The 72,089-nt window shown below is 38.2% G+C and overlaps 1 non-coding gene across 1 annotated transcript; it reads right to left on the bottom strand.

The window, feature by feature from the left end:
• Positions 1 to 69,946: 69,946 nt before the first annotated feature.
• LOC141603536 (small nucleolar RNA R71) lies at positions 69,947 to 70,053 on the bottom strand. Its single transcript, XR_012525406.1, has one exon. It is a non-coding gene; the product is annotated as a small nucleolar RNA R71 (small nucleolar RNA).
• Positions 70,054 to 72,089: the final 2,036 nt, after the last annotated feature.

Raw genomic sequence — 72,089 nt, forward strand, 5'->3', positions numbered from 1 at the left:
AAAGAGTTGAAATAAAGAAGCCATCTATTCAGTAGTCAGTGGCGGTAAAGGGACAGCTGCTGGGGCATTTTCCGAGCTACTCTTTCTACTCGATGCTATGCTAGGAGAAACAAGGGGATTGGGAGTGACGACAGGAGGAGACTCTCTAGGGACTTCTCTAGACTCAGACACTGACTCCGACTCTGACTCTAACTCAAATTCGTTGTCTTCAGGTTCTCCTTTGAACATCTCTCCTTCTCCAGTGGTGACTTTGAAGAGCTTTCCTTGGTTGTTCATCCACTTGATCGACTTTCTCTATCCTTTCTGCTGATTCGAACTGGTTTCGGTGATTAACGTTGCGGGGTTGAAATGGACATCCTGAAGTATCATGGTAATGATCTCATCCTGTGCAGCTCTAACAAATCGGTCCTCCCCAAACAGAAGACTAACAGCCTGTTCGTCTAAGCAAGGTGCTTGACGAGTCTTGACGGTAGGAACCGTTTCTGAAGGAATGAAGTAGCAATCGTGGAAGACCTTAATTCCAGCTAGTTGCATTCCTTTGTAGTGCCAAGGTTCGGGAAACCCATGAAAATACTCCTGATTCCCTTCTCTAACGAAGTATCCATTTAGGGTAGGGAGGTAGGGTCACATTTGGATTCCCTTGTTCTTTCGATTTTGAAATTGAGTGAGCATCTCCAAAGCTTCCTCTTTTGTGGGTTTGTATCCCAATCCCAATGGTATCCTTTGAGAGTTTCCTTATTTGTAGGGTGCGAAGGTATTTTTCTTGGCAGGATTCAGTGGCCTTTCCGGGAAGTATCCCTGAGACTTGAGTATGTGGTTGACCACTAAATTGGAGTATGGATTGAAGTATGGGGGAACCAGTTCGCTCTCTACAAGGTTTATGCTATGAAAGCCCCCAAGCTCGTATACTGGATCTGTGACTACTTGGTTGCTTGACATCTTTTCTATTACTGCCTTGATAGGTGACGAAGTGATCGTCACTACTTTGCCATCTAGAGGAATCTTGATTTTATGGTGCAAGGTGGATGTTACTGCTTTGGAAGCGTGAATCCACGACCTTCCCAGAAGTATATTGAATGATGCTTTGATATCCACTATTTGAAAATTAACCTTCCGCTCAATTGGCCATGTGGCTATAGTGAGGTTGATTAATCCTACCACTTTACGTCGTGTTCCATCGTATGCTCGAACACCTTGGTTAGTAGGAGTCCAATCTGATTCTTTCATGCCCAATTTATATGCCGTTTTTAGTGGTATGACATGGACTGCGGAGCCATCATCTACCAAAGTCATTGGCACGTTCTTCTTTAAGCATATGACAGTAATGTACAGGGCTAGGTTGTGACTGGCGCTGAAAGGAGGCAAATCCTCATCTGAGAAAGTAACTGGGTTACTTAGCTTAGCTGAATCTTGGAAGACCAAGTTGACTACGTCGTCAGGCGTAGAGTTGTGTGCCACGTTCAATTTAGCCAAGGCTTGCAGTAAAGCTTGGCGATGAGGAAATGAACTTGCCACTAGTTGCCAGACTGAAAGATCAGCCTTTGTCTTCTGTAGTTGCTTTCGCAAGTGGTCAGTAGATGTATCTTCGCTATCATTTGGTGTGATGACATTGGTGTTAGTAACTGGACCATTAGCTATAGAACCATTCTAAGAAACATTTTGATATGGATGCCCTGAACGAGTAAGGTGGTTTATATCTTGATCTTTGCTAGCTTTGACTATATCCTCACTAACCTTGACTAGATAGTGTTCGGTGAGGTATTCATTTTCATCGCCATCGGCCCATATTCCGTTGACGATGGTAAGCTCTCTTAATCTGATGATCTCGGCTTCTAAACTGATTATTTGGTCGACTAGACTGTCAACTACGGCGACTACCTCTTGCATTGTAGAATTTTGAGACAGATTTAGTGTCACACTCTCCTTGGGTATGGTGCTTGGATTGTGGAGGGATGCTACTACATCTTCCATTTATGAAACTTGCCTACTTACACTCTTTGCCCATGTAATAAAATCGGCAATGGTAGGATAAATGGTGGAATAACTCCCCTCATCTTCTAATGCATGAATCTCATCTTCGATTGGAGAAATGAAGTGTGAACAATACAAGGGGGATTCTTCATCTGTAATCATCAGAACTCCAAGAGGATTCTGAGTATTGTTAGGCTTACCTCCAGGGGGTATAGGTAAACGACCATCCTCGATCATATCTTGAAGGACATGTTTTACCTTGAAGCATTTCTCTGTATCGTGTCCCTTACCTCTATGATATTCGCAGTATGCATTTTCGTCGCAGAACTTGGATTTCTTTTCTGGGTCAGGTGTAGGTCCTATGGGTTGGAGCTTACCCTGTTTCATCAACCTTTTCAGAGCATTGGAGTATGTGTCACCAATGTTCGTGAACTTCCTTTGTGGGTTATTCTTCTTTGACGATTCGACAAGGTTAACCTCATCAGTCTTGCTAGTAGAGCCATAAGAACGACTCGTTGAGCCTTGATATCCACGACCCACTGTTTTAGACAAGAGTCCTTTACGGATGTCATCTTCAATTCTCATCCCTAGAACAGTCAGATATTTGAAGGTGTAAATGTTTTGGTACCTCAATTGGTTTGCAAAATGGGTCTCAAATTATCCACGAATTTCTCCACAAGGGTAGCTTCATCTGGACGTTCAACAAGTTGTGTGCTAGTCTTCCTCCACCTACTTAGGAAGTCGGTGAAGCCTTCCTTTTCGTTTTTGGTAAGAACCTCTAAGGTACGCATGTTGACTTGGATTTCAGCATTATCCGCGTATTGTTTAGTGAACTCAATTGCAGCATCATCCCAAGTGGCAATCTTCTTGTGCTCTAAAGAGTAGAACCATTGCTTAGGAATGGTGTCGAGAGATGAAGGAAAGATCCTTAAGAACATCTCAGGTTTGATACCTTTGATAGACATGTAGTCTTTGAAAGCAAGAATGTCGTTCAAAGGGTTTTCATGCCCCTTGAATTTTGGGATGTCTGTCATGTTGAAGTTGGTTGGAAATTGAGCATTTACGACCTCATACTTGCGATTATTCTCCCTGTAGATGTCATCTCCCTTAAGGTACATTAGTTGCTCCTCCAAGTATTGGAGTCGCTTTTCTGCTTCAGTAGGACCTATTGGAGGGTTGGTTTCTGGTTGCCCAACAAAGGGTGGAAGGTTATCATGCACGGCCTCGCTAAGAACATCGCTTTCTACAGGAGGGAGTCTAGTTTCGACAACAACAATTCAGCCTTCAATAGTGTTGAGGCAATCATAAACTTGTTCTTGGCTTGTTTGGAGACGAGCGAGCGCGGCTAGGATTTGATCATTACCATTTTGGGGTTGACCACTCTGACTTGTGGTACTAGTTCTAGGCATCTTGGAAACTGGATAAGAGATTGACAACGACACAAAACACGATCGACCATTCTAGCACACTTAATCAAAGAAAGACTCGACTTGTGAAGTGGGAGTGTGCCACTTTGTTAAGTGAGGTTTGTAAATGACAAAGGTCTTGAAATGTTTATCCTAGGCAACTGTAATGTAGTTGTAAGAGTGCTGACTCGAAGTGGGGTATTGAAATGGGTTTGAGGCCCGAATTTTGACTGGACATTTGGACAGAGTTTCGACTCATTTTGCGCTATTTAGGCCATTTTTAAAAATGTTTACATCTAGAAAAGGTTTTTTTTTATTTTACAAAATTTCGTCATGGTTTTGTTTACAAAATGGTGATCACATATGATACAAGCATTCATACATGTATTATAACGGTATGCTGAGTGCATTTAGAAGGGTTTTGGCTTAAAAGGGTGGGTTGCCATACCAAGCAATCAAACCCTGGTGTGTGGAGAGGTCCGTGCCAAACATGAGTAAGGTCGGTTCCTAGTCCATTTCCTCGAGTAGTGAAAGCTCTTGATACAAACATAAGTAAGCATCACGGTATAGTTGACGTCAATCGCTATCTATCCTTAGGCCCAGATAAGAATTTGGACCGTCCAGACGGGACGATTGGTCGAATGGGTTGGGTTGGGCCTAGGAAGACTGAATAAAATGACCTAAGAAGGTCGAGTAATGAAAACCGACAACTGTCTCATATAAACTATTCCCTAACCTTGTTCAAGTTTCACCCTTGGCAACACATAAGTGTATTACTCCCCAGCGGAGTCGCCAAACTGTGGACACGGGGGGCCCACGGGGGCGCTTGGGAAACAAGCGTTTGCATTTGTGGAGTCGCCCCCAATTTTTATGGGAAATTGGAACCGTTCGAATACCTCGTGTCATGTCAAGACACAAAGTAGTGAGATGAACACTAAGAACTCGTTACCCTTAGCATTCTATGTCTAGAATGACTCTCATGGATGCCAATGAAGACGGATGTTCACAGAGATCTGGAGTAAGGGGTGTGGGTACGTATTAGGAAGACCTTTTACTGAACACCTAATCCCGCCCGCCTTGATAGCGGCCTCTACTAATGATTATGGAAATCATTAGTACTCGATATGTTGTCGATTATATGCATGCAATGCAACATCCAACGTTTTGATCCTAGCATGTGAAGATTAACTAAGTCGGTGAACAAGTAATTAGCACTTATTAATGTCAAATTAGGGTTTAGGATTAATTACATGTGAAGAACAAGTAAGTAAATCATCCATAATAAATACAATAAATAAATTGCGATAATTAAAATTACAATAAATACAATGATTTAATGATTTACGTCAAAAATATATTTAAGACGGACAATTTGAGAAAAAGAAAGAAAAATAAATTAGGTTAGAATTAGGTCAAAGCAAGAACGGAAGTTTAGAGACAGAAATCAACCCGGAACAGGCGCAGCAATGTTGCGTCTCTTGGAAGAGGCGCATTGGTCACTGCGTCTATTCCTGAGGTGAGTTCTGACTGTGAAGTCAGAACTGCTATTCATTAATGCTCGTTGGTGTATTTAATGGTTGATTATGGATATTTGACTCGGATGAAAGTGATTTAGCATATTATTTACATATGAAATTGTCATGAAAGCGATAAAAACGAATTAAAACTAATTAGAACGAATTAGACGGATTAAAACTAATTAATTAGGTCATTTACGAAAAAGGAAACGAGTTAGACAAACTGGAAATAAACGGTAAAAATATGTACAAAGGCGAACCTTATAAACTTGATATGAACAAATCGAGTCTCTAAAAATCCGGGTTTGATTTAATGACGAAAACCGGCAAATATCAATTATAAGGGATTTAAGTCGAAATTAAAGCATGATATTTATTATGAATATGTATTAAAGTTATTATGGGTACAAATGAAAGAGAAGAAAATAAGAAAACAAAGGAAAAGGGAACGGATTCACAGGGGACGGAGGAAGAAGAAGAAAAGCAGGAACTGCGGCAGCCTCTGGAAGAGGCGCAGCAGATGCTACAACTCTTCGAAGAGGCGCAACAGTTGCTGCGTTTCTTCTCGACGTCTGCCCATCATTAACGCGTAAAAACAATTTAACAAAAGGGTTTTAGAAATTGATTTTAAGCATACTTTTGACGTAAATCTTACATTAAATTGTTACAAAAATAAAATACAATAATAAAAGATGGGATTTACACCCTCAGACTTAAATGTTTGACGAAACGAGATTAACTAAGTTAACGTTTTAGTGATTTCTCGACTGGAATGTATGATGAAAATGCCCTCGTAAGAGGATTTAGATTAACTTGATTGATTAATTGAGGTGTAGTTGGTTAAATTGGTCGGTCATGCAACTTGACTGGTACTCAGAATGATCTGAGCTTACGTGGTCGATTGATCAAGCACGTAGATGTCAAAAGCTTTGAGCACGGTCTTAGAATGCAAAGGGAGAAGAGAAGGGCGGACACTCGTGTGAGAAATATGTGGAATGAAGGTCCCTATTTATACTAGAAAATACGGAGAATTATGGAATGACTCAAACTTTGGAAACACATCACGGAAAAATCTGAAGATACACAAAAAAGAGCTGGGGAAGAGGCGCAGTAGCTGCTGCGACTCTTGGAAGAGGCGCAGCAGGTGCTGCGTCCTTTCCCTAGAGGTTTCCTCTTGCGGAAGAAAGAATTCCGCGTTTCTTTTATGGAATTGCGGTGGATCTCAACTTCCTTATTCCTTAAAATAAGATTTTCGGGATATATTTTACCAAAAGGATATAAAATTATTTTATGGAATGAACATATCCGGAATATTCTAGGACATTCCGACTCGGCATTTTAAATGGTTTATTAGAAAAATGAAGTGCTTTTTGACCCGAACTCCAAATGATCTCTAATTACTGTCAAAACGACCGTATCGGCGCGTAGATGACGACCAAGGGGTAGACACAAGTATTTGAGCTATCACCTGGCGATAAACTTACGGACTGTCATAAATCATTCCGTGTACCAAACATGCGGCCCAATCATCACCAGGTAGCTTGCGGGAGGTGTAGAAATGAGGTATCTACACTAAGGTCGCAGTAGCTGCTGCGCCTCTTCTCCAGCCTTCTTTTCGCATTTTCAGAATATTTCCGTGATTTATTTACAAATCCGTGTCATTCCTAAACTCTTCCATGTGTTTAGTATAAATAGAGACCTTCGGCCTCCACATTTGGCACTCGAGTGTTCCGCCCATTCTTTTCTCTCTTTGCATTCTAGACCACGCTATTGTTTTCGATGCCTACGTGCTTGATCAATCGACCAGATAAGCTCAGATCATTCTGAGTCCCAGTCAAGTTGCATAGACCGATCAATTTGACCAACTCCACTTTTAATCAACCTAATTAATTTGCTAAATCCTCTAACGAGGGCCCCTTTCCACGCATATTCGAGTCGAGCAGTCACTAAAACGAAAACTTTAGTCAATCGCGTTTCGTCAAACATGTAAGTCTGAGGGTGTAAATCCCATTTTATTTATTGTACCTTTTATTTGGTATTAATTAATGTAGATCTATATCAAAAGCACGTTCGAAACCGATTTAAAATCCATCTTTTAAAACCGTTTTTACGAAAAAGAAGAGGTCAGACGTCGAGAAGAAACTTTCTGCAAGTTTTCCCTTTTTCTTTTTTCTTTCTTTTCTTTGTTTTCTTTGTTTTTTTCCGTATATAAATCATGTTTTAACAATTCCTTTTTAATTACAATGCTTAATTCGTCCTTAATCCCGAGTAATTCAATACTTGTGGGTTTTCGCCGTTTTAATTCAAATCGATTCTTCGGGGTTTTGACTTGTTCATGTCGAGGTTCTGGAATCCTAATCTGATATATAAGTTTTCTTCCAAGTCTTATTTGTCCAGCTTTCGTCCTAATCTACTCTCAAGTCTCGTTTTTTGTATTTTCGACACGAGTTAATCATAATCATGTAAACCGCTATAATTTCTCTTCTTAATTCGCTTTATGACTTTCCCAAATGCATATAATCGGTTAAAGCACTTTAATTCGAGTCTAATGTCGATAGTCCATCCTAAATATACCAATGAACGATAACGATGTTGCGGTTCTGACTTCACAGCCAGAGCCCGGCTCTAGAACAGACGCATAAGGTGGTGCGCCTCTTCTAGAGGACGCAACAGATGCTGCACCTAATCTGGGTTGGTTTCTGTCTCTAAACTCTTTCTCGCTTTGACGTAGTTCCATATTACGGTTTAAATCAACTATTATTCGTATTATCACCTCTAATATGACGTATCTTCATATTTTAAATTCTAATTTTATTTTCTTTTATTTGATTTTTCGAAATCCCGTCTTCTAGCGTGCTTTTGACATAGATCAAATAAAGCCTTGTAATCTTTTGTAATTTTAATTATTATAATTCGTTTATTATTGCTACGTATGATTTAATTGCATGCAATTAATCTAACATCCACTCCGACCCCAATTTGTTTGCTAATTACGTGTTAACCGACATAGTCTAATTTCACATGCTAGGACTAATCTGTTTTTGTTGCATTGCATACATTACATCGACGACATATCAAATATGAACGATTTCCCTAATCATTAGTAGAGGCCGCTATCGAGGCGGGCGGGATTAGGTGTTCGAATTAAAGAGCTTCCTAATACGTACCCTCACCCCTTACTCAGTTATCTCAGGACATCCGTGTCCATTAGCATCTCGAGAGTCATTCTAGACATGGAATGCTAAGGGTAATGAGTTCTTAGTGTTCATATCATTACTTTGTGTCTTGACATGGCACGAGGTATTTGAACGGTTTCCAATTTTTCCACAATAAATTGGTGGCGACTCCACAAATACAGGCTTATTCAACCTTTCACCGGTTTCAATGCCTCGCAAATCGGTAACGACCCATGACGTGCTTTGGCAAACCCATGTCTACAGTTTGGCGACTCCGCTGTGGATGATACACTTACGTGTTACCCAGAGTGAAACTTGAAAAAGGTTAGGGAATAGTTTATACGAGGCAGTTGTCGATTTTCATTACTCGACCTTCTTCGGTCGTTTCAGTTGGTCTTTCTAGGCCCTAAACCAACCCATTCGACCAATCACCCCGTCTGGACGGTCCAAATTCCTATCTGGGCCTAAAGATGGATAGCGATTGACGTCAACCATACCACGATGCTTACTCATGTTTGTATCGAGAGCTTTCACTACTCGAGAAAATGGACTAGGAACCGACCTTACTCATGTTTGGCACAGACCTCTCCACAGACCAGGGTTTGATCGCTTGGTATGACAACCCACCTTTTTAAGCCAAAACCTCTTAAATGCACTCAGCATACTGTTATAATGCCTGTTTATATGTATACATTGTGTGTGTTTTCCAAATCAATCACGTGTTTAAATTCCTTATTTATAAACAAAATAATGTCAATGTAAATAAGATTCATTTCCAAACCTTTCAAATGTCCCATTTGTAAACCAAATAATGCGGAATTTTCAAATTTCAATTTTCCAACAAAAAAACACCTTTTCAATGCATTTTGTAAATCAAATAATGTTCAATTTTCTGTAGATGTAAAATCCATTAGCTTTCCACTTTCTGTAAAATTCCGTTTTCAAAGTTCAAGTCGATCATTAAATTTTCCATGAATAAAATCCTTTGTAAATTCTCAAAACAAAATAAAAAAATAAAAAAAAAACGTAAAAAGTCCAAAAAAATAAAACAAAAAAAAAACGTTTTAAACCAAAATATTTTCAAACCATGTAAATGTAAATATGTAAATTCAATTGGGCTGAGTTAGAGTCAAAATTTAAACCGACTATGTCCTAGGCGGAACTCTGTCGAGTCATAACCCCGTCTTCCTTTACATTTTGGGTCTTTCCAAATTCAAGTCAAGTCCTAAGGCGTCACGCCGTCATTTTGGACCCCTACCCCAATTCAGTTAGGATCTAAACATTTCCGACACCTCGAGTCACACGTGCCCGAGTCATACACAAAAGACTTATTAACACCTATAAGCACACCTCGGGTATCTATACTTATACCCGAGTCTAGAATCAACACGTGTCGTCAATCCCGTCAATAAGGTTAACCATATAAGGGTCACTCCGTCAAAGTCAACACTCGAGTCTAAAATTAAAGTCAAGCACTGTGAATTCAAACACGAGAAGTCGCTCACGACATTTCACGAATTCACAAGTTATGTTTGGATTTTTCGTCTTATCCTCGTGGTTACTTGTCCCTTCCTGTGTTCGTTCCTTCTTGCCTTAGTATGCGTGATCCCATGTCGAATCGAGTTGTAATGCGCGTCATTTCTGTCGAGTAGGAATCCAACAAGTTCCGTCAATCAGCAAAGTCACAAAGCAGTTCAAGCCACAATCACCGTGTCTCTCCCAGACGTTTATGCCATGGTCCTACGAGTTCAAGCTACAGTGGAAAATTTGAGCATTCGCGTCCTCACCCTTGAAAATGGGATGGTGAAAAAAAAGACGCCAGCTAGAGAAACCTCTAGTCTAGGTCGTCCAAAGCTTACATCTTGCAATAATTGTCGTCCTAGAAAGCCGAAAACAACCGGAAGGAAACCTGGAGGCATCAAAGGGTGCTTTCTGATTTAGGCATGTCTTATGCCGATGCTTTGAAGAGAATCTCTGCCCAAGGTAAGCTACATCCAATAGCTCCGACTCCGGATCCACCTTTAGAGAAGCAGGTGAACCTCTGGCAGGGCAACAAGTACTGCCTATATCACCAAGGTAGAGGCCATAATATTGAAGAGTGTTTCCTTTTGAAACACACCATCCAAGATATGATCGAAGAGGGCAAGCTTCCAGTGCCACCTTCCATCGAGCAATTCGAGAGGATCAACCCTCTTGGGTCTAGCAGCACTAAATATGATGAAGAATCATCCCTAGACTGTTCTCATCTACTTGATCCTCGTGACGACGAAGAGATCAACGTGCTTGAGGAAGACGATATCCAAAGTGGAATGCTCATGCTTTCCATTGCCTTCAATAATAAATTTTCCAAGTTAGAGGGAGCTACTGATAACCTAAACTCTCGGCTTTCCAACATGGAGAACCAGTTTGATGAAATGGGTAAGAAGCTTGAGGCCCAACCTCTCAAGATGAAAAGTGTCCAGACAGACCCTCAACCTGATAGTCCTAAAAAGAAAGCAAAAAGTGAGCAATCTATTCCTAGTTCTTCTCATCCAGGAATCAAAATCAACAAAGGCAACCTCTTGGAGCCTTAATCAAAGAAACCTAACAACTCTCCAAGGTCATTCACAAAGGCTTCTGATAAGAAGGATACACCTCCTAGGAAATTTACCGACATTGGTATTACATACATCAATGCCCTTCAAAGACTCATGGAGCGATAAATGTTGAAACCTATCGGTCCTACACCAGATCCAGAAAAGAAGTCTAGGTTCTGGGATTCTAATGCCCATTTCCGGTATCACAGGGGCAAAGGACACAATACTGAGATGTGCTATAAGCTCAAGCATGCTATCCAGGATATGATTGAAAGTGGGAAATTGTCCCTCTCAGCATTTAACCCACAAGACAGCTTAGACAATCCTCATGGATATACCACTTATCAGGAAACTCTTCTTGACTGTTATCCTTCCAGTATTCCCAATAATGAAGACGAGGTGCTCAAATGGATGAATACTCAAAGTCAGATGCCAAAGCCAGTTGCTGGAAAAGAAAATGTTCAAGCGTGGGCCGATGATTACGAGTCTGGATCTAAGATCTAGTCAGAATCCGAGTCTGAGTCCGAGTCTTAGGCTTTCTATCCCATAATCATTCTAGTATCTTTCTTTGTGCCCGTTTCCATTTCAAGTGACAACCTGAGGGCTGTCCCACGAGTCACATGTCTTCTCGAGTCTATACATTTATTATTCATTTCAATAAAAGTGTACAATTTTCAATCCACATATTCTATCCTATCTCTTCCTTTACCCATTTCCTATGACAACAAAAATTGATTTGAGACATTTTAAAATGAACAACCCATGACGAGTCGATGTGAGTACTCTTAAATGATGTTCCATTCCAAGTTGTAGAGGACCCGAAACTCCGTGTCCATTTTCTTACCTATTCCATGTCTGGCAATAGAAACCTCGCTATAACCCCAGTTAAGGACGAGCCTATCTCAAGAGATTCTAGGACGAATCCAGACCATCTCCCTTGTTAACGATCCATGACGGAAGGCAAGCCCATTCCCAACAATAAACAACCCGTGTTACTAAAAATCGACCCGTTTCACACCAAAGGTGCTAGTCTGACCCAAATCATTGGTAGCAAGCAGATCCAAGATGATACGAGCCATGATCAAAGACAAAGGCTCAATCAAGAGAAACTGGTGTCAATATCCAAGGCCGTAGTTATGCCCGTAATCCAAGACAAAAGAGTCAAAAGAAGAAGGCTCAATCAAGCAAGTCAATGTCAATATCCAAGGTCAAAGTTATCTTCAAAAACCTGAATCAAGAATCTGAGAAAAAGCCGAGATATATTCAAGACCAAGAATCTGAGTCTGAATCAAGAACAAGCCTGAAATCAATGCTGAATGAAATAATGCTGAAGTCTATATAAGATCAAGACATCGATGAATATAGTCAGCTAGCACCCTCACTTAGTGATACTGTCGTTTCGTACCAAAAATAAAATACCTAAGTACAACTAACAGAAGTCAGCGGTAAGTAGGGTCGATCTCCACAGGGAGGCGGTGTACTATCTATTTGTCTATTTATCTGTCTAATGTCACAAATGGGGGTGAATTGATTGTGTTGACTAAACTAAAAAGGCTAAAGAAGAGAAATGAATAAGAGAATTAACAGTATGAGGAAGGAAGTATGCTAGGAGTCGGTCCACCGTGGCAGCTATCAGATCTTATACTATCGGGAATACTAAGGCGATTAGACTATTGATAAGAAGAGCTATGGTCGTCACCTTTCGGTCCTTAAACCGCCCTAGAGCGTAAACAGCTTAACTTTCGCCCTCACTGCAATACCCTATTGTAATTAAGCAAGTATTCCCTTCCAATCTTTCGATCTAGGTCGGGGTTAACTAAATTTATGGTCTCCTGCATGCATTCATTCGACCGGATAACAATTAAATTGCCCAATATAATTCCTATCGCAAGACTAATCTATATAAGTCAGTTAAAACATTGCTACCACGGCTTCCCTAATCCTAACATACTATGGGGAATTAGTTACTCATGATAAAATAAACAAGAACAAGAATTAAAAGAGAATAAAACATTAAATTAAGAAAGAAAAGGGAAGAAACGTTATCAAATAATGATCCTAATAAAAAGCAAAGTAACAAAGATGTATCGTTCCAAGAGAAAAGAGAGAGTCGAGTGTCTCCGGTTAAAAAGCATAACATAATTGACGACCTAACTCCTATTTATAAGAAATTAGGAGTTTAATTAAACCTAATGACGGAAAATAACTAAAAAGCCCACCCAAAAAATCCACTCGATCGAGTAACTAAATCACTCGATCGAGCAAAGGCATAAAAGGAACTGGTCGATCGAAAGGAAAAATAGTCGATCGAGTACTTATTCATCCTAAAACCACTCGATCGAGAAGAAGTGGCTCTCGATCGACCAAATGGGCTCTCGATCGAATAGAAATAGTTCTCGATCGAGCACTTCTCAGCGCGTAATTCCTGCTTCGCGCACTGAACTTCAAATGGCTGCCATTCCTTCGTTACTTGGACAAATAGGGCGTGGTTGGTGGCGTTGGAAAGCTAAGAGGATAAGCTTTCACCTCCAACTGGAATCACCTTAATATCTGTTGTAGAACTCGAGATATGGCTCTTACAACCAGGAACTAGCAAATTGAAGCACTCTCTTGGCTCGCCTAACTTCCTTACTCCAATGCGCATCTCAAAATAGCACTTTCCAAGCTCCGAATTATCTCTTCCTCCAAATGCATGCTAAACGGACGGTAAATAGCTTGATTTCACTACTTTCGGATCCATACCTGCAAATAAGACATAATAACCCAAAGTAGCATATTCGGGGCATTTCGTAGCAATAAACCACGATAAAGGCATAGAAATACATGCATAAAATAGGCTAAAAAGACTATATAAAATGCACGTATCAAATCTCCCCAAACCAAACCTTTACTCGTCCCCGAGTAAACTAAAATGCAACTAAAAGAACGGAAAAAGATAACTCAGAGCTAGCTACAAATGCCCACTTAAGCCAATTTAATGCAAGCAAACTAACACTTATAGCAGATAGTCAAATGCAAACGAGTTATAGGATGTTTATAAATAAAGCTGAACCGTCGACCTTGCAAGACCTTTAATAATGGACTCTCACGGGTCACTCTTCTCTCGTGAAGCAAAGGGTAAGCATATGTATGTAAGAGAGGAAGAAAAATAGTCGCTCACCTAGACTACGACCTACATAGCATGCATGCAACTAATATGATAGACAATTCTAGCTACCAAACGTACATTCCAACCAAACGAGGTCCTGTCACAGCCGAGGGCTTACAAAAATATGGTAAAGTGAGGCAATGGGTAAGAAAAGGCAAAACATTTATGGGAATGTGGAGGTATAGGTGATCAAGCTAGTACCTAAACAAAACCATATAACAACATCCATTCTCACTCAATTATGAATTAAGCACATGCCCTTCAATTGGCACAAAATCTCACCAAACCAAACTGAACATACTCCTCAAATGATATAAGATAGAACATAGGAGCAGAAACCGTCTCAAACAACATCTATTTTTTTTCAAATTTTTCCTTTCTTTTTTTTTCTATTTCTTCGGTTTCTTTTTTTTCTTCTTTTTCTTCTTTTTTTCTTTTTTTTTTTTCGAATTCCTTTTTCAACTTTTTTTTTTTCTTTTTCACGTCTTTTTTTCTTCATCCTCCTTTTCTTCATAAATTACCAACTCCAAATCAATATGATATGAGCCAAACTTGATACAATAGACAATATACCGCAAAACAATCTAAACTAGCTTGACAAGGCAGGCTAAATTTGGATGTAGCTAAGGGTCAACTGGCAGATTTGGCTAATATGGAGTTTATGGGTAAAAATGAAAGAAAGGGAATATGTAAGCACCTCCCTGCATGTGACACCAACCACTAACCCGAATGTATAAAGGCAAAAAGCAGTTGAATTTCATATACGTGCAAATTAATGATACATGATATGCAAAGAGTAACTACTCACAATCCTACATGAAACTGGTCACAATGACACCAGTTTATAAGGCTCTAATCCCTTAGAATTTATAAGTAGCTTGCCAAAATTTCAGGTCAAGTCTATATGTTCAGCTAAATTTAACATCAACTCGTAGATATGCAATAAGACAAAGCTAAAAGATAACAGTTCAATGCAAGGCTTAAGCAAAAAGACAAACGCAGTGCAATATCATCATGGAAATCTACCGTTCCGACTCAACCTATATGCTAAAATAAACGTGAATATTTTTGAATTTTTGAAAATTTTTCATTTTTTTTGAGATTTTTGATTTTTATGAAAATAAACAACAATGCATACTGAAATTGAACGTGATAACAGAAATGCAATAAAAACAAGATGCAGACACAGATATGGATGCATAACCTCCCCAAACCAAACCGTACAATGCCCCCATTGTACCAAAACATGGAAAGGAAATGCAAACTGAAGGAGAAAGAGAGTAAATGCGGAAAGACTCACAAAATAGCGCGAATAAGGGGGCCTCCCCAAACCGACCATGAACATGGGAGGTTGCTAAAGGTCCGGAAAACCGTCTCAGTAAGCTAATCCAAGTCAAAAACACTCGATGGCAGTTGAACAGTAGTCGATCGAGTGAAATGGGCATTCAAAACTACTCGATCGAATGGTGTTGTGGTCGATCGAGCAGTTCTCCCTTTGCAGGTAGTCGATCGAGTAAATATTTCACTCGATCGAGTGAATTCATCAGCAAAAGTGCTCGATCGAGTAGAAAAACTACTCGATCGAGTACTTCTCAGCGTGTTACCTGCAAAACGCAATAAAAACAGCCCGCAAACTAACAAGACAAGCATAACTGAGACCGTCTATGGTATAAAAACCATTTATTACAACTGAAATTGAAATAAAAACAAAATAAAATCGTCGGGTTGCCTCCCGGGTAGCGCTAGCTTCAGTCAGGTCCCAGCTCGACCTTCTTTTTCTTCGAGCCACTATAATTGATCACAATCAAAACAGCTCAAAGCGCGCAGCATTAAATCGTGAACCTGCGCGTGTGCTACACAACAACATAAGTAGCACCAAAGTGGAATACAGAAATAGGAAATAAAAATATGTAAACATTTAAGTCTAACAAATTTCCTATGGGCGCTCCTAAATTTATCCACAAAATAAAGGAGCGAGGGAGCAATTGACGATAATTTAGGGCTCCAATTCAGATTAACAATTTTAAAATGACAAGGATGGTGAGAAATTGCTAATTTATGCGTCCACATATGAGGGGGTATAGCTTTGAAAAAGGAAGCATGAATAAGACGAGGCAATTTACAAACAATAATGAAATTACCGTTTACTACCTCAGGTTGATCACTCTTAATGACGGAATCATAGATAAAAGAATTCATTACCTCTTCCGTGCTAGGAGTAATTACCGACTCAGCTGTCCTTTTGTCGCCCTCAGTGGAATCCGTCCCGTAAATCTCAGCCTCAAGCGCATCTAACTCGGCTTTGAATAAGGGGGATTCACCATAACCGTTATCATCGTCAAAATCGTCATCAAAATCAAGCCCAAATGACGAACCAAAGCTCCCAATGGCCAGACTACTCGATCGAGAAGGATCGTCATTCGATCGAGCAGTTTCCTCCTGATTTTCACTCGATCGAATGGAATTTTCACTCGATCGAGCACTTTCTTCTGGGAATTCACTCGATCGACCAATATAAGTCACTCGATCGAGTGATTCCTCCTGTATAGGGCTGAAATCTTCGCGTGAGGCATTGAAATATGATAGAAACTCGTCATCCGAGTCATAGAGGTCATCCTCAGCATTGGGCAACACGGTTTTCTCGGGGGAGAAACCGCTCTCAGCAAGGTATACCTCTTCTTCTTGCATCTCAGCTGCTAACTGAGCAATGTCAGTTTTGAGCTTAAGGAATCGAGCGTCCATATTTTTATTGCTCTCTTGCATTTGTGATACAAGCGTTACCATTGAATATTTCAGCTCCGCGATCTCTTCTATCTCCATCTCAGCTGCTAACTGAGCAACTACAGACTCGAGCTTATCAACTAGCGAGAAGTATTCTTGCGCTTGGAATGCAAGTGTCTCCATCAAGGATTTCAGCTCCGCAATCTCTTCTTCTTGTATCTCAGGAGGCTCTTGTTGCGGTGGCCATTGATAGGGTGGATGTGGCGGCACAACTACAGCTGCATTGTGCTCAGCAGAACCACATCTCCTGCAGCAGATCACCGGCTATTCCATATAATGGGACATCGGTGATGGGTCAAAGGTACTCAAGCCTTCCCTTTGACTGTCTTTAACCTAGAACTGTCTAGGTAGTACCTGTAAGGCCTATCAAAACAGCACTAAAGGAAAAAGATTAAAACGGCCTCAAGGGAAAAATCCCATGAGGCTAAAACAGATAAAATTAAACAATTAAATAAATAGATTGCCTCCCCGGCAACGGCGCCAAAATTTGATACGGTCGTTTCGTACCAAAAATAAAATACCTAAGTACAACTAACATAAGTCAGCGGTAAGTAGGGTCGATCTCCACAGGGAGGCGGTGTACTATCTATTTGTCTATTTATCTGTCTAATGTCACAAATGGGGGTGAATTGATTGTGTTGACTAAACTAAAAAGGCTAAAGAAGAGAAATGAATAAGAGAATTAACAGTAAGAGGAAGGAAGTATGCTAGGAGTCGGTCCACCGTGGCAGCTATCAGATCTTATACTATCGGGAATACTAAGGCGATTAGACTATTGATAAGAAGAGCTATGGTCGTCACCTTTCGGTCCTTAAACCGCCCTAGAGCGTAAACAGCTTAACTTTCGCCCTCACTGCAATACCCTATTGTAATTAAGCAAGTCTTCCCTTCCAATCTTTCGATCTAAGTCGGGGTTAACTAAATTTATGGTCTCCTGCATGCATTCATTCGACCGGATAACAATTAAATTGCCTAATACAATTCCTATCGCAAGACTAATCTATATAAGTCAGTTAAAACATTGCTACCACGGCTTCCCTAATCCTAACATACTATGGGGAATTAGTTACTCATGATAAAATAAACAAGAACAAGAATTAAAAGAGAATTAAACATTAAATTAAGAAAGAAAAGGGAAGAAACGTTATTGAAATAATGATCCTAATAAAAAGCAAAGTAACAAAGATGTATCGTTCCAAGAGAAAAGAGAGAGTCAGAGTGTCTCCGGATAAAAAGCATAACATAACTGACGACCTAACTCCTATTTATAAGAAATTTGGAGTTTAATTAAATCTAATGACGGAAAATAACTAAAAAGCCCAGCCCGTCAGCAAAATCCACTCGATCGAGTAACTAAATCACTCGATCGAGCAAAGGCATAAAAGGAACTGGTCGATCGAAAGGAAAAATAGTCGATCGAGTACTTATTCATCCTAAAACCACTCGATCGAGAAGAAGTGGCTCTCGATCGAGCAAATGGGCTCTCGATCGAATAGAAATAGTTCTCGATCGAGCACTTCTCAGCGCGTAATTCCTGCTTCGCGCACTGAACTTCAAATGGCTGCCATTCCTTCGTTACTTGGACAAATAGGGCGTGGTTGGTGGCGTTGGAAAGCTAAGAGGATAAGCTTTCACCTCCAACTGGAATCACCTTAATATCTGTTGTAGAACTCGAGATATGGCTCTTACAACCAGGAACTAGCAAATTGAAGCACTCTCTTGGCTCGCCTAACTTCCTTACTCCAATGCGCATCTCAAAATAGCACTTTCCAAGCTCCGAATTATCTCTTCCTCCAAATGCATGCTAAACGGACGGTAAATAGCTTGATTTCACTACTTTCGGATCCATACCTGCAAATAAGACATAATAACCCAAAGTAGCATATTCGGGGCATTTCGTAGCAATAAACCACGATAAAGGCATAGAAATACGTGCATAAAATAGGCTAAAAAGACTATATAAAATGCACGTATCACTTAGCCTTTCACGCATCACACACCCTAAGTCCTTCTCGCGACTGTTGTAATACCCGCCCTTTTAGAGACCCTTTGACCAGCGTTGACTGACCTTGGGTGCGGAAATAGTCTTAGAAATGCGTGCCAAAACTATCTTGAGTTACGTGTTAGGAGTGGTACTCGATAGAGTAGAGGCTACTCGATCGAGTAGCTAGGTTACTCGATCGAGTAGGGGGTCACTCGATCGAGTATGTTGGGTACTCGATCGAGTATCGAGTTTTCAGCGAGGGTTTTTAATCGCGTTTTGTTAAATCCGCAATTCATTTCCGCCTCATTCTTCCCATCCATCAGTCGCCTCTTTCCCTTCCCTTCACCACAAAACCTCCATGGAAGCCCTTTGAAGGTCCTTGTGCCTTAGGAGAGCGTAGCTTGAGTCGGGTAGCGGTCTTTTGCCGGGTTCTCCCTATAGGTATGTCATAATCATCATCACTATCCTCATCTTTGCAATTAGGGTTTGCTTGGTAGTAATAGATGATCGTGTTGTGCTTATAGGCTTTGGTTGGTTGCTGGTTATGGCATGTGTTGGCATGGATTGGTTGCAATTGCTTAAAGGTAGGTTCGCCTACTCAGTTTCTGTAGATGGTCTAGTGTGTCGGATGTTGTGGTTGTATTGTGGTTGTCGTATTTTATCGCATTCGTAGTGTGACAGTTCTGTTTATGGTTGTGATTGTTTGTCTCTGGTTCTCGAGATGCGTTCTCAGCTGAGTGGAGTCACTTGCGGGAGTGGCTTCACGCCCTAGTTTCGCCCTCCGTGGAACCCGCTACGGGAGGGGATGTGCACATTAATGGGTTAGGGTTATCGCTCGGTATGATGAGCGGGGCTTAGGTGGGAACGGTTGCGGTCCCCCACTAGCAGGGCTGGTCCAGTGGACAGTCGGTGACGGAGATTGTTTGGAGTGGGTGCGATTGTGTGTGTGACCGATTGTGTTGAGTTGTATTGATAGTTGCTGTTGATATTGTTGTATCTTATCTCAGTACTGATCTTGTGTGGTTGTCTTGTTTTTTTATGTGTCTGCCGTGATCCCTTATGGTGAGTAGTCTGTCTTAGCAGGTGTTGATATGGTTGATAGCTGGAGTTCGGGCAGGGATGAGTCTTCACGAGATTTGATAGTTATAGCGAGTAGACTTTGAGTTGTATCTTTATGTCATCAGTCGGTTTTAAATCACTTGTAAAGTAACATAATAGTTCTTTTATCGACATTTGATTATTACTTCCTCGGGCAACCGAGATGGTAACGCCTTTATATGCTAAGGAAGGCCTAGTTAAGGCTCCTCTGAATATGGGGGTGTTACAACTGTTACAGGGAGATAGATAGGAATTTTGAGAATCCTCTCAAGCTCGTCCAGTATACCCATCCTTTAGGGCCAAGACATGGAAACTTGAACCCACGTCAATTAACATACCGTTATGTGCTCAGGCTACATCAAGCCAAGAGACTCCATTTTCAAGCCACATTACAAGCCATAACCCCATAAAGCCTTAACTCCACAAAATCAAGCTCCAGAGATTTGTTTTATCAAAACCTCTTATTTCCGAGCTCTACATTCCAAATATCCAATCCAGTTTCACCTTGACCCAGACATGGAGTCTTCAGATACTTTGCTACCTAGGACGGGACAAACCCTTATCCATCTTTTGGGTCCACTTTTGAGTGCGCTCACACGACAAGGAAATTTTTACAAAATTAATTATACCTCTTTGGTCTATGATCAGGGAGGGTAATTATCTCAAATCGATTCTTCGAGTCACCAAAGGAATATACTCTCCTGACCCATGCACTTTAAAGCCCTGACAACATAGCTTAGGCACACACTTGAACGACGAGCATGGTTTGATTTCACCTCTTCAGGTGGATACGTAGGCAGTCCTTTCTTACACAATAAGGATACAACCACAACACCCAAATAAAATTAACAAAGCGAGCTTAGAACTACGATCTGGTTTGATTTCACTCCACATGAATACGTAGGCAGTCTTTAAGGACACAACCATCCCCACTTTTAACTTTTAATTATCAACCATTCCAACCATAAACTTTCAACCTCAATTATCGACACCCATTTTACAACCATCCCTCTCCATTTCAACCTTCTAACCATAATTTCCATTTATACCTCTTTACTGGAGGCTCCTTTTGTCGCCCGGTCTCATTTTTACCAAATTCCAGAGTCACCTTCTCATCCTGGGGGCTTCTCTTCCGAGATTCCACCTTTCCTTTATTCCTCTCGTATTTTAAGTCAAACTAGTGCTTACTCCGGACAATGACAAAGGTCTTAGATCGGTTCTCGAAGTTATCGTGCCTCAAGAGGGGTCTCTTTTACAGCAAACGATGTCAAAAGATGTTCAACGTAGACAGCTGATCCATGGCTCAAACCTTGCCTTTATATGTCCCCATCATTCTTGCAATTCTTTTACCTTTTGGAACTGATACGCGTTGTCGCCCATACTTGGCTAGAGATTGCACATACTTAAGCAAAGTCTGTCAAATTCGTCCCTGTGTCGCGTCAAATCTAAGTCAGCGTTGTGTCAGTCTATCATCTTGCGTCCTAGTGAGTCGATGTCGTATCAAGTCATGCATCTAGAGCCCACTGAATATGCATAACGCATTACAAGCATCAAATTCCACCTTTATTTAAACAATTTGATAAAGAAAAGAATTTTGCAAAACCTATGTGCTTCCTCATCGAGGTCCATGTGCTGATTGCTTACGTGCATATGTGTTTCCTCATGTGTTGTGTGCTATTTGCCTATCAGATTGCGTTCTTGTGTGGCTACTAACCATGCAGGTGAGTATCAGAAGCAGTGCTCGCTCCAACTGGGGGGCTTCGCTCAAGTCTTCATTTTCCCCAGCGACGGTCAAGATATTCCCCAGCAGTATTCGCAGTATTGCTCAAGGTTTCTTCCACGACAATCAAGAAAATTACAAGAATTCATGATCACTAAATACAGTTCATGGACTTCTCCTCTTTATCGGAATTTTGCTTGTGACGACCCGAGCGGATTTTCTCCTCAGCGGTGCCAAAGACGTGCTGTTGTCGATCAAACACTTTTCTCCTCAGCGATGCGAAAGACGCGTCATTGTCAATCTATTATTTTCTCCTCAGCGGTGCCAAGGGCGCGCTGTTCTCGACTCAACATATGATTCTTCCCCAGTGGAGTCATCGATATGTTCCCCAGCGAGAGTTCATTGCCGCTTACAGCCGACGTATTTCTCGGAAAGCACGATTCACTTGAGACCGACGCAAGCAGATTCAACCTCAAGTTTTTGCCAGAGTTCGCTTGAGACCGACGCAAGCAGATTCCTCAGTTGTTTCTACCGACATCCTGCTACCCTCAAAATTATTGTTTCTTCATGGAGTTCAGCAAAGGTGTCGTTCTCCAGAAGTTACCAAACCAGAGCCTCCTTCCTTAGGTTTGTAAACTCAAAGTTAGGATTCTTACCCCTATATTCTTAGATCTCAAAATAGCTTCCCTTAGGTTCATAAACCTGAAATCTCTCATACCAAATTTCCATAGGTTCATAAACCCATAAATCCTTTTGAAGTTCCCATACCATAGAAACCTTGGATGCATGTGTCCGAAACCAAAATTAATATCCCAATAACTCCTAAACTAAGCCTTAGGATCCCATCTCCTTGTAAGTTCATAAACAAGTCTCTTATGTTCATATACCCTTAGGATCCCATTCCTCTTAGGTTCATAAGCCTTTAAATTCCCATACCAGCCAATCTTTTAGGTTCATACACCCCAACTTCCCTAGAGTTCATACACTTCTACCCTTAGGACCATAATCCTTTAGAATCACACTTTCTTAGAGTTCCTACACCCAAACCTTGGTTACCCCGTAGGTTGAACTTATATTTGGCCTCCTTCTTGTCGATGTTTTCCTTTAGGGCCCCGCACCCTAGCACAATCCTTACATATCTTTTAGGTCTTACCCTCAGCTCCTACGCATCTCCGGAAACATCTCAGGTATGATTTATTCTTAAGGCTGGCGAGCTTCCTTACATAGTATAATGGACTTTAGACGACCCTCCCCGGAAGTCGACAGACTCTAAAATGTTCCCGACAACAGGTCCTTGGTTCAGACCCCTTGAGCCGCCTCGCGTCGCCATAGTCTTCAGGTTGTAATCTTCGATTGACCTGATGGCTATACTTTGACTTTCACCTTGTCCAAGACTCAGTCAAAGTGGGGGCTCTGTAGATACCTCATTTCTACACCTCCCGCCAACCACCTAGTGATGATTGGGCCGCATGTTTGATACACGGAACGATTTATGATAGTCCGTAAGTTCATCATCAAGTGATATCTCAAACACTCGAGTCAACCCCTTGGTTGTCATCTACGCACTGATACGGTCGTTTTGACAGTAATTAGAGTTCATTTGGAGTCCGAGTAAAAAATCGCTTCATTTTCTAAAAACCGTTTTAAATGCCGAGTCGGAATATTCCGGAGTGTTCTAGAATTCTATGGATATTTATTCCTAATTTGAAAATTATTATTTTAAGTTAATATCTTCCGTATATTATGTTTTATGGAATAAGGAAGTAAAGATCTACCGAAATTCCATAATAAAACGCGAAATTCTTTATTGCTGAGGAGGAAACCTCTAAGAAAATGACGCAGCAGGTGCTGCGCCTCTTCCAAAGGTCGCAGTAGTTGCTGCGCCTCTTCTCCAGCCCTTTTTTCGCATTTTCAGAATATTTCCGGGATTTGTTTCCAAATCCGTGTCATTCCTAAACTCTTCCATGTGTTTAGTATAAATAGAGACCTTCGGCCTCCAAATTTGGCACGCGAGTGTTCCGCCCCTTTTTTTTCTCTCTCTCTCTCTTTGCATTCTAGACCACGCTATTGCTTTCGACGCCTACGTGCCTGATCAATCGACCACGTAAGCTCAGATTATTCTGAGTCCCAGTCACGTTGCATAGACCGACCAGTTTGACCAACTCCACTTTTAATCAACCTAATTAATTTGCTAAATCCTCTAACGAGGGCTCTTTTCCACGCATATTCGAGTCGAGCAATCACTAAAACGATAACTTTAGTCAATCTCGTTTCGTCAAACATGTAAGTATGAGGATGTAAATCCCATTTTATTTATTGTACCTTTTATTTTGTATTAATTAATGTAGATCTATATAAAAAGCACGTTCAAAACCGATTTAAAATCCATCTTTTAAAACCGTTTTTACAAAATAGAATACGTCAGACGTTGAGAAGAAACGCAGCAGCAGCTGCGCCTCTTCCAGAGGCTGCTTGCTGCTCCTGCTTCTGCTCTTTTTCTTCTTCTTCTTCTTCTCGTTCCTCGACTTTCTGCAAGTTTTCCCTTTTTCTTTTTTCTTCCTTTTCTTTGTTTTCTTTGTTATTTTCTGTATATAAATCATGTTTTAACAATTCCTTTTTAATTACAATGCTTAATTCGTCCTTAATCCCGAGTAATTCAATACTTGCGGGTTTTCGCCGTTTTAATTCAAATCGATTCTTTGGGGTTTCGACTAGTTCATGTCGAGGTTCTGGAATCCTAATTTGATATATAAGTTTTCTTCCAAGTCTTATTTGTCCAGCTTTCGTCCTAATCTACTCTCAAGTCTAGTCTTTTGTATTTCCGACACGAGTTAACCATAGTCATGTAAACTGCTGTAATTTCTCGTCTTAATTCGCTTTATGACTTGCCCAGATGTATATAATCGGTTAAAGCACTTCAATTCGAGTCTAATGTCGATAATCTATCCTAAATATACCATGAACGATAACGATGTTGCGGTTCTGACTTCACAGCCAAAGCCCGGCTCTAGAACAGACGCATAAGATGCTGCGCCTCTTTCAGAAGACGCAGCAGATGGTGCGCCTGTTCTGGGTTGGTTTCTATCTCTGAATTCTTTCTCGCTTTGACGTAGGTCCTAATTACGGTTTAAATCAACTTTTATTCGTATTATCACCTCTAATCTGACGTATCTTCATATTTTAAATTCTAATTTTATTTTCTTTTATTTGCTTCTTCGAAATCCCGTCTTCTAGCGTGCTTTTGACGTAGATCAAATAAAGCTTTGTAATATTTTCTAATTTTAATTATTGTAATTTGTTTATTATTGCTATGGAGGATTTAATTACATGTAATTAATCTAACATCCACTTCGACTCCAATTATTTTGCTAATTACGTGTTAACCGACATAGTCTAATTTCACATGCTAGGACTAATCTGTGTTTGTTACATTGCATGCATTACATCGACGACATATCAAATATGAACGATTTCCCTAATCATTAGTAGAGGCCGCTATCGAGGCGGGCGGGATTAGGTGTTCGAATTAAAGAGCTTCCTAATACGTACCCTCACCCCTTACTCAGTTATCTATGGACATCCGTGTCCATTGGCATCTCGAGAGTCATTCTAGACATGGAATGGTAAGGGTAACGAGTTCTTAGTGTTCATGTCATTACTATGTGTCTTGACATGGCACGAGGTATTTGAACGGTTTCCAATTTTTCCACAACAAATTGGTGGCGACTCCACAAATGCAGGATTATTTAATCTTTCACCGGTTTCAATGCCTCGCAAATCGGTAATGGCCCATGACGTGCTTTGGCAAACAAAGGTTCCGTGGGAGAATTGTCGCCGCCTCGAAACCAACGTGCGGGTGGCTCATGTCCATACTCTTCTGAAATTAAGTTACCTGAATTTCAGTTGACGTTTTATTCTACTGCAGAGCTAAACGAGGCATTTCAGGGGGTTCCAGGTGAGGATTTTGGAATGGGTGATACGGGAGGCCCTTCTGAACCAGCCGTTCCTGCGGCTGGTCGTGAAATATATGTCCCCCGGAGTAACCTGGACTACCATCCCTTGTTATTTCATTCAAGTGAGTACCTGTAGTGCATGGACGTGGTCCCTGAGAATCTTGGTTGTACCATTGATTGTGGGGTACCCATGCCCGAGCAGGACTTTGTTACGGCAGATCTGCAGCGCAATAAGAATTTATTCAGCATTGTTTTTAGTGTGAGGAAAGACGTCATGGACTACGCCTTTAACAGATTAGAATCTTTTTTAAAAGGGTGAGTCCATTAACTTCGATGTCAAACATAGTAATCCCGGGACCGTTGTGAAGCAGTCTATAAGTCGTTGTATACATTTTTTCCTAATAAATTTTTTTTTTTTGTTGGGAACAATTGGCAGTATTTACCGACTTTTTTTTTCGTGTCACGGGAAGACATGTTAACCCTCGAACGTGACATGAAGTATGTCTTCTGTTATTGATTGTTAGTGCTTACTAATCAATCAAATGATGAATGACCAAACTGCACCAGTTGCATCCTCTCGTTGTTTTTTCGGACTTAGTCACACCGTATGTGTCCTATCCTCACTCAATTCCATTTGAATAGTTTTAACTTTAATTGTAACGTAAGTGTGTAACTTTAATAGCATTCCCCTTCGTTTGAACAGAGTACTGCCCTGGCTATTTGGGACGCCAAGAAGAAGGGAATAGTTCTTGACAAAACAGATGACATCTGGTCTGGCTGGGATGCTTGGATTCAATCCTGTTTGTCTCCATTTCAAGTTGATTCTGATATGGTAATTGTAAGTGTAAAAGTGTCATTCAGATGAAAGTGTCATTGAAAGTCTAAATATGGTCAGATTGGAAAGTGTAAATGTGATTAAATAGAGAGTGTAAATGTTATCATATGGAAAGTGTAAATGTGATTAAATAGAAAGTGTAAATGTTATCATATGGAAAGTGTAAATGTGATTAAATAGAAAGTGTTATGTGATCATATGGAAAGTGTAAATGTGATTAAATAGAAAGTGTAAATGTGATTAAATAGAAAGTGTTATGTCATCATATGGAAAGTGTAAATGTTATTAAATAGAAAGTGTAAATGTTATTAAATGGAAAGTCTAAATGTTATGATATGCAAAGTGTAAATGTGATTAAATAGAAAGTGTAAATGTTATTAAATTAAAAGTGTAAATGTAATCATATGCAAAGTATAAATGTGATTAATTAGAAAGTGTAAATGTTATCATATGGAAAGTGTAAATGTGATGATATGAATAGTGTAAATGTTATCATATGGAAAGTGTAAATTTGAACTATTGTGAAGTGTAACTGTTATAGCTTTGTTCTCACATGTTCCAGGTCTTCATCTCGGCTTTATCGGGCAATAATGATCATTACAGCTGTGCTTGCATAAACTTTGCATAAACAAGAGGGACATATTTTATAATACCCGGGTCCTGATCTGTATTTATATAATCGGGTTCCTTCCCCCCCCCCCCCCCAATTGCATGTAAAAACCGGCTGAGAACCCAATTAAATGACTCATAATCTTCCCTTGCAATTAGAGCCTTACAGAACGTCACTGATCGTTTATGGTGATCCACACCGGTGAACGGTGTGAAAACCATAGAATACTTATATGTTGAGTAAGTTGGGTCGAATGACACCGCATCACCAAATATCTTGTAGTTCACTCGGGCAGTACTGTCAGCCCATATAGCCCTACGTAGGCTGCCATCATCGTCAATATAGTAGTCAAAGTAGAAACCTTTTCTTGTTTCAGTTATTTCCTTAAAATGGTCTACGATTAACTGACCATCACGTTCATGAATGAAACATTTAACATCCCTATGGAAGTTCTTAAAATCATTTAAGCTTGCCCCAATGTTTTCGAATCTATTCACGTGTTCTTTGCAGATTTTGTAGGTCCTTGTTCCTCCTATCTTCAGCTGTCAATCAATAACAGATATGACATATATAACCTGAATGGATTTATTGAATTAGTATCGACAGTGATGATATATTACTAACCCTTGAGTTCAAAACGATTATCATCTTGTGATAATCTGTTATGTTGCGCGACAATTTATGGAACTCTCTGTCCTTAAGTGAGATAAGCTCGTGATTGTGACCCTCGTGGAATCGGTCAATTAAAAGAACACCATTCTTCATATCACTACGCCAAATCGGACCATCAATAAGGAGCGTATCACAATGGTTTAATGTATTTAATAACGACACTTAGATTACCTTTTTCAAAATATTGGCGGAAACCTAGACCGCGCTAATAAGAATAACGGTTTCCGTCGAAAACCGTTCTTATTATAATGTGACAACGGTTGTTTAACAAACCGTTACCAAAAACGTTTAATGGTTTCCATAAACTCGTTATATAATCACCCTTATCAACGGTTGTTAGACAACCGTTACCAGTTTAAGAATACGACGTTTCGAAAACCGTTACTAAATTAACACTAGCAACGGTTTTTGGTACCCGTTGTTATGTTATAGCTACGGGTTTCTTGTAACTGTTATCATTTGCTGTTATGATATAACGGTTCCTCTGTACCCATTGTCATTTATCATTTACGGGTGAAAAATAACCGTTATATACTTTTTTCAATGTAAAATATTCAACCGATGCATGTATGATAAATAATGAACCGTTGCATGCATTGTTTTGTTTGACCATTATTTAATATCCGTCCATTATTATATCCACATATGCATATATATTTTCCTATAAATATCACTTATAATGTGATTAATTAACCATATTCACCAATTCAAAGTTCAATTAATCATAGCCTATAATTTAATTAAAAATATTACACTTCGATCACCATGTCGTCGTCGTCTTCTACACCCGCCGAATCACAATCAAATACGCGCTATGTCCATCGTATTACGTGTATTATACACAACCTTCCAATCAAATATGATGACAATGGTAAGGCTTTTTCGAGAAGTTTTACTTGGATGAGAGATATGCTTGGTCAAGGTGGTTATACGAACGTTAAAAAGGTCCACCCAGCTTAGACTAAAGTTCATGGTTTTCTTGGTTATGCAATGATCGAGTTTGAAGGTTCTGGGAAGAAGCTGGAATCTTTTCGTCAAGCGAGAAAACTCTAGGTAAGATACGAGGATCATGATGCTGGGAAGAAAAATTATTATACAGATGATGTGTTACAAGCGCAATATTTATGGATTGCAACCGATTGTGACATTAATCTATTAAGAACATATCGACACTATATTGACACTGTGCCTCGTTCATGGGAGGCAGAACAAGTGCCTCTTAATAATCCACATATTGAATTCCCAATAATTATCGCAATCGCAGGGGAATTACAAGATAATTATGTTAATTAATTATTATTATTATTATTATTCTAATTAATGGTTTTAAAACCGCGTGTCTTTTAATTTCTTGTTATGTATGTGTTTTTCTTGAATAATATATGCGTGGTAGTGTATTTTATTGTCTAATTATTTATTGCAAGTTACGTAGGTTTAAAAACTGAGTTTAATTGACGGAAAATAAAGTTCAGTGGTGCACTTAGTGATAATGACAATAATTAGGGGTACCACGTATGTTTTAAAAAGTATAGGGGTACCACGTAGAAAGTCAAAAAGTTAAGGGGTACCATGTAGAATATCCCTTAACTTAATTACCAACGGTTTCTAAAAAACTTTAAATGTGACTATAAATGTTAAAGCATACTTTACTAACATTCATTAATCAAATCACAATATTTCATCCCCATTACACAAATTTGAAACAACATGGCAATGAAACCTAATTTTATCAACAATGAAGAATGGCTTACACAAACGATTGAATATGATGGGAAGGTTCTCGCCGGGCTTCCCGCCGATCAACACCCATTAATCAAAGCATCCCTTGAACATCAACGTAATTATTGGATTAAGAGGCGTGAAGCAGTCCGGCGTGTCAACAAAGCCTCATCATCATCATCATCTTCATACCCTCGTCTGCCTGTTACTCGCAACTTGGCTGCAGCCAGAGATAAATTGAGTTGTACTCTTCCAACCTTATCTCCACATGCAAGTCGTGTCCTTACATATATTCAATTTGTTATTGCAAAATATGAAGCCAATGACCCGGAAGTTAGCGGTATACCAGAGTGGCGTGATTGGTGACAGGTTGAGAAGCGCTTTTTACGCTTAACCGGGGTTGTTGCGGCTTATTATACATCTTTTGATTTCTGATAATTGTTGTAATGTATTTGGTTTAAAATTAAATGAAATGATCATTTTGAAAGTTTTGAGTTATGCTTGTTTAATTTGCTTTCATTTTTTGAACTACATAGATCAGTCAGTAATCAAGATCCAGATTGCTGCTACATAATACTCATCAACAATGGCTCACATGAAACCGTTGTCAATTGGTTCATCAACAACGGTTCAGCTGCAACCGTTGTAAATTGGTTCATTAACAACGGTTAGCCTACAACTTCAACCGTTGTAAATTTGTTCATTAACAACGTTTCACCTAAAACCGTTGTCAATCGTGTCGTTCTAACTTCAACGTGCACCGTTTATTAATTGTTTAACCATACGACTCAATATATTAAAAAAAAAAATATATATATGTAAGATATGACGATACGACTCATTATTTTTTTATTGAACCAATGCACAGACGGTTCAGTTATTTTTTATTGAACCAAGGTACAAATATTATGAGTTCATGGGTGCAGAGGGATCGTAAGTTGTCAGAAGAAGCAGAAAATAAAAGATTAAGGGACAATGTATGTTTATTAATTGCTCATTGGGTTGTATTTAGAAAACCAATTGAGGAAAGAAGTTAGATTGGGTTGTGTATAATTTAGTCTTGAATTTCCATTTTCCCCACTGGCTATCCCAGTTGCCTAATTGAGGAAAGAAGTTTGTATTAACTTAATACGGATTACCAAATATGGAAGATGTTTTTTTTTTTGCGGGAAAAACTTGACACAATGAAAGATAAATCACAACGGTTAGGCACCAACAGTTGTAATATAATGAAAACAATTACGGGTTTATAATCAGCCGAGGTCATATTGCAAAATACAGAATACGGTTTCGCTTAACCCGTGTTTACTAGTTTCAATAAAATATTCAAACAACACACATGCAAACCTTCTCCTCGCCCACTTAAAACCCTCGAACACTGAGTTTCCCTAGAACCACTACTATTCTCCGTCGCCGTCGTCTTTGCATTCGTCGTCGTCGTCGCCTCTGCCGTTGCCATCCCCATTGCCTCTGCCATTGCCATCCCCGTCGCCGTCCCCTCCATCATCGGCATACCTGAAGTAATAATAAACCCTACTCCTTCGTCTCATTAACTTAATGTCTTTATTTTTTTAGTTGTGATATTATCCCCTAATTATCTTAGGTTTATTGTGTGTTAAACAACACCTATTATTTTAAGTATATTGTGTGTTAAACAAATCTATATTTTTGGGTATACTGTGTGATCATTTATTTGAGACGGTGCTCCTGCTATGTCGACTTAATGCTTAAAGTTAGTAGTTTGTTAATTTCTGGTTTAGATATGGGTGGAAAGCGGAAAAGAAATGATGGGAAAAGGTCAAACGAAGAAGATTCAGGTGATGAGAATAATTTGGAATCGGATACTGGGCGAAGGACCCATAGGGTTTCCCTAGAAGCAATAAAAAGAGGTATACCTAATAAACTTGAATGGGATCCATTAACGGGGCTGCCAGATGGTGATTTTGCTGCAAATTTCGCGACTTGGATTGGTTATTGTGTAAGAGAGTATGTGCCTCTCGGTTTATCGCGTATCAATCAGTTGAGTCAAGACAAGGAGGAAAAGCTATGGGGGAGAATAAAGGTATGTATATACAATAATAAATGCAGTGAGATGAAATTATCTTAGTATTCGATATGTGCTATTAGCCGAAACTAACCAAATATGCTCACCATATATGCATAGTTACCTAAAAAGAAAGATAGGGGATTCCTTCAGAGCATGGAAGTTAAAGGTTGCTCAGAACCACTTGTTCGACAAGAAGACCGGGCAGATAAACAAGAAACCACCAAAGAAGAAGTATAAGCTTGTCAGCCAACAAGATTGGATTAACTTTATTGCTTACAGACAGTTTGACAAGTTTAAGGTAATTTATCTGCGACTCATTGTGATCACTTTATTAGTAATCACTTAATAAGTAATGAAATATGCTTACGTTACTCGATACAATTCATTTTATGAAGACTATGAGTAGGCAGAACCAAGAGAACATTTGAAAGAAAGAGAGCGTCTTTTATGGCTCCAGAGGTGGTTATAGATTGATTAAGAAAAAGCTTGAAACTATCAATCGTCACGACGCTTGGGTGGCCGGTCACACTCCTAAGAATGGAAAGTTGGAAACTCCATATGATAAGGCCGTCAAAGAGAAAATTGTAAGTTAGAATAAATGTGTCACTCCTACCACTGGTGGTCGGTTATATAATTGTGAGTTTAAATAAAATTTAGTTGCATAATGGTTTTATGTGTATGTAGAGGATCCGTGAGAAGGAGGTAGAGGAAGGAAAATGGAAGCCTGAAGGACGCGATGACATTCTTGCTAGGGCAATCGGCAAAGGAGAGCATCCAGGTCGTGTGAGAGGGGTATCGACGCATGTTGGTATCACTAAGTATTTTGGGAAAAATACTCGAAGGACAATGAGTGGTGATGATAGGGCATATAAATACTGTATTTTATTCAACATAATTTATATATATATATATATATATATATATATATATATATATATATATATATATATATATATATATATATATATATATATATATAAATTATACTAATTTTAATCATATTCATTTCTACTACACAGCAACAAACAATGGCCAGGTTGATACTCAGAATGGTGGAAACGGAGGATAAGCCATCTGAAGAAGAGTTGGTTATGGTTCGGCAAGTCATAAAGGAAGCAGGGGAGAAGAAGAACAAAGCGGACATGCGAAGTGAGAAAGACAGGGCAAAGGATTAAGTTGGGGGAGATGGAGAGGAAACCATGAAGGCAGGGGAGAAAGACGTGGAGGTGGGAGCCGAAGACACGTTCTTATCATCTCCAATTCCGGGTTTTGACGAGGTCTTAGCTACTACAACTAGTTTATAATTGCTGTATATATACTAATTAATTAAATTTTTTATTTAAGGTAGTGCATGTATATATACTAATTAATTAAAAATGTGAAGGTCGTTTGCAAGAAGCCTTGTGTTCTTTACTACCAAACCTCTACAGTGGCATCGGGCAGAATTGTTGTTGCTAGGGGAGTTGAGGTTGAAGGTATTGCCCCCCGTGAGGGATGGAGGGAAGTGGAAGTGACCGAGTTATATCTGGAGAAGTATGGTATTCTAATAGTACCATGTAGTGAAAATTGGCTTTTGCAAGATGTTGCGGGTTCTATTGTGCAATGGCCTGAAGAATTCATTATTGTTGACATCTCCGGGGTAGATATGCTAAAGCGAACACATTTTATATAATGAACGCCTTTAAATTTATTAGGGTAACCTTATCTAACATATAGTAAGTATTTGGATTTTTACATTTTCAGGAGTTACACGAAGCCATTATGGCTGAAATTAGGACTACTACGTCAACACCTAAAGTCACTGATTCGACTGCCTCTCCACCCAAAATTCAAGAGGTAGTGATAATTTGAAAAATAGATTGTGAGTTTTTCCCTTTTTTTTTGGTTATTTAAATTATATATGACGTCTCGTGTAATGTATATATTTTTTTCCTAAATTGTAGACTGGGGTTAAATCTACTCTTGCTGCACACAACGTTGGTGTTCCTCTTAAAGCTAAATATCAGACTGATGATTATAAGCAAAAATTGAGTACTCTAGCGCTCGTAGATTTGCACCAGCTGGCGGAAAGGAAGCTAGCTGTCGGGTAAGTACTCATGATTGACATCGAAGAGGATGTTATGGGTTTCGGTTTCACTATTTATATGGATGGGGAATCACTATGTCAGTTTCTCGACCTTGACTAGTTAGATGCTATGCACATTGGAATTTGGATTAAGTAAGTTTTTTAATTAAAACTTGGCATTTGGTTTTACGAATAGTGATGTTTATTTAAATCATCAATGAAAATAACATTCTTCGTTCCATTTGACGTAATAGGTACCTGTGTACACACATGGCTAAGAGGAACTATGTTTCTCATGACTACGGATTCGTGTCACCTGAATTGTTCTCTCATAAGTCCTTTGGATACACATACAGAGAGTACAACGAGAGAATTGCTGAACGGTTGATGACGCCCAAAAGCCTATGGTTTGCCCTATACAATGAGAATCGGTATGTATAGTAGTTTATTATAATGAATCACGATTCTATTCATTTATTAACACGCTTACATGCATAAAATGTATATGAACTAACAGTTCAATTTTCAATATTTCATAGCAAGCATTGGCTGCTAACGGCAATCAATGTGCAAAAAGGCATAGTGTACTGGATTGACTCTTGCGGACATAGTCCCACTGAGAGATTTGTAAAGATGATGACTGAGTAAGTTTACAACCTTACATTATAACGTCAATTGTTATTGTATGACCTTTGATGAATAGGATCCTTTTAATGTCCCATCAGTATTACTGAGCCAAATGCTAATTATAATTTCTTGTATATATTTATGAATTAGTGTGTTTCAAACAATTGGAGCATCAAGTCCAACTTTTGTCACGATAAAAGTAAGTGTATTCTTAATAATTACTCCTATCTTTTAATTTATGTTTATGCCAGAGGTTGATCTAATTTAGCTTATTTGTATGTGATTTATATAATAGTCTCCTGTACAACAACCAGGCAGTAATGACTGCGCCTTTTTCTGTTGTCGGTCCATGTGGGAGATTATCACCCGAAAGTATATCGACATACCCTCACCGATTAGTGTGTTTTAATAACTATTTCAAACGTAACTTGGGTTTAATTCTGTGTAATATTTCACTTATTCTGTCTATTTTGATTTAAGTATATTTTGATTTGTAGTTCCCACCCTCAATCAACAACAAAGACCCAACCTATTCGAAGGAAGACCTCGCCGACATGAGAAATAAGTGGGCCACTTATTTTCTTTCATTACCGGAGTGTCAATAGTTCGCTCATTATGAATGTGTGTATATAGAGCCATGTGTATTTAGTTTTGGTCACCCTATTTATAATATTTTGATGCTGGGTTGAATAGATCAATCTGTGTAATATTCTGATGTTGCAGGATTGAAATTTTGCAATGCGCAGCTGCTGAAATGCTATTTTGCAGTAGCATTTCTGCGGAACCTGCAACTGCAAAAATTAGTATTTCAGCAGCTGCTGGAACCTGCTAAAACAATTTCTTTTTAAAAATATTTATAAATTCGATCACGGTTAAATATAAAACCGTTGTCAATAAATCTATTGAAAATGGTCGCATTTAAATAGAACCCGTTGACATATTCATCCATAATATAACGGTTTAAAAATCACAAACCGTTGTCGAATTCAAGACATTTAAAACGGTTTAATAAGCATAAACCGTTGTCATATTTACTATTTTACAACGGTTGTGTTTTAGTAAAACCGTTGTCATAGGTTTCCGTAGAGCATTCAGACTAATACTGCCACGGTTTCAATATTATATACAATGGTTTTTGAACCGTTCTTAATATTGTGTTACGGTTATCTGAAACCGTTATTTACATTTCATAACGGTTCCGCCTTTTAAACAACCGTGGTCACGAAATAACAACGGTCGATGTAATAACGGTTACGTATTTGGTATTACAACGGTATATCACCTTATCTAACCGTTGTTGCACCGATTATTTGGCGTAGTGTATATAGTCTTATCCTCGCTTTACACCCCACTCTAGTGACTCTGGTTATCCTCTGTGAATTCTCTCCAACTAGTCCGTCATTCTGTTCTTTATTTGGCGCCTTGTGAGCGAAACCTTCTCGATTGCAAACAACAAGTTTTGACTTTATCTCTCCGCCACGCCACTTTTTCATTGTGTACCTACGCACATCAAACCCACAAGCAATGGCGTATATCTTATAAAATGTTACCGCGTCCTCAATCCCTACAAACTCGTGCCCGATGTACGGTGTAAACCTCTTTTCAACCTCCCTGCACAATTCCTACCTATCATGCTGCACTCCATTTTTGTTAAGTGAATCTGTAAATAGGACATGTCAATACAGATAACACTGATCTTTTTTTAAACACTCCATTTAACTAAGAGTGTAAATGTCAAATGCAAGTGCAAGTGTAAATGTTTTAAAAATGAAGTGTAAGTGTAAATGTCATCAGATATGAAGTGTAAGTGTGAATGTTTTTAAACAATCTATTTACCTGAGAGTGTAAATGTAAAGAGAAGCAAAGTATAAATGTTATCATCTGTAAGTGTAAATGTCAAATGTAAGTATAAATGTTTTCAGATATGAAGTGTAAGTGTGATTGTTGGCAGAAGTGGAAGTGTAAATGTCAGCTGATATATGGTCAGAAGTGTAAATGTCATCAGATATGAAGTATAAGTGTGAATGTTGAGTATAAGTATAAGTGTAAGCGTAGATGTAAATGTTAAGAGGATGGAAGTGTAAATGTTATCATCTGGAAGTGTAATTGTCAAAGGTAAGTGTAAATTGTTAGGTTCATATACCTATTATTAGACTCCTCTAATAGTGAACTAATTAACTTCTTAATTATTTGTTCTTTAGATCTAGTGCATGCATAACAAAATAAGAGATTTATAAGGAAAAACAATGTGCCTTACATTGTGATATGGTCCGAAATTACGGGCACAAATAAGGTCACCTTCCTTATTTGTTCTTGAGTTATAATATGTTGGATGATCCTCCAAAATCCCAATGTAGAGATTCTCCTTTGATTGCACCCAAGACTTATCCCTTAAACTAGTATACTAATTAACTAGATTAATACACTAGTACCCTTAAAATTAATTCTAATAATATACTTATTACTACACTAGTAATCCTATATTGTGTTTAGAATTTATGATGAACAATTTATGAAGATTCTAAGACATTTTAGAGAGATGTGAGAGTAGTAAAGAGTTTGCATGCTAGAGTGAATAATGGTGGTGTAGTGTATGTAATAAGAGAACAAAACTCTCTTAAAAGAGAGTAGTGAAACCGGTGGAGGCAAGAGGAAGGAGCCAAAATTGGCATCTTGCTTTTCACTTTTTCTCTTCACAATACAATAGGCATGTAAGCTAGTCTTTACTAGCCATGATGATGTCTATTTCTCCTAATAAAATAACATCATCCTAACACCCTATACTACCCAATATTTCAGTCCATTTAACATAAAATGGACTATCATTTTATTTTGTCAATTTGTCATTTGTCACACAATATGTCACATGTAGTATATTACATGTTATTAATCAATTTAATGCATATTTATCAAATAAATATCATTTTATAAATTAATTAAATCACACATTACAAATTGAATTGTGATACTTGATCATATAAATAAAATGGGTCACATAATTATAATTCACAACATCTTGTAATTATAATTAACCATTCAAACTCATCTCTATTGTTTCACAAACAATAAATAATTTTAGTAATAAAATATTTCAATTACTAAAATAAATCTTATTTAATCCCATTACAATAAAATATAAATAATCTCTCTCACAATTGAATTGTTCAATTTTAAGGAATTGATTAACTTGTATCATCATACAATTAATCAATTTGTCCATTAAGGGAATTGTCGTTTAGGTGTGACCTTAAGGGATCAACTGATCACCACCGTCAAACGACAGTAATGTCAAACTCTAGTTAGCCAATCATTACCAATTAATGACGATCAGTTGACTATATAATGAATCATCCCTTACGTATTCTTAATATGAGATTTAAACATGTGATCGCACTATTGTTGAGGACACATACTCCAACAATCTCCCACTTGTCCGAGACAAGTGTGCGTCACCTATTCTCTTGTCTTATTACAATCTCCCACTCAATGCAAGGTGGCTCGCAGGTCGTACTTGCACTTGATCATATTTTGAGTGGTTTCCTCGATCTGGAGTATAACTGTCTGACCTGAATTATCTACCGTAGATACCTTCCGAGCGTGGCCACGCATTTCCAGTTCACTACTCCTCGAGTGGCCTTGAGATTTCAAACGACCCTGACAAGAGGTTGGACAATACCTATCGCACTATTCCCTTTGTTTAGCCACAGTTCATCTTAACCCAAAATATACCCATTTGACCTCATTTACGACAGTCGTAGAGCATAAATCAAAGTTAATCAGAAATTTGTGCCAACTTGGGCGAATAGCCTCTAGTCAAAAGAATTGACTCATAAGAATACAATAGCAGCTCTTGCCACGACCAAGCTTTATGAATTACCAGAACTCTATAAGCGATCACTGCCCGACAGAGTGTCCCACACAGTCTGCCTATGTGATCGACTAGTCATCCCATATGACTCTATGGCACTTGAACTTGCCATCAATCGCATCACACTATAGTTATTTCGAAACGTCACCTCCTTTTAAGTAACTAGGGGCGAATACTATGTCAATCCAGCTCACTTTAATGGGGTTCAATTTGTCTCAACAACCCATTTGGATACAACAAAGTAATTAATAAACGAGTTTGTAAAATTAAACTCAAACGACAAATGCGATTATCATATATGAACCAAAAACAAAGGTTTTTCATTTCATATCTTATAATCTAATATAAACTTGGCATACGCCTCAGACCCATGGATACAACATGATGGTCATGCTTTGCCTGCAAAAAAGGTTTGGTTAAAGGATCAGCTATGTTGTCATCCGTCCCAACCTTACAAATCGCTACTTCCTTTCTTTCAATGAAGTCCCTAATTACGTCTCTAGAATTGTTGCTAGACTTGGGCTCTTTAGCTTGTAAGATTGCCCCACTATTGTCACAAAAGATCATGATAGGATCTTTGGCGGTGGGAACTACCCTTAGCCCCTCCAAGAATTGCCTAATCCACACGGCTTCCTTGGCAGCTTCTGATGCTGCAACTGATGGGTGATGTCGTCGGGTCACATCCAATCAAACACATTTATAATACTCAACAAACTACTAGTTAGAGGTAAGTCGAGGTCGATCCATGGGACGGTGTGCTTTGGGTTATAAGTCTATCTATCTCAATTTATGCTAGTGTCACAATTTGGTTGGGTTTGTAGTTGTGTTCTAGACTAATAAAAGCAATAAAGTAAAACAAGCAATAAAAGGAAAGATGTAAATAAATGATTAAAAGTGCTAGGATATCATGGGGTCATAGGGAAATCATGGTGTTGATCATACAAACATGTTTACAAAGTTGCAAGCAATTAATGTTGTGGAGGAACCGAGTTGGTTTATGTCTTACGGTTCATAGGAAGAGTTGGGTCCCGGAGCCGAATCGATTAGATTGTACAACACCTACAAGTCGACTTACTTTCCTCCTATTCAACTTTTATGCATGGTTTAACAAGACTCGAGTTGGTTTATATCTTACAAGTCAAGTTGAGTAGATAAGAGATGGTAAAAATGCAAGGATTCATAGGCTTAGCATTTCATCAAACATAACATGTGCATAAAGTTGACATCACAACAAGCAAGCAATTTAATCATGTGAACATATTAGATTAAGCATGAATCAATCCCATGTTGGTTTCCCTTAATTACCCACTAATCCTAGCTAAGAGACTACTCACTTATTATCAAGTTTAGCATGTTAACAAGGTTGTCAATCATATTAACAAGGTAGAACATGATGAACAAGTAAGAAAGATTAACAATAATTAAAACAAGGATTAAGAGGATTATACCTATGGAGATTCCAAAATAATAATGCAAATAATAATAGAAGAACTTGATGATTGATGGAAGGTTGTCAATCTCCCAATAAACCCAATAATCTTCCAATTACCCAATAATAAACTTGAATTACTCAATAATAAACTTGAACAATGATTAAAAGAAAGATTAATGTGTAATTTGTGGAAAGATTAAATGATAATCTATTCAAATCTACGACTAATCTAATCTAAAGAACGATTTTTTTCTAGCTAAGAGAGCCCCCCTTTTGATTATTTACAAGTGGGGTATTTATAGTGGAAATTAGGGGGATGCATTAGGGTTAACTTAAGGGCTAAACTAGTAATTACACTTTTGAGATTTGAGCAGGGGGACGACGGTATTTTTCGAAGGAAGGGCATCTTTCTTTGAAGCTTGAAGAAGACGGATTTGTGCTGGACTGGAATCCGGGCGTATTGGTGTCGGGACGGGTGGATTGTAGCAGAGGAAGACGGGCGGATTTGGGTGAAGACGCACGTCTTCTGTAGTTTGGGGACGGCCGGATTCTAGAGAAGCCGCACGGATTGGAGTGCTAGCTCGTTTTCTCTTCTATTCTTCCCTTTCCTTCACTTACATTTTATTCTTGTGGGATTGGTCTTTAGTTCTCGCTTCCTCTTCATACTAGTCCATCAAATATCGTCAAATAGCTTCCGAATACGCACGAAAAACGGGAATTTCCGCCTTATTATCTTCTTTCCTACAAAACATATGAAATGCGATAGAAAAGCAAAAAGGAAGGTTTTGACGGATAAAATGGCCATAGAATGTTATAGTAATATGCAACATAGGTTCAATTAGGGGACTAAATGTGCGCAAATAATGTTCACATCAAATATCCCCAAACCGAATCTTTACTCGTCCCGAGTAAAGAGGTGACTAAAACTAGACCTTTATTTAAACTATCCTACTAATATACCCGATATGAGACAATTAGCGGGTCTCACTCCGCCCCTTCAACTCACAACAAGACAACCATGAGGTAGGTTGCCTTCTTGCAAGGCAATGTGGGTCTTGCCAAAATGGCGACACATCCAAACATTTAGAGCACACAAAATCAAATAATGGATGCATCTACTAAAGAATAGCCACTTCCTCATCAAGTGGCGGAGGCAACTAAAATAGAACAAATTTAAGAGCATATAATCCTTCACAAATACTAGTTCAACAAATTACTAAGGCTAAGAGGATGGCACTAAATCACCTCCAAATGGTGTTAAACTAGACTACTTTCGTCCTCAATTTCCAAATACTTTCGTCAAGAGCGATCGGATGGTTATGGAATGATGATCCCTATGATTCTAGTAGCATATGACATGACAAGTCTCGAATTCTCTACAAAAGTAAAGGTCATGGATCGTCCCAAGCTCGACAAAGTGGCTTGACAAAAAGGCTTTTTGGGAATGAAATGCTCAAATCGTTATAAACAAAAGGTGGATATGACTAGTATCCAAAATTGACCTCATTCAACTTTCACATTTCAAAAATTTAAGATGGGGTTTGTCCCTTCCGGGCTAGTGTCCTTTGCTTTCGCCAATCGCTTATTAGGCAACCGGTTAACCTCTAGACAATAGCTTTTCGGGGTGATAGTCACTCTGTCTCTGGGCGGTTGAATTAACAACCGTGTGGGGGCCCAATTCAATGGATCCCTCTCCAAAGCACATCGAAGTGGTACGCCTCCATCAAAACAACTAAAATTCTCAATAGTTCAACATTTCATAACATTTGAGGTTTCCTTAGCAATAAATTACTTCCACATAACAAAATTTTCGAAATGAGCACTTCAAACTTATTGATAGAAAGTATTTTTGGGTTGCCTTACCACAAGGTCAATCAAGGTCACCTAGACAAGTTAACCAAGTCCACATCGCATCACGGGGTTGGATAGGTGACTCACATGCAAACCCTTGACTAGGCTTTGGGTCATGGGTCAAAAGACACTAGTATGACACAACCTAGGGTGTTTTACAACCATTCTAGTAGGCAAAGTCTTAAGTTGAAAAAGTATTTGTAATGGCTTAGTTGCTCTTTTCAAAGTTCTCGATTAGGCACTTTTCAAAACATTTCATCTAAATGCAACTATATGCCATGATTCAACTATTATATACATCCTAATGCAAGTGATTCTACCAACTAATATGACATATAAACTAAATGCAAGTCCTAAGTTCACATTGTTATACCGCATCAATCAAAATAAAGCCACATAGTCATTAACATAAAGAGGAAAAAGGAGATTGGAAAGATCATACCATGCGGTCTTCATGATCCTCATGTCTCGGATGTGGCGTATCCGATCAATGTGAAAAAGGATAAAACAAACACAATATATACAATATATACATGACTACACTACAAAGGAAATGAACTTGTTTTTGGATTTTTCAATCTGTTCAAAATTTTTATGGGTTTTGTTTTTATGAAATTAAAGAACATATTTTTGTGATTTTTCGAAATTTTTCAATTTTTATGCATTTTTGGAATATAAATTCCCATCCCCCACTTTATTTTGGACATTGTCCTCAATGTACATGTAGGAGTAGGAATAAAAAGGAAAAACATGTTTTTGGGTTTTTGATATTTTGAAATAAAGTACAAATGCAATGATATGATATGAATGAATGCATGCTCTAACTAAATGTAATTCTATATGGCATATATAACAAATGAATGCAATCTAAACTATACTATATGATGCATGTTTTCTATTAAGCTATGGTCACCTATGATCAAACCTCCCCAAACCGATTTAAACATTATTTCTAGCGTAGAAAAGAATAGGATTGGTCATTAGTGACTATGCATGAATTCTAGTCTATATGAAACTATCTATATGAATCATGTGAGATAAATTACAATGCAAACTATACTATATGAACTAACTAATGCAAATGAAACATGAGATATAATACAAATGCATGCGAAAACTACACTAAATGCAATGTATATACAAAAGAGAGAGGGAGAGATGGGTATCATACAAATGGAGGTGGTGAGGTAGGCCTCTTTCACTCGTCATCCTCATCTTGATCATAGCCATAACGATGAGAACTCCCGGCTTGGTCATACCCGCTTGCTTGACCCCAATACCCTCCTTGGTCAAATTCTCCCCCTTGACCCGAGTACCCTCCACCTTGGCTAGAATGCCCTCCGCCATCGCGATCCCAAGCTTGGTTCCCTTGATTAGGGAAAAAGAGCTCCGATTGTGCCCAAGAGGGCTTAGGACCATTGGGGTCGACATACCTTTGTTGAGCCATGTTATAGTATTGGGGGTAAAGGGCCAAGTAGTTGTCGACCCTCCCATCATATACCTCGAGGTCCACTCTATTCATGAGTGCCATCAAATCGTTAATACCCGGGGTATTGGGGATTGCCGGCCTAAATTCGGTATATGGGGTAGGGTATGGTGGGATAGGTACATAGGAAGGTGGGCGAATAGGCCTTCCCGGTGCTCCACGAGGTATTTGGCGGTGCGGCTCTTCCCTTTGAGGGGGATTGTCAAGAATTTGGATATCAAGGAGGTAGCTTGGTGGAGGCGAGTATGGGCTCAATCTTGGGTCAATGCCCGGTATCTTCCAACCTTCAAGGATCATTGAAGTGCATCCTTTGGTGTGCCACTCTCCACTCCCGTCTTGAGTGTAGTTACACCATCGGTGATGGTTGAAGATGATGTGCTCATCAATCAAAGTCCTCCCCTCAAGAGGAGTATAGGTCCCTCGGGCATTGAACCCGGGACAAAGGTGGTGGGCCAAAATAGTAATTAGACCTCCCATCACGAAGGTCTTGAGTTGAGTGGTTCCTTAAGCAAAATCATTGAACCTAGTAAGTATCTCAAGTGGCGTATTGAAGTTATAACGCCTCACCGCTTGAACATTCAAATAGGATTCAAGAAAGGTTAAATCGATGAGAGTACACCTATCTTGTTCGTACCTCCCATTGATGATACCGGCCACAAAGCGCTCGGTGAATCGAATCACCGGATGTTGGATGGCGAAGGTATAGCATTGCTTTTGATGGGTAAAATCCCTCCCGGAGATAGCTTTCCAAAGAAGGTCCACACCGAAATTATCGGGTTTTTCGGTATAGTTGGCGGGCACTTCAAGACCGAAAATGTAGGCGCATTCCTCGAGTGAAAGATGATGGTCTAGGTTGCACAACCTAAACTCCATGCCCACATTGGTGTGGGTATTCGTTACAATGCGAAGGCTACTCAAGAATTCAAGGGTGATACTAAGGTACGTCTCCTCAGGGGCATGAAAAAGTTTTCCAATGCCAAGACCATCAAAGAACATTTCGGTAGGGTACCTTATCTTAAGGATTTCCAACACCCTGGTATCTACGAATTGAGTGGGTTCGTAGTTCTTACCTAGTAATTTGACGAAGTTCTTGCGGTGGTCATCGGATTCAAATAGCACCTCTTGGAAGTAGTCAAGTTGTTCAATTCCTCCCCTCATTATGGGTTGGGAGTTCCTTGGTAGCACTACCTTTCGTGGAGTTGAAGAGGATGATCCCTTGCATTTCTTTCCGGTGGATTCAACCAATTTCTTAGCCTTTCCCTTGAGGTTCATCAATGGTGCCATTTTGATGCGGGTGGAAGTGTTTTTGAGGGGGGGTGTGATTTTGAGGATGGAGATGAGTGTTTTAGGGTTTGATAAGGTGAAGAAATGAGGGAGAAAGGGGGTGATTATATAGAAGAAAGGGGGAATCCGAGCGGATAAGGGTGGGCCCAGTCGGGTTTATCCGAGAAGAATGGGACAATCCGGGCGGATTTTCTTGGGGACGGGCGTCTTGTGAGAATAGAAGACGGGCGTCTTGGCCTGAATCTGGGCGGATTCTAATGCAGGGATTTTTCTCAGTTGAGAGCAGGAAAAAAACGGGCGTCTTGGGCTTTGGGACGGGCGTCTTGGTCGGGACGGGCGTCTTGGATTAAATCCGAGCGTCTTCAGCTCCTTTCCTTCTTTTTCTTTCTTTTTCGTGCAATAACATACCCTTTCACCGATTTTCTATTCCTCCTTATCTTTTTCTGAAATTTGCTCATTAAACATGTAAGATGACTCTCTCTCTCTCTCACCACTCTCATGTAAGAAATTAAATGCAAATGCAATAATGTACAATATTATACAAGGTAAAGGGTCCAAGAAATATCTTACAAATGGTGGTTTGAGATAGGACTCCACCAAACTAGTTCAAATCGTAGAAGTTCTTATCCATAGAGCTCAAGGCTCTTAATAAGAGATCAAAAGCTTGTGAACAAGCTCCAAATAAGCATGAATATGGGTTGCTCAACTTGAATATGAAATTTGGCCAAGGAAGCTTGTAGAATGTTTTTTTTCTTGCTTTGTCCTTGGCATTAGAGCTTTCCCAATGCTTCTAACGAACAAGCCCATGATTCTTGTCAACACTAGGCATGAAGTGTGGTTCATTTTCATCCGTAGACTTCCACTTACCAACTTCTTCTTCAATCTCGGTGATGATGATAGCATTTTGATCTTTCAATCCTTCCAAGGTGGAAGGAGAATTTTCATGGCATTGATGATCGAGTACCTTAGAAGTTGTTATCGTGGGTGCCAAATCTTCACAAGTGGCCTCACGAGCAATTTTCTCTTTGAGCTTTTTCACCAAGTAACTCTTGTATGATACTTTGGCCTTTTGAAGAAGGTCCACCATATCCTCTTCAATGATCATTGGCTCCATGATAGGTGTCAAGTGGTCTTCATGAGGAACAAGGGAAGGACGTTCTTCTTCATGATAGGGTATCTCAAATGTCTCAAGGATAGGCTCCTCGAGCAAGGTGATATTATGAGTCCACCCGTTAGGGTCATGATCATTGTTGCTATCTTCATACGAATCATAGATGGGGGCTTCATTCTTCTTCAATAATTCTTCCTCCACCATCTCAATATTCACTTAAAAGGACACACCCTCATACTCACAAAGGTTAAGAGTACTTGGCTTACTCAACCTCATGTCTTCCTCATTGAACACAACACTTTCATAGTCACAAGAACTCAAGGAGATTGGCTCTTCCCACTCTTCATTCTCCATGTCAAAAGTTATTACTTCAAATTCGCACTCATGTACAATGTCCAAAGAACGGTGGGGAATGATTTCTTGAGATTGTTTTAATTGGGCAATTTGAATCTCCAATTCCTCACATTGGGCAATAATGCCTTGAAGAACATTATCCCTCTTTTGGCTCTCCTGTAGCATTTGTTTGAAGAAGTTTTGTTGATCTCCCATCATTTGGAGAATCATATTTTGAATGGGTTCATTTTCTTGTTGTGGGTAAGTGTGAAAGTGGTTGTATCGTGGCGATTGAAACTCATTATGAAGTGGGTATTGGGTGGGTGATTGTTGTTGATATTGGATGTGGTGATTTTGGTGGGAAAAGTTGGGGTAGTGGTTAGGATTTTCATTGTACAAATAGTAAGGTTAGTTTGTGTTGACTTGCTTCTCAAACTTCCCATACCCATAGTCATACTCAAAGAATCTACCACATACTCCATATGTCAAGTCTTGAGCCATCATAGCTAAGACAAGGAAACAACTACAAGCATGGAAACTACACAAAAACGGTAAGAACAATCCTTGAGGAACAAGTTCCTCAAGGTGAAAGCAAAATTTAAATAGACAAACAAGTAAGAAATTAATCACATAGCACCATCCCCGGCAACGGCGCCATTTTGATGGGTGATGTCGTCGGGTCACATCCAATCAAACACATTTATAATACTCAACAAACTACTAGTTAGCGGTAAGTCGAGGTCGATCCATGGGACGGTGTGCTTTGGGTTCTAAGTCTATCTATCTCAATTTATGCTAGTGTCACAATTTGGTTGGGTTTGTAGTTGGGTTCTAGACTAATAAAAGCAATAAAGTAAAACAAGCAATAAAAGGAAAGATGTAAACAAATGATTAAAAGTGCTAGGATATCATGGGGTCATAGGGAAATCATGGTGTTGATCATACAAACATGTTTACAAAGTTGCAAGCAATTAATGTTGTGGAGGAACCGAGTTGGTTTATGTATTACGGTTCATAGGAAGAGTTGGGTCCCGGAGCCGAATTGATTAGATTGTACAACACCTACAAGTCGACTTACTTTCCTCCTATTCAACTTCTATGCATGGTTTAACAAGACTCGAGTTGGTTTATATCTTACAAGTCAAGTTGAGTAGATAAGAGATGGTAAAAATGCAAGGATTCATAGGCTTAGCATTTCATCAAACATAACATGTGCATAAAGTTGACATCACAACAAGCAAGCAATTTAATCATGTGAACATATTAGATTAAGCATGAATCAATCCCATGTTGGTTTCCCTTAATTACCCACTAATCCTAGCTAAGAGACTACTCACTTATTATCAAGTTTAGCATGTTAACAAGGTTGTCAATCATATTAACAAGGTAGAACATGATGAACAAGTAAGAAAGATTAACAATAATTAAAACAAGGATTAAGAGGATTATACCTATGGAGATTCCAAAATAATAATGCAAATAATAATAGAAGAACTTGATGATTGATGGAAGGTTGTCAATCTCCCAATAAACCCAATAATCTTCCAATTACCCAATAATAAACTTGAATTACTCAATAATAAACTTGAACAATGATTAAAAGAAAGATTAATGTGTAATTTGTGGAAAGATTAAATGATAATCTATTCAAATCTACGACTAATCTAATCTAAAGAACGATTTTTTTCTAGCTAAGAGAGCCCCCCTTTTGATTATTTACAAGTGGGGTATTTATAGTGGAAATTAGGGGGATGCATTAGGGTTAACTTAAGGGCTAAACTAGTAATTACACTTTTGAGATTTGAGCAGGGAGACGCCGGTATTTTTCGAAGGAAGGGCATCTCTCTTTGAAGCTTGAAGAAGACGGATTTGTGCTGGACTGGAATCCGGGCGTATTGGTGTCGAGACGGGCGGATTATAGCAGAGGAAGACGAGCGGATTTGGGTGAAGACGCACGTCTTCTGTAGTTTGGGGACGGCCGGATTCTAGAGAAGCCGCACGGATTGGAGTGCTAGCTCGTTTTCTCTTCTATTCTTCCCTTTCCTTCACTTACATTTTATTCTTGTGGGATTGGTCTTTAGTTCTCGCTTCCTCTTCATATTAGACCATCAAATATCGTCAAATAGCTTCCGAATACGCACGAAAGACGGGAATTTCCGCCTTATTATCTTCTTTCCTACAAAACATATGAAATGCGATAGAAAAGCAAAAAGGAAGGTTTTGACGGATAAAATGGCCATAGAATGTTATAGTAATATGCAAAATAGGTTCAATTAGGGGACTAAATGTGCGCAAATAATGTTCACATCAGCAACGTACTCAGCCTCCGTAGTAGAATCCGCAATCACAGCTTCCTTGAAGCTTCTCCAGCTTACGACACCACCATTGAGCATGTTTATAAATCCAGCCTGGGATTTCATATCATCTCTATCTATTTGAAAACTCGAGTCTGTGTAACCCTTAACACATAGCTCGGAGTCACCTCCAAACACTAAGATAGAGTCCTTAGTCCTTCGCAAGTACTTAAGGATAATCTTAACTGCTATCCAGTGACTCTCACCTGGATTCTCTTGATGTCTACTAGTCATGCTTAAAGCATATGAGACATCTGGACGAGTGCATATCATGGCATACATGATTGATCCAACAGCGGAAGCATAAGGAATCAACTTCATGCGTTCAACATCTTCGGGTTCAGAGGGAGATTGAGACTTGCTCAAAATGATTCCACTACCCATACGAATTAAGCCTCTCTTAGACTTATCCATGCTGAAGCGTCGAAGAACCTTGTCAATATAAGATTCTTGACTCAATGCCAATATCTTTTTGGGTCTATCTCTATAGATCCGGATACCTAATATGCGTTGTGCTTCTCCTAAATCCTTCATTTGGAAATAATTTCCCAAATACTCCTTGACGGAGGATAACATTGGAATGTCATTTCCAATAAGTAGTATGTCATCCACATACAATAATAGGAACACAACATTGCTCCCACTGAACTTCATGTATAAACACGGTTCCTCAACACTTCGAGTAAAACCATTTTCTCTTATAACATGATTGAATCGATGATTCCGGCTTCTAGATGCTTGCTTAAGACCATAAACGGATCTCTTAAGCTTGCACACTTTGTTAGGACTTATAGGATCTACAAAACCTTCAGGTTGTATCATGTACACCTCCTCTTCTAAATGCCCATTTATAAAAGCGGTCTTTACATCTATTTGCCATATTTCATAGTCATGAAACGCGGCAATCGCTAAAAATATCCGAATGGATCTTAGCATGGCTACGGGGGCAAAGGTTTCGTCATAATGAAGACCCTGAACTTGGGTAAAACCCTTTGCTACTACCCTAGCCTTATGGACATCATCATGTCCTTCTATGCCATTCTTTACTTTGAAGATCCATTTGCATTGAAGAGGTCTCACTCCTTCAGGCAAATCCACCAAGTTCCAAACTTGATTTTCATGCATAGAACTAATTTCGGATTCCATGGCTTCAAGCCATAAAGCTGAATTAGGACAAGAGATTGCAGCTTTGTAGGTGGCGGGTTCGTCACTTTCTAGAAGTAACACATCAAGACTCCCATCCTCTTGGATAAGTCCCACGTATCTATCAGGATGGCGAGTTTCTCGACCCGACCTCCTCAATTGAGGAATAACTACCGAATTAGACGATGAAGGAACGTCTTCACGTGCTTCTTCATGTGTCTCTATTTCGGTTTGTGTCTCTTGAACTTCATTAAGTTCAAAATTTCTCCCACTCTGTCTCTTAGAAATAAACTCACTTTCTAAGAAGACAGCCTCACTAGACACAAACACTTTGTTTTCATGAGGTTTGTAGAAGTAATAGCCTCGGGAGGTAGTAGGGTAACCTACAAAGATGCATTTTTCGGATCGCGGGGCTAGCTTGTTGTCGGTCTTTACCCTGACGTAAACATCACATCCCCAAATCTTCATATAGGATATATTCGGAACCCTTCCTTTCCACATCTCATATGGTGTCTTTTCGGTTGCTTTTGATGGACTATTGTTCAATGATTTGATTGCGGTTTGGATTGCAAATCCCCAAAACGAGTCGAGTAACTCGGTTTGACTCATCATAGATCGAACCATATCTAGTAGGGTTCGATTTCTCCTCTCGGCAACACCATTAAGTTGTGGTGTACCAGGTGGAGTGAGTTGTGACACAATGCCACAATATTTCAAGTGTGAATCAAATTCATTCATAAGATACTCTCCACCACGATCCGATCGTAGTGTCTTTATCTTCTTGTTCAATTGGTTTTCTACTTCATTTTGAAATTCTTTAAATTTCTCAAAAGCTTCACTCTTGTATTTCATTAAATATATATACCCATATCTACTTAAATCATCGGTGAAGGTAATGAAGTAGTCATAATTACCCCTAGCGGTGACACTCATTGGTCCACACACATCGGTATGTATAAGGCCCAAAAGTTCACAAGCTCGAGTCCCTTTACCACTAAAAGGATTACGAGTCATTTTGCCTAGGAGGCAAGACTCGCATATACCATAATATTGGAAATCAAATGGTTTAATAATATTAGTTGAAACTAATATTTTAATGCGATTCTCATTAATATGACCTAATCGACAATGCCAAATGTACGATTCATTTGGATCACTTGATTTGAGTCTCTTGGTTTGTATGTTATAGATGTCATTCTTTGGATTTGAAGTCTCTAGAACATAAATGCCATTAATGGAAGAGCCTCGGCCTATGACCAAGTCATTTCTAGAAATAATACAACAATTGTTTTTAATGGCAAAATTAAAGCCCTCTATGTCTAACATAGCAACTGAAATAATGTTCTTAGAAAGAGAAGGTACATAAAAACAATTATGCAAATACAACTCAAATCCATTTGCTAGAACAAGTACATAATTACCCTTGGATGTGGCCGCTACCCTAGCTCCATTCCCAAGTCGGAGATCAACATCGCCCTTGCTCAGCTTTTCCACGTTTCTTAGCCCTTGTAAATGATTACAAAGGTGAGAACCGCAACCAGTATCTAATACCCATGTTGTGGTGGAAGTGAAATTTACATCAATAACATAAATTTCAGAAGGAATTTTACCAAGTGGAATAACAATTCTATCCCTTATATTTCCCAAATATATGGGACAATTCCTCATCCAATGTCCCATGCCATGACAATAATGGCATTCATCATCAACTTTGGCTCCTTTGGCAGTCCCACTAGCCATCTTGTTACCATTGTTGAATTTTCTACCTTTCTTTCCCTTCCTTTTGAACCATTTCCCTTTAGTTTCAAGAACTTGCTTGCTAGGACTCCCACTAGCTTCGGCATCCCTTTCTTCCAAAGATAAGGATCCCATAGTTTTATTGATATGGTCTGCCCGAGACACATTCACAAAGGATCTAGTCATAGTAGGAGGTATGGAGGAAGTAATGAAATTAAGGTTTCCATCGGAACCGATCCCAAAAAGAAGCTCTCTAGTAGTATCGAGATTGTTGTTGGAGCAAATTTCGTCAATAAGTTATGACAAGACTCAATGGTAATTGGTGTTGTTGCATGTGTAGGATCCATTGCGATATATATAAACTATAAACATGGAGGTAAATGAAGTATTAATATTTGTCATTTTAATTAAACTTGTAAGCATTTTAAACAAGTTATAACATTTATATAGTGACCTCTACCCAACTATCATAAATGATTCCGAGATCCAAATTCATATTAATTTGGTCACGGTGAGCCGATTCATCCCTCTTTAATATAACTCGGTGGATTAACCTCTTAATCGATTCTAATTCTAGAACTCTTGGTCGATAAAAATTACTTTAATATTTATCTTTAGCCCGGAACACATGCGACTACGGTCACGAATACTTCCGTTGAGCTCAATCCAAATTTTGACGTCATAACATTTTATTACCCACTTACCCAACGTAACAAGTTTAGTACCCCGGTGAGCCGAGCCTACTTCCTCATGAAATTGGGACTCATGGTTTCTTCTATTTGGTAAGGCTAATTCTCAATTTTTATAAGAGAGAGGTCTTGTCAATTTATTATCTATCACGTTTTAAGTGAACTAAAGCGGTGAACTACGATAATTATAATTGACACGGTCGATGACTCGATATGATATGCATGTGTTGTTATGGCGATTTGGCAATGCATGCAACATATTAAAAGAAATGCAAAGCAATAATAGTAAATTCCTAGTATGGCCTTCCTAAAAATAGAAAATCAAATAATCTATTACATATTCGGAAACCAACTCCTTTGGTCCCTTGAATCTTCAAGTGGCACGCCTCCCAAGAGCACCGTCATTGTCGAGACATCCTCTCCGAATGGCACCGTCTTGAAGCAATTCCTTAATTACAAATAATAATAAAAATACAAAACTATTCCTATTTACATTTGTAAAATGGAAAAACTAATACAAATAAAAGTGATACGAGATCACATTAAATTACAATCGAATCAATATTCCCTTTCATTACGGGTAATATCGATTAAAACTAAGGCCATACTAAGATAAAATTACATAATTCAAAATTATATAAATAAAAAGCATTCAACAATTGAAATATGCAGCATTATAATATGTATCTATCATGCCAAATTATGTCTCAAATCGCCCTATTTAATTTATATCGAATATATAACCCGGTTTCATGGAAATGTGTGATAATAACTTCTTAAAATCACAAATTAACACTTAAATCATATCTAAGCTCAAGTTAATTATCCTAACACTCTTAAGACTCAAAAATTAGTCATCACTCAATTTTTGATAATAATTCAACTTGATTTAATTTTTAACCTCATTTTTTACCTTAAAATCATAATATTTATGAAATAAATCCAAATTAAATTACAATAATTCCAAAATTTGAATTTTAAATTTTTGAACATTCTGGAGTAATTCCATGACCCTCATAATGTCAAAAATCATTGTTAAAATTTTTCAAATTAAGTTTGAGAAAATATAGTTGCAATTTATCGGTTTTATCACATAAAATATCTAAAGTATACAAAAATCAATCCAATAAATTTTAAAACCTTAGATCTGATAAGTGGAATATTTATGCAACCTAAAATAATTTTCTTATGCCATGTAATTCATTTTAGCAATTTATTCTAAAATAGTCACTATTTATGCCATTTTTACTCTATAAATTCATAAATCATGCAAAATGAAATCATATCATCTCAAAATTTACATACAATGTTTAAATTATGCATGTGACAACATATTAAAGTTTCATGGCCTAGTTCGAAGTTTCCAATTTTTAACAATTTTACCTCTTTTAATCCATTTTCATCTCATAAAAATCATAAAACATGCAATATTAATCAAATTATTACGAGATTTTACACACAAATTGTAAAATATTAATGTGAGTTCATATAAAATTTTCAAGGTCAGAGACTTAGTTTAACTATTTTTAGCATTTTATTTCCCATTTTAGTCATAAAACTGTAATAAAATGACCAAAAATCATTAAAATGAGCAATAAATTACCATAAATCATAAAAATGACCTAAAAATATTTTAGGACCATAATATATAACATGCATCATGATTTCGTGACTTACTCTTATAAATCACAAATTTTTAGTTTTATATGTTAATATTTTAACTCGGAAAAACAATAACCGATTATGCATGCAACATCCTATCCTCTGATACTACTTGTTATGTTCATATACCTATTATTAGACTCCTCTAATAGTGAACTAATTAACTTCTTAATTATTTGTTCTTTAGATCTAGTGCATGCATAACAAAATAAGAGATTTATAAGGAAAAACAATGTGCCTTACATTGTGATATGATCCGAAATTAAGGGCACAAATAAGATCACCTTTCTTATTTGTTCTTGAGCTATAATATGTTGGATGATCCTCCAAAATCCCAATGTAGAGATTCTCCTTTGTTTGCACCCAAGACTTATCCCTTAAACTAGTATACTAATTAACTAGATTAATACACTAGTACCCTTAAAATTAATTCTAATAATATACTTATTACTACACTAATAATCCTATATTGTGTTTAGAATTTATGATGAATTTTTTTTGAAGATTCTAAGACATTTTAGAGAGATGTGAGAGTAGTAAAGAGTTTGCATGCAAGAGTGAATAATGGCGGTGAAGTGTATGTAATAAAAGAACAAAACTCTCTTAAAAGAGAGTAGTGAAACCGGTGGAGGCAAGAGGAAGGAGACAAAATTGGTATCTTGCTTTTCACTTTTTCTCTTCACAATACAATAGGCATGTAAGCTAGTCTTTACTAGCCATGATGATGTCTATTTCTCCTAATAAAATAACATCATCCTAACACCCTATACTACCCAATATTTCGGTCCATTTAACATAAAATGGACTATTATTTTATTTTGTCAATTTGTCATTTGTCACACAATATGTCACATGTAGTATAATACATGTTATTAATCAATTTAATGCATATTTATCAAATAAATATCATTTTATAAATTAATTAAATCACACATTACAAATTGACTTGTAATACTTGATCACATAAATAAAATGGGTCACATAATTATAATTCACAATATCTTGTAATTATAATTAACCATTCAAACTCATCTCTATTGTTTCACAAACAATAAATAATTTTAGCAATAAAGTATTTCAATTACTAAAATAAATCTTATTTAATCCCATTACAATAAGATATAAATAATCTCTCTCACAATTGAATTGTTCAATTTTAAGGAATTGATTAACTTGTATCATCATACAATTAATCAATTTGTCCATTAAGGGAATTGTCCTTTAGGTATGACCTTAAGGGATCAACTGATCACCACCGTCAAACGACAGTAATGTCAAACTCTAGTTAGGCAATCATTACCGATTAATGACGATTAGTTGACTATATAATGAATCATCCCTTACGTATTCTTAATATGAGATTTAAACATGTGATCGCACTATTGTTGAGGACACATACTCCAACATAAATGTCCCATATATGATGTGTAAGTGTGATTGTGGAAGTGTAAATGTCCCAAAGTGGAAATGTAAATGTAAATGTCCCAAAGTAGAAATGTAAATGTCAACAGAAATGTAGTGTAAGTGTGATGTTCTAACAGTGTAAATGAGCAATGTCAGTGTAAATGTCAACAGGGGTGAAGTGTAAATGTGATGGTCTGGCAACAATTATCAATTTTTAAAATACTTCATTAACATCCTAAACTGTAAATGTAAGTGTAAATGATTTCAGATTTGAATTTTGATTGTGATGGCCTTTAACTTGCTTAGTCTAATACGTACAATTTCAAAAAGTGTAAACACATTATGAAAAATAATCAGAAGTGAAAACTGGAACAATCAAAATTAAGTTTCATATCAAAACTCAAAACTGAAACAATGAAACCTCATTTTCATATGAAATTGAAGCAATTTCAAAAGTGTAACTGTGATATTATTTGTACTATCTTAAAATATTATTTGTACGATCTCAAAACACATAATCAACATTAAACGGAAAATATTGTTTCTACAATCTTCATATGAAAATGGTGAATGAAAACTATAAATTAAATGAACAAAATACCAATAAAACAGTTCATTAACATCCTGACCTGTAAATGTAAATGTTAAAAGAAGGACAGTGTAAATGTGATGGTCTGAAAGTGTAAATGTCCAACGTAAGTGTAAATGTTGTCAGAATTGAAACTGGCATAGTCTAATACGTTGAAAACTAGAACAATCAAAATTCAGTTTCATATAAAACTCGAAACTCAAAACTGAAATCTAATCTTCATTTGAAAACTCAGCATCAAAGTTCAAAAGTGTAACTGTGAATTATATTATTTCAAAAGTAATGATAAGATACACTCAACTGAAAATATGAGAACGGTGACTGAAAACAATAAATAAAATGAAGAAATACCATTGATGCCTTCTATAATCTGCATGTCTGCGATGATTTGCAGGTTTTAGAGAGAATTGTAGATGAATTTTGAGCGACGAATAGGGAAACGCAGGTTTGGAGAGAAGAATAGTAGATAGAAGATGGATGAATAAGTGTGTCAAGAAAGGAATTAGGTAGGTTGGGATGGATAGTACAGAGGATATATTGTTTATACCCTGCGTACTTTACTTGGGAAGAACAATAATCAGACAAATGGTTCCACTTTCCTATCTCAGCTTTTCCCTTTTTTTTTGCGCCTATATTTTGTAAGCAATCTCAACCTTAGATGTTGTCCATCTAAAGCTCCTTATAAGGATGATGTGACCATTATTTGCGCACATTTAGTCCCCTAATTGAGCCTATTTTGCATACTATTATAACATTCTATGGCCATTTTATCCGTCAAAACCTTCCTATTTGCTTTTCTATCGCATTTCATATGTTTTGTAGAAAAGGAGATATTAAGGCGGAAATTCCCGTCGTTCGTGCATATTTGGAAGCTTATTGATGATATTAGATGGACTAGTATGAAGAGGAGGCAAGAATGATGACCAAAGATGTAGGAATAATGTGTATATAGAAGGATCAAAGGGTTAAAAGCAAGGATGACGAGAAGGAAGGCATTACATGAAGAAATTGCTCGAAAACCAAACCAAGGGTTGCTCCTTTGTCTCTGAAAGTATGCTAGATGAAACGGCGTCGAAAAATCAAGTGATCTAGGCTTTTGAATCACTCCAATAGGAGTCCGGATGAGGAAATAACGTCCGTTTTACAATCCGAGCTCAAGATACAGCTCAACCCGCTCGGGTTGAAGCCCAGGACGCCCATATTTCGCTCGGCACGGGCGTATTCCTGGACAGGAAACTTTCCCTTGCTACGTGAACCACAAGACGCCCGTCTTCACCCCAAGACGCCCGGGCACAGACCACTGAATCCGCCCGTCCCGACCCCAAGACGCACGGATTCCAAGGCAGCACAATTTCGTTTCTTCAAGCTTCAATGAAAGATGCCCATCCTTCGAAAAATACCGGCGTTTCCCTGCTTAAAACTCAAAAGTGTAATTACTAATTTAGCCTTAGTTAACCTAATAGATCCCTACTATAAATACCCCATTTGTAATAATCAAACCATCAAGTTTTTCATTAGGTTAATTCAATCATTCCTTAGATTAGATTAGGAGTAGATTAGAATAGATTACTCTTTAATCTTTCCACAAATTACACATTAATCTCTCCTTAATTATTGTTCAAGTTTATTATTCAAGTTTATTATTGGGTAAATTGAAGATTATTGGGTTATTATTGGAGGATTGACAACCCTTCATCAATCAATCAAGTTCTCTTCTATTATTCTTTGCTTTATTATTTGGAATCATCTCAAGTTTGGTATAATCCCTTTACTCTTTAATCTTTATTGTTCATTTCCTCATTCTATTATCATGTTTATACTTGTTGTGATGTTTGACACCATTAATGACATGTTTTCCATGATAATGAGTGAGTAGTCTTTTAGCTAGGATTAGTGGGTAATTATGGGAAACCAACATGGGATTGATTCATGCTTAATCTAATATGTTCACATGATTAAATTGCTTGCTTGTTGTGATGTCAACTTTATGCACATGTTATGTTTGATGAAATGCTAAGCCTATGAATCCTTGCATTTACAACCATCTCTTATCTACTCAACTTGACTTGTAAGATATAAACCAACTCGAGTCTTGTTAGACCATGCATAGAAGTTGAATAGGAGGAAAGAAAGTTGACTTGTAGGTGTTGTACAATCTAATCGATTCGGCTCCGGGAACCAACTCTTCCTATGAAACGTAAGACATAAACCAACTCGGTTCCTCCACAACATTAATTGCTTGCAACTTTGTAAACATGTTTGTATGATCAACTCCCATGAATCCCCTATGACCCCATGATATCCTAGCACTTTTAATCAATTGTTTACATCTTCCCTTTTATTGTTTGCTTTACTTTATTGCTTGCATTTACACACAACTACAAACCCAAACAAATTGTGACACTAGCATAAATTGAGATAGATAGACTTAGAACTCAAAGCACACCGTCCCATGGATCGACCTCGACTTACCACTAACTAGTTGTTTGTTGAGTATTATAAATGTGTTTGATTGGATGTGACCCGACGACATCACTCCAAATCAAAATGGCGCCGTTTCCAGGGATGGTGCTATGTGATTAAGTTCTTACTTGTTTGTCTATTTTGATTTTGCTTTCACCTTGAGGAACTTGTTCCTCAAGGATTGTTCTTACCATTTTTGTGTAGTTTCCATGTTGTAGTTGTTTCCTTGTCTTAACTATGATGACCCAAGACTTGGTACATGGAGTATGTGGTGGATTCTTTGAGTATGACTATGGGTATGGGGAGTTTGAGGAGCAAGTCAACACAAACCTACCTTACTATTTGTACAATGAAAATCCTAACTACTACCCCAACTTTTCCCACCAAAATCACCACATCCAATATCAACTACAACCACCCACCCAAAACTCACTTTGCAACCAATTCCAAATGCCACAATATGAGCACTTTCACACCCACCCACAACAAAAAGATGAGCCTAACTTTGACATTCAAGATATGGTTCTCCAAATGATGGGAGACCAACAAAATTTCTTCACACAAATTCTAGAGGAGAGCCAAAATAGGAACAATGTTCTCCAAAGCATTGTTACCCATGGTGAGGAGTTGGCAATTAAAATTGCCCAAATGAAAGCAACCCAAACAAACACTCCCCACCAATCCTTGAGCATTGAACATGAATGTGAATTTGAGGCAATGACCTTTGATGAAGAAGATGTGAAGTGGTAAGAGCCAATCTCCTTGAGCTCTTGTGAGTATGAAAGTGTGATATTTGATGATGAAGACATGAGGTTGAGTAAGCCAAATACTCTTAGCCTTTGTGAGTATGAGGGTGTGACCTTTGATGTAAATATTGAGATGGTGGAGGAAAAATTAATGAAGAAAAGTGAACCCCTATCTATGATTCGTATGGAGATAGCGATGATGACAAGCCTATGGAAGAAGCTTGTGCGGAATATGTGTCTTGCATTGAAGAAGAGGAATGGAGTTGTGAGATTGTCTCACTTGAGGAGCCCATCCTTGAGAAGTTTGAGGTATGTTTCCATGAAGAAGATGAATTCCTCTTTCCTATTGACCATAAAGACCTTTTCGCACCCACCGTGGAACCTATGATTGTTGGAGATGATATGGTGGATCTTCTCCAAAAAGTCAAATCATCATTTAAAGGGTACTTGGTGGAAAAGCTCAAGAAGAAAATTGCAAATGAGCTTGCTTGTGGAAATTTGGCACCCACAACATCAATTCCTAAGGTATCCGATCATCAATGCTATGAGAATTCTCCTTCTACTCTTGAAGGATTGATAAATTCGAATGCTATCATCATCACCAAAGTTGAAAGAGAAGGTAGTGAGTGGAAGTCTCCGGACAACCATAAACCATACTTCATACTTGGTGATGAAAGGAATCATGGGCTAATTGGTTTGAAGCATCGTGAATATCCAAGTGCCAAGAAGAGGAAGTGTAGATACCCGTATCCGTCGATATTGGAATTTATAGAGAACCCGACAAACACCCGATGATGATAGGACACATGTATTCTTTAGTTGTCATTGTCATTATTTGGAGCTCGTTTTACGATGTAGAATGGGCGTCGTCGATGAAGTATTTTATTAATTTAAATGATATTTAAATTAATGTTTTTTTAAGTGAGTTCATTTTATTAATTTAAATGATATTTAAATTAAAGTCTTTTTCAAGGTGATTTCAATTTAATTTATTTTATTTTGAATTGATTTTTCCAAGTTTATTTTATTGAAAATAAAATAAATATTTGATTTGAAAAATCATTTTATGAGTATATTTGGTTTGAAAAATCATTTATTTTAATGTGTTAATTGATTTGAAAAATCGATTTAAAAATCGAGAAAAACTCGTTTTTAAACACACGTTTTTGAGCTCGATTTTAGCTCGGTTTTTGAGCCCGTTTTCTTTACGAGTTGGCACGAATATCGAGTACACTAATCAACCTAAGCGTCTACCCATCCAACCCCAGTTCAAACCCCATACCCACGACCCAAATCCCATCCCAAATCACCCCCAACCAGCCCGCATACACAAAGCGGCCCCCTGTTTTGCAGCTCAAATCCCGAGCCCAAAACCCGCTCCAAACACCACCAAAACCCGTGCCCATTAACCCTAACCCATACCCTAATATCCTACCCATATTACCTTACCTTAACCACCAAGAAAACCCCCCATACGAACCCTAGAAAACCCCCCAAAAGCTGCTGGACAGCAGTTATGCTCAGGCGAGCCCGTCTGCCTCTCCTCACTTTTACCCTACTTTAACTCCTTATAAATACCCACCCTTCACCATACATTCATTACTCTAAGTTCTCCATACATCCTACCTTCACTCACAAGCTTTAAACCTCAGAAACAAACCCTAATTGCCTCTCAAAAACCCTCCACAAAACCGACATCCAAACTGAAACAGTTTGTGTGTCCTCTTCGAAAAACAATTCGTTCCTCCTTCAAACCTCCATTAAAATTCGAGTTTCTTGTTCCTAATTAACAATATAACATCCATCTACACATTAGACAAAGATTTACGAGCCAAATTGCCCTTGAGAGTACACGAAATCCCTCGAAAAACAGAGTGTTATACACTCTGTTTTCGCGGTTTGTTCCTATCTGTCCAGTTCTGTTTGTGCTCGTTTTTCGTGCCCAATAACTCAAAACAAGCAGGGGTTGATTTAAGATCTCTGTTCTCCTCTCTTTCTAGTTTTCAAAACATCTTTTAAATTGAATTTTCATCGTGAAACGAGAGAGAAATCGTTGTTTAAAAGTTGTTGTCCAGATTCGATAAAAACGCGTGTTTGCTTTGTTTCTTCGTCGACGACGGCCTCTCGAGATAAAATCTACCATCGATTACGACCCAAGACGGTGTCAACGATACATCTAGGTTGAGGGTGCATCAAATCCTCCTCTTTCTCCCTTTTATTTCGTTTTTTTATGTTTGTTTTTTTTAGTTTATTTTTATTCGTTTATCGTTTTTGTTTATCGATTGTTTAATTAACTATGAAACTAGTTTAGTCCGAGTATGAGTTAAAGTACCACCATGAACACCCGCGTTGACTTAATATGGGAAAGAAACCGCTACATCAGTCGGTCGTACACCCCCGTCTCATTTACATATCCTCGTGTTCAAGGTAGGGCATTAATAAAACGAACTTCTAACTTCGCTCCTCGTTTTTGACCCTTTGTTTGTTTCGGCCAATTCGACACACCCTAGGACCATTCACATGTTAGTTTGACCTCTTATTGTTAACATATAACTTATTTAGACGACATTCGATCATTTAAATAACCTAATTAGACATGTTAGGGTGCTTCGACATAGCTTTTAAAATCAATTGACAATTCTGTAACTTAATGAACGCATCTCTCTCTTTCGCCTAATTTCTCGCTAGTATAAGAGTGCGTGACAAGCACCTTCTTATTAACACTCGATGAGTTAACTTAATTAGCAAACTTGACCTAATTTGACCCCTTTTAGGCCGTGTAGAATACACCTTTGCGCGACATCCTTCCAATCGATCAACATTGTTTCTAACTCGTTTTCTAACTTGTTTCCTATCCCGTTTCGCAATCATTGATCTAACTAATGAACCTGACCTAGGACCTAGGGTTGGACGTGGCTTTAGGCCGTGAGGCTTGTCCTTTGGTCTTTCTTGTTTCGTTTGTTTTACATCATTCGTTCTTTATTTGTTTTGTCGCTTGTAATTTATCGTTTGTTATCGAGTTGTAATTTTCGAGTTAGCTTTCTTTTATCGAGTCAAAACCTCTTTCAAAACCTTAGTCTTGTTTGGTTAGATGGTTGTGCCCCAATGCATGTAGGAGCGTAGTAAATCGCATGTTGTTTAAAGCAACATGGCCCGATTTATGCTAATGCATGCTTTGGTGTGTGGCCCTATGTCTAATTCGATGAGATTAAGTGAAAGCACGCATCATGAGGAGTGACCCAAGGCCGTGAGTCATGTGAGCCGTGGGCCACCCCTTTGTGCACGTTTCCCTAGGCCGAATGGCCGTATAATGTGTCGTGTATGGTGTCGTATATAGCAATTGTATTTAGATCGAGTTGTATCTTTAATTTATTGTTGTGTCGGCATGAAATGCCTGGTTTGTAATAGGTAGATCCCACGGCTCCCCCATTCCCCCTTAAGCCTTGTTTGCTTTGTTTTGTATGTTGTTAGATTAATCAACCCACATGCTAAATTACAACTTTGACAAAGTTAGTTTAGTTGCATCTAAAATGACATAGAAATTGTTGTCACATGTTAGGGTTTAAAACGATGTTTGCATATCATATATCGTAGTAGCTATGACCTTGTTTGAAATCCGACACTTGACTTAGTAGAGGCCGTTATTGACGGGCGGGGTTAGGTGTCCTTATGGGCTTCCTAACACGTACCCTCACCCCTTACTCAAGATCTATGGTTTGTGGATCCGTCTAAATACCATTGGATTACGAGAGTCATTCAAATCGAGTGATATAGGGTACAAGTCTTTATCTTTAATCACTCGTAGTCGATTGGCTTTATGCTTTTCGATGAAAGGTGTAAAGTTGACTTCAACGGTTCCAAGTTCCCAAAAAACTTGGTGGCGACTCTAATTTGTCTTAATTCGATTCGAAGGAACCTCGAGTCGATTATGCCTAGTGTGGATCCCGCGGACGCAGTTCCCGAGGGCCTTGTCCACAAGAAGAAAACAACAATGAATGACAAATTCCTTTGGCCAAGCTTCGTCTTGAAGTTAAGCAAACCATACTTATGCTTATTTGGAGCTTGTTCACAAGCTTTTGATCTTCTTTTAAGAGCCTTGAGCTTTATGGACAAGAATTTCTACAATTTGAACTAGTTTGGTGGAGTTCTACCTCAAACCACCATTTGCAAGATATCCTTTCCTTTCACTTTGCATTACATTTCCACTTGCATTTAGTTATATACATATACTTTTAGCTTGCACTTGTATTATATTGCATTTACATTAGTTAGTTCATATAGTATAGCTACATTGTAATATATTTCATGTAGATAGTTGCATATAGATTATAATTCATGCATAGTCACTAATGACCAATCCTATTTCTTTCTACACTAGAAATAGTGTTTAAATCGGTTTGGGGAGGTTTGATCATAGGTGACCATAGTTTAAATCATGCATCATATAATCTAGTAGAGATTGCATTCATTTGTTATATATATCATATAGAATTGCATTTAGTTAGAGCATGCATTCATTCATATCATATCATTGCATTTGTACTTTATTTCAAAAAAATCCAAAATCCAAAAACATGTATTTCCTTTTTATTCCTACTCCTACATGTACATTGAAGACAATGTCCAAAATAAAGTGGGAGATGGGAATTTATATTCCAAAATGATAAAAATTGAAATTTTTTGAAAAATACAAAAACATGTCTTTTTGTTTCAAAAACAAAACCCATAAAAATTTGAAAAATTGAAAAAATCAAAAACATGTTCATTTCCTTTTTTTAGTGTAGTCTTGTATATATTGTTTGTCTATCCTTGTTCACATTGATTGACTACGCCACATCCGAGACATGAGGATATTGAAGACCGCATGGTATGATCTTTCCAATCTCCTTTTTCCTCTTTATGTTAATGACTATGTGGCTTTATTTTGATTGATGCAGTATAAACAATGTGAATTTAGGACTTGCATTTAGTTTATATGTCATATTAGTTGGTAGAATCATTTGCATTAGGATGTTTATATGTTAGTTGCATCATGGCATGTAGTTGCATGTTAGAAAATTTTGTGAAACCGTCTACTTGGGAAACTTGACAAGTGTATATAGGCCCTAGTAGATGATTTTTCTTCTCAAGACTTTGCTTGTTAGAATACTTGTAAAACACCCTAGGATGTGTCATGCTAGTATCCTTTGACCCATGGTTTAAGGCCTAGTCAAGAGTACCTTGTGGTGTGATAACTCCTTGGCTACCGTTTATTCCAAGGTGACCCTTGAAACCATGCACCCATCCATCCATCATCCATGTTCTACCACATTTTTGTCATCAAAGGGAATGGGCACAAAAAGAAATCAATTTGAGTTCAAAGAAATGAAAAGTGAAAAAAAGTTTGCAAAAAAAAAATGCATCAAATGAAAAGAGGAGCAAAAATAGAACTCCTAAAGCTTCAAATATAAGCCACCCTCACTACATATGGGGTGACTTTGAAAATGTTCAAAAGAAATGCAAAGTTGAAAGTTGTCAAGTATTGAAATGCCAAAAATCAAAAAGAAATGGCAAGAAAGTGTTCTCAAATGTTATATGCCACAAGAAATTGGGGGGAAAACAAAAATGAAAGCAAACTCCCAAAATGAAACTCAAATTCTATCAATCCCTTTATCCACCGTATCCATTTTTGTGCATGGTAGAGGGAGGACGACCCTTCTTCTTGTCTAGGCAAGAGGGGGAATTCCGCGATCCTCCAGTGTTTCTAACACCATAGGGAGTCTATTTTTGACAAAAGCATTTAATGATTGAGGACAAAGGTACCCTAGCTTGACACAATTTGGACGTGATTTATTGGTATCCTTCTAGGCTTAGTAGTTTGAATAAATTGCATCTATGAAGGAGTGTGTACCCTTGAATTACTTCCCTTGTAGATAATTTCCGCCGCTTAGATGAGGAAAGTGGCTATTCTTTTGTAGATGCATCCATTATTTGTTTTGTGTGCTTAATGTTTGGATGTGTCGCCATTTTGGCAAGACCCACCTTGCCTTGCAAGAAGGCATCCTACCTCATGGTTGTCTTGTTTTGAGTTGAAGGGGCGGAGTGAGACCCGCTAATTGTCTCATATTGTCTATATTATTAGGATAGTTTAAATAAAGGTCTAGTTTTTGTCACCTCTTTACTCGGGACGAGTAAAGGTTCGGTTTGGGGATATTTGATGTGACCATTATTTGCGCACATTTAGTCCCCTAATTGAGCCTATTTTGCATACTATTATAACATTCTATGGCCATTTTATCCGTCAAAACCTTCCTATTTGCTTTTCTATCGTATTTTATATGTTTTGTAGAAAAGGAGATAATAAGGCGGAAATTCCCGTCTTTCGTGCATATTTGGAAGCTTATTGATGATATTATATGGACTAGTATGAAGAGGAGGCAAGAATGATGACCAAAGATGTAGCAATAAAGTGTATATAGAAGGATCAAAGGGTTAAAAGCAAGGATGACGAGAAGGAAGGCATTGCATGAAGAAATCGCTCGAAAACAAAACCAAGGGTTGCTCCTTTGTCTCTGAAAGTATGCTAGATGAAACGGCGTCGAAAAATCAAGTGATCTAGGCTTTTGAATCACTCCAATAGGAGTCCGGATGAGGAAATAACGTCCGTTTTACAATCCGAGCTCAAGATACAGCTCAACCCGCTCGGGTCAAATTCAACCCGTTCGGGTTGAAGCCCAGGACGCCCATATTTCGCTCGGGACGGGCGTATTCCTTGACAGGAAACTTTCCCTTGCTACGTGAACCACAAGACGCCCGTCTTCACCCCAAGACGCCCGGGCACAGACCACTGAATCCGCCCGTCCCGACCCCAAGACGCACGGATTCCAAGGCAGCACAATTTTGTTTCTTCAAGCTTCAATGAAAGATGCCTATCCTTCGAAAATACCGGCGTTTCCTTGCTTAAAACTCAAAAGTGTAATTACTAATTTAGCCTTAGTTAACCTAATAAATCCCTACTATAAATACCCCATTTGTAATAATCAAACCATCAAGTTTTTCATTAGGTTAATTCAATCCTTCCTTAGATTAGATTAGGAGTAAATTAGAATAGATTACTCTTTAATCTTTCCACAAATTACACATTAATCTCTCCTTAATTATTGTTCAAATTTATTATTCAAGTTTATTATTAGGTAAATTAAAGATTATTGGGTTATTATTGGAGGATTGACAACCCTTCATCAATCAATCAAGTTCTCTTCTATTATTCTTTGCTTTATTATTTGGAATCATCTCAAGTTTGGTATAATCCCTTTACTCTTTAATCTTTATTGTTCATTTCCTCATTCTATTATCATGTTTATACTTGTTGTGATGTTTGACACCATTAATGACATGTTTCCCATGATAATGAGTGAGTAGTCTTTTAGCTAGGATTAGTGGGTAATTAGGGGAAACCAACATGGGATTGATTCATGCTTAATCTAATATGTTCACATGATTAAATTGCTTGCTTGCTGTGATGTCAACTTTATGCACATGTTATGTTTGATGAAATGCTAAGCCTATGAATCCTTGCATTTACAACCATCTCTTATCTACTCAACTTGACTTGTAAGATATAAACCAACTCGAGTCTTGTTAGACCATGCATAGAAGTTGAATAGGAGGAAAGTAAGTCGACTTGTAGGTGTTGTACAATCTAATCGATTCGGCTCCAGGACCCAACTCTTCCTATGAACTTTAAGACATAAACCAACTCGGTTCTTCCACAACATTAATTGCTTGCAACTTTGTAAACATGTTTGTATGATCAACTCCCATGAATCCCCTATGACCCCATGATATCCTAGCACTTTTAATCAATTGTTTACATCTTCCCTTTTATTGTTTGCTTTACTTTATTGCTTGCATTTAGATACAACTACAAACCCAAACAAATTATGACACTAGCATAAATTGAGATAGATAGACTTAGAACCCAAAGCACACCGTCCCATGGATCGACCTCGACTTACCACTAACTAGTTGTTTGTTGAGTATTTTAAATGTGTTTGATTGGATGTGACCCGACGACATCACTCCACATCAAAGGACTTAAGGACTCAGAAGATACAATGGACTCATAAGAACTCCCCTCTCTCTCTCTCTCTCTCTCTCTCTCTCTCTCTCTCTTTATATATATATATATATATATATATATATTATTTCTTATAATTAGTCTTTATTCGTCACATATTACTCTAAATACTCTCAATACTCTCTCTAGAACTTCCTTAAACCCTAATTAAGGAGACTAATCTAAGATTTAGGAATTTTGCATCAAGTCTAAACTTTCATTGTCAATTTTCCATTATAAGTCATTATTTATGCTTTTAATCCAATTTAATGTTGCTCTAGTCCTAAAATTTGGGGAAAATTGGGAGAATTATTAATTAGAATGTTATAGTTGGAGATTTGAGTAATTAGATGTGTAAAGTAGTGAAAGCTATCAATTATAATGTTGTAGAACCTTATTGTGATAGAAATTACTTGATTAATTGTAGGAGGAGACTTCATAGAGGATAAATTCTAGTATTTTGCTTGTGCTTGGAGTATTGTTTGAGGTAGGCTTTCCCTACTCGGTTCTTGATAATATGAATGCTTGCATATATGACTATTGTTATTAGTATTATAATAATTGTTGATGTTAAAATTCTATTGTGGAGATTTGTTAATTGTGACATACTAATTGTGGTAATTGTTGGTACATGGAGTTGTGGCATATTTGACAATCATGATACATGTGAAAGTGGCATATTTTTCATGATTAGCATATTGTGTTGTGGATTGAGTAATATGTGTATGGTTGTGGAGTTGTGGTAGTGTTAGTGAGACGATGCGGGAGACCGTCCTCACGCCTAGATCGCTTCTTGAGGTTTCCCACTTTAAGGAGGATGTGCACGTTAATGGTCTTGAGGTATAAGGATTCGTGTTACGATGTGAATCTGGCAGGGGCTCGGGTTCGCGAACCGGGCTCAGTATACCGTGTTGATGATATGACTTATATTTATGCACATTTAGTCCCCGAACTAGCCTCGTTCCTATGCTTTCTAGTGCTTATTAGGGTCATTTCTTATATTTAGTTCCCTACTTTGCATATTCTTTGAGGTTTTGCGTCCTTGGTAGGAGAGGATTGCTAACCTTGAATTTATGGAGCAACGTGGAGCTAAATGGAGTGCATCTAATGACCAAGCATCAAAGAGGAGACCATTACTAAAGGCCTAAGTGAATAAATCAAGTAGAATGGGTAATAATGAAGACCCCCACAACCCCTCAACGATCCCCACAGATCCTTAGGCAGTCAAAAGAAGAAGAAGGAAAGCTGAGCAACAATCTGAGCGTCCCGAGCCCAGGTCGGGCGTCTCAAGCCTCAATCCGGGCGTCTCACCTTCAGGTCGAGCGGATCCCTGGGCATCACGGGTTTGCTTCAACCTCAATCCGGGCGGCTCTTTATGAGACTTGCAAGGCACTAATCTTCTTCTTAGGGACTTAATCGCCATTTAAACCCTTAGTTACCTTAATACTTGTACTTAGTATAAATACCCCATTGTGTTAGGGGATTAATCACCAAGTTAGAATTTAGTATTAATCAAGTTTATATTTTATTAATCAAGTTGTATTTAATCAATTCAATATTAATCAAATCTTAATTCCTCTTTAATCATTCAAGTGTTCTTAGTTTTAGTTGGGTAATTTGATGACTATTTGGGTTTATTGAAGACTTGACAACTCTTTATCATTCATCAAGTGTTCTTCTATTATTCTTTGCTTATTATTTGGATCATCCTTAAGTTGGTATAAGTCCTTTTATCCTTGCTTAATTAATTATTGCTTACTCATTCATCATGTTTAACTTTGCTAATATGATTGACACCTTTATTAGTATGTTTACCATAATCATGAGTGAGTAGTCTCCTAGCTAGGGTTAATGGGGGATTAGGGGAACTAAAACATGGGGGTAGATCGATACTTAATCTAATATGCTTTCATAAGATTGCTTGCTTGTTGTAGTGTCAACTTATGCACATGTTATGTTTTATAAATTACTTGATTGATTGGCAATGCAGAAGAAACTTGCTACTATTGATCAACTTAACTGCAGAGGTATACAACTGGTGAATAGATGTGTCCTATGTAAGTGTGAAAATGAGAACCACAAACACTTATTCTTCAGGTGCTCGTTCTCTAAAGGCATTTGGCAGCAAATTCTCTCATGGATGAAGATCTCTGGGCGTACGAATAGTCTTAGCAAGGAGCTGCATTGGGTTGCTAACAGAAGAACTCGTACGCACTGGAAAACCAGATGGTTTCTGGGTAGTCTGGAGCAGCGGTTTATAGCATTTGGGAGGAGAGAAATGCTAGGATATTTCGAGGTTTGGAGCATAATATGGCAACTCTTGTTAAGAAGATCCAATTCCTTGTAATTATTAGATTATTGTATGCATCTAAATCACATCTAGAGGATGAGATAGTAGGCTCTCTAGCTAGTTAAGAATCTCATATTGGTTATCATTTTTGTAAGATAGCCTCTTTATTCCCTTAAATGGATGAATATATGGCTTGCTTTTCTTGCAAAAAAAAAAAATTACTTGATTGAAAACCTTGCATGCATACATCTCTTATCTATTCAACAAGACTTGTAAGATATAAAATAACTCGAGTCCTGTTAGACCATGCATAAAAGTGACTAGGAAGAAATTAAGTCGACTTGTAGGTATTGTACAGTCTTGACCGACTCGGCTCCGGGACCCAAATCTTCCTAGGAAGTGTAAGACATAAACTAACTCGATTCCACTACAATAATAATTTGCTTGAAACTATGTAAACATGGTTGTATGATCACCACCATGAATCGCCTATGAACCCATGACACCCTAGTGCCTTAATCTATCTTTTACAAACCCTTACTTTACTTGCTTGTTTTACTTTCATTTCTTTACATTTCATTGTTAAAGTAGTGTAGTTTGTTACCTCAAAACTCAACCCAATTTGTGACACCCTAAGACATAGCTCTCTACAACCGATAACTTAATTCAATACCCGTCCTTTGGGATCCTACCTTTACTTACCACTCTACGAAGAGTAGTTTGTTTAGACTATAAATATTTTTTTGATCGGTTAGCTTAGACGACAAAGTTTAGCCCGAATAAAAAATGGCGTCGTTGCTGGGGACCGTGTTCAATAGAATTGTTATCATTTGTTGTGTTTTTCTTAACCTTGGGGAAGTCAAACTCATTAAGGTAGTTTAAATTGTTTTCTAGTTGTTTGCTTTTTGCATGTCTAGGAGATCACAAGGTAGACCTTTGCCTTTTGATCCCGAAATTGAAAGAACCTTATCCAACATTAGAAGAACCGTTATAAGGGCTTCAACAAGTGTGGGTATTGGAGAACTTGTGGATATCAGTGTTGTCCAATCGGATAGTGTTGAGTTTAACAACCCTTTTGCAAGAGAAGGAGAGGAGAACCCAATTCAAAACCAACCACAAAATCAACCCACAATGCCTAAATTTTCATCTCATTCCGTACCAACCGAGGAGAACCTACCAAATGGTACTCCAACACCACCTCACTTAACCGGTAATTTCATTGCCAAATCCGCATTCATACAATTAGTTGAGAGAAGTCAAATTGGAGGAATGCCTAGTGAGGATCCTCATCTACACATGGAAACTTTTTGTGACTATTGTGATGCAATCTCTAAACCGGAGTGACTCAAGACCAAATTCGATGGGTGTTTTTCCTTTTTCCTTGATCGGAGCCGCAAAACAATGGTTAAAGAGCCTAGATAAGACTACCCTTGGAATTGACTCATGGAAGAAGTTAGCACTTGCTTTCTACAAGAAGTTCTATCCTCCGGAGAAGACTAACATGTTGAGAGCCCAAATCACCGGGTTTAAGCAAAGGGATGAGGAATCATTATATGAAGCAAGGGAGAGATTTAAGGATACTTGTCTCTCTTGTCCTCACCATGGACTAAGCGAGTGGTTCCTTGTTCAACAATTTTGGAATGGCTTATATGAAGACTTACGAAATGTGCTTAATATGGGCTCCAATGGGAGGTTCACCGAGGTTGATGACAACCAAACATGGGCGAAAATCGAAGAAATGGCGGTTTATAATTCCCAATATAGTAGGCCGAGAAAAGCCACTAGAGGAGGGAAGCATGAGGTGGACTCTATCACACAATTGGGTGCTCAACTAAGTGCTCATATCGACACCATAAACTTGAAGTTTGAGAAGGCCATGGCGAAGCTTGATGAAGCTTCCCAATCACCCAAACAACATGTTAATGCTATGATGGCGACATCCTCAATCCCAAATGGAGTGTGTGAGAGTTGTGGAACCTTGGGACATGATTAACATGAATGTAGGGGAACAAATGAACAAGTAAATGCTTTCCAAGCCTACAAGAATGGCACCCCTTATTCCAACTATTACAATGAGAATACCAAGTTCCATCCAAACCTCTCATACAAAAGCCAAAATGTCCAAAACCCTCAACCCACATACATACCACCTCCAATGAGAAATCCTACTCAAAGACCATACTATAATCAACCCAATGACCAAGCTTTTGATGTCCAAAAAGCGGTCCTCCAAATGCAAAAGAGCCAACAAGATTTCTTTGCTCAAATGCAAAGGGATAGCCAAGCTAAAGACACTACCATAAACAATATCCTTGCTCACACAAAATGTTGGAGACTCAATTGTCTCAATTAGCATCATCTAGTTCCCAAAGATAAAAGGGACAATTACCTCCTCAAGGTAATCTTCCCACAAGACACGAGACCATCAATGCCATCCACTTGAGGAGTGGTACAAGATACGACGGACCAAAGATGCCAATTGAAGAAGGAGATATTGTTGAGTAGAATGACAAGCAAAGTGATGTGATTAAACCACTAAGGAGAAATCCTAAGGTGGTAGAGACAGCTACTAATGACTCATCAAAGAAGAGAAATGAAGAGAAGGCCAAAGAAATTGAGAAAGACCCTATTGTGATTAGAATTCTATTCCCAAGTCGCCAAGCTAAGCCTAAGTTTGATGAGCAACTTGGAAAGTTCATGGAGATTGTGAATAACTTGGAGGTTTCTATACCATTCATGGAACTAATCCACCATGTTCCGGCCTATGAAAAGTACATGAAAGATATCCTTACCAAGAAGAAGTCCATCCGAAAATTGGAAACCATTGCCTTTACTAAGGTAAGTAGTGCAATACTACAAGGAAATTCCCCTCCAAAGCTCAAAGATCCGGAAAGCTTCTCCATTCCATGTACTATTGGTGATACCGCAATCAACAAGGCACTATGTGATATAGGTGCAAGTGTGAGTGTCATGCCATATTCGGTATGTGAAAGACTAGGAGTGGGAGAGCTCAGGTGCACCAACATGACCTTACAAATGGCGGATCGTTCAACAAAGAAACCACTATGGGTATGGGAAGATGTACCCGTGAGAGTCAGAAAGTTTTTCATACCAGTGGACTTTGTCATTGTTGATATGGAGGAAGATTCCAACATTCCAATCATTCTAGGAAGACCATTCCTACACACTGCCGAAGCGGTGATCGATGTGAAGCATGGAGAGCTCACACTTGAAGTAGGTGATGAAACAATCACCTTCAACCTTGATAACACTATGAGAGCTGCCAACTTGTTTAGGCCATGCTTTATGGTTGATCACTATACTCGGACGGGTGAGAAGAAGAAGATGGAATCTCCATTCAAAGAACAAGATGGAAATCTCAAAGATAAGGGCAAAGACACACCGCCCAATTAGAAGAAAGATATTGATGATGTTGAAATGACTCTATTCGGAGAGCATGGAATTTTTCACAACAAGAATGAGAGCTTGCAAAGCTCACTCATGACAAGTATAGATGGAGGCCTCATTGGCCATGATAACAAGGAAGGAGAGTTGCTCTTGTCAACCCATGATCCACCAAACATAGGGGGGAAAGCAAATGAAGTGTATGGTCTAAGGGACGATGAATTTGAAGAATTGGTTAA

This window comes from Silene latifolia, chromosome 9, assembly GCF_048544455.1.
Source record: "Silene latifolia isolate original U9 population chromosome 9, ASM4854445v1, whole genome shotgun sequence".
NCBI classification, from domain to species: domain Eukaryota; kingdom Viridiplantae; phylum Streptophyta; class Magnoliopsida; order Caryophyllales; family Caryophyllaceae; genus Silene; species Silene latifolia.